This window comes from Phyllobates terribilis, unplaced genomic scaffold (genome assembly GCF_046119375.1).
Source record: "Phyllobates terribilis strain yellow unplaced genomic scaffold, ASM4611937v1 Scaffold_13__5_contigs__length_258822181, whole genome shotgun sequence".
NCBI lineage: Eukaryota > Metazoa > Chordata > Amphibia > Anura > Dendrobatidae > Phyllobates > Phyllobates terribilis.
Window position 1 is genome coordinate 117,108,666 of NW_027362773.1, and position 72,089 is coordinate 117,180,754.

The following is a 72,089-nucleotide window of genomic DNA, read 5'->3' on the forward strand; positions in this document are numbered from 1 at the left end:
TATGTACAGGGGGCGGTGCGGTGGTGCGGGGCACGCCGGTGATATGTACAGGGGGCGGTGCGGTGGTGCGGGGCACGCCGGTGATATGTACAGGGGGCGGTGCGGTGGTGCGGGGCACGCCGGTGATATGTACAGGGGGTGGTGCGGGGCACGCCGGTGATATGTACAGGGGGCGGTGTGGTGGTGCGGGGCACGCCGGTGATATGTACAGGGGGCGGTGTGGTGGTGCGGGGCACGCCGGTGATATGTACAGGGGGCGGTGTGGTGGTGCGGGGCACGCCGGTGATATGTACAGGGTGTGGTGGTGGTGGGGGCACGCTGGTGATATGTACAGGGGGTGGTGTGGTGGTGCGGGGCAAGCTGGTGATATGTACAGGGTGTGGTGGTGGGGGCACGCCGGTGATATGTACAGGGTGTGGTGGTGGTGGTGGGGGCACGCCGGTGATATGTACAGGGTGTGGTGGTGGTGCGGGGCACGCCGGTGATATGTACAGGGGGCGGTGTGGTGGTGCGGGGCACGCCGGTGATATGTACAGGGGGCGGTGTGGTGGTGCGGGGCACGCCGGTGATATGTACAGGGGGCGGTGTGGTGGTGCGGGGCACGCCGGTGATATGTACAGGGGGCGGTGTGGTGGTGCGGGGCACGCCGGTGATATGTACAGGGGGCGGTGTGGTGGTGCGGGGCACGCCGGTGATATGTACAGGGGGCGGTGTGGTGGTGCGGGGCACGCCGGTGATATGTACAGGGGGCGGTGTGGTGGTGCGGGGCACGCCGGTGATATGTACAGGGGGCATTTGTGGGATGCAGGGTAGCAGTGTGCAAATGCATTTGTGGATCCACTGGAGACTCATGGGGAACAGTGGGATGCCTTGTAATAGTGTATGGGATTTAGCTCCTTTCATTTCTTACAGCTGGCTTTTGGATGGATGGGGCACGGAAGTCAGTCTCTAGGCGCAGGAGCTCCGGTCTTTTGTTGAACGCGACCCCAGCTCAGGGAGGTGAGACACGGGTCCTGTGTGAGGCGCTGAGGAAGCTGACATCAGTGACGAGGGCGATATCTGCCAATCTGCAAAATGTCAACACCAACCTGGAAAGGTGATTACTGTATGAGCTGTTGTGGTGACATCGAAGATCTACTGCTGCCTAATGATCTGCACTACAAGTCTAAGCATGCTATGCTACCACAGTTGCTATTGCACTATATATTATGGGGTAGCTGGGACGTCACTGAGACCACTGCTTATGGTGACTGCTTTGAATGAACTAAATATGTCACAGTGACAAACATCTACACCCAGTCATCCACCCTCTTAAAAGCTGGCCAATCTATAGTGGCTCTCACTAAAGGGGCAACATGGGTGGCTCCATTTATGGCTTTTTTGACGCACTGTAATGGACACTTTACTGCAGACAGTTATGGTTGCTCATATTGTGTAGATCCAAAAATGGTGGCCATGTGACTGTCACTGTTCGGGGGCTCCATGGTTCACACTGCAGGACCACAAGTAGTTATTGTTTGGAGGGTGTATGAGGATGTAAAAGGGTTGTCTGAGACTTAATTTTGTGAAAGCAACAGATGCAATTAAAAGAAAAATAACCATAACTCGCCACTAAATTCCAGTGCAGGGCCAACTCTGTCACTACTGTGGTCTCCACCAGTCTGTGTATATTCATCCTGCCGTCCATGCACTGGTCCGCTGTAGCCAATCACTGGCCTCAATACTCTTGTGCAATACATGCGGGCATCACTGCTGTAGTTGCGGTGGTCACGTGCGCACAGATGGCACGTCATTGCTGCAGGAAAGTAAACACAGGTCCTCTGCCGCAGCAGTGGATTTTAACATCAATATATGATTATCTTATCTTGCTGCTGTTAGTGAACTTTAAGAAAAAAAAAAAAAAATGTTAGACTCAGGCCCTTCAAAGTGGTACTAAGATGAGCACTGTTTTGTGGGCTGCAGAGAGGCAAGTGATAGTGGTAGAGGGAAACCAAGGCTAATATATATATGTAATTATTTTTCTTTTCAGGGTTGATGCAGCAGGGCAGTCACAAAAGATGAAAAATTTGTACAAAACAGCAGTGCTATACTCAGGATTTTGAAGAAAATCACAGCCACAATTGCACTGCAATTTGTGATTTAGCCCCATACATAGTGATAATTAAAATCCCCAACTATTTGCACAAGGCACATTATACAGTGGGTAAGGGAAGTATTCAGGCCCCTTTAAAATTTTCACTCTGTTTCTTTGTAGCCATTTGGTAAATTCTAAAAAGTTCATTTTTTTTTCTCATTAAAGTACACTCTGCACCCCATCTTGACTGAAAAAAACAGAAATGTAGAAATTTTTGCAAATTTATTAAAGAGAAACTGAAATATCCCATTGTCATAAGTACTCAGACTCTTTGCTCAGACACTCATATTTAAGTCACATGCTGTAGATTTCCTTGTGATCCTCCTTGAGATGGTTCTCCTTCATTGGAGTCCACCTGTGTTTAATTAAACTGATCGGACTTGATTTGGAAAGGCACACACCTGTCGATATAAGAGCTCACAGTGCATGTCAGGCCAAATGAGCAGCCCAAGGAAGGAGCTCAGAGAGTGAATTGTGGCAAGGCACAGATCTGGCCAAGGTTACAAAAGAATTTCTGCATTACTCAAGGTTCCTAAGAGCACAGTGGCCTCCATAATCCTTAAATGGAAAAAGTTTGGGACCACCAGAAGTCTTCCTAGACCTGGCCATCCAGCCAAACTGACCAATCGTGGGAGAAGAGCCTTGGTGAGAGAGGTAAAGAAGAACCCCAAGATCACTGTGGCTGAGCTCCAGAAATGCAGTAGAGAGATGGGAGAAAGTTCCACAAAGTCAACTATCACTGCAGCCCTCCACCAGTCGGGCCTTTATGGCAGAGTGGCCCGACAGAAGCCTCTCCTCAGTGCAAGACATATGAAAGCCCGCATAGAGTTTACTCAAAAATACATGAAGGACTCCCAGACTATGAGAAATAAGATTCTCTGGTCTGATGAGACAAAGATAGAACTTTTTGGTGATAATTCTAAGCGGTATGTGTGGAGAAAACCAGGCACTGCTCATCACCTGCCCAATACAATCCCAACAATGAAACATGATGGTGGCAGCATCATGCTATGGAGGTGTTTTTCAGCTGCAGGGACAAGATGACTGGTTGCAATTGAAGGAAACATGAATGTGGCCAAGTACAGAGATATCTTGGATGAAAACCTCTTCCAGAGTGCTCTGGACCTCAGACTTGGCTGAAGGTTCACCTTCTAACAAGACAATGACCCTAAGCACACAGCTAAAATAACAAAGGAGTGGCTTCAGAACAACTCTGTGACCATTCTTGACTGGCCCAGCCAGAGCCCTGACCTAAACCCAATTGAGCACCTCTGGAGAGACCTGAAAATGGCTGTCCACCAACGTTCACCATCCAACCTGACGGAACTGGAGAGGATCTGCAAGGAAGAATGGCAGAGGATCCCCAAATCCAGGTGTGAAAAACTTGTTGCATCATTCCAAAGAAGACTCATGGCTGTACTAGCTCAAAAGGGTGCTTCTACTCAATTCTGAGCAAAGGGTCTGAATACTTATGACCATGTGATATTTCAGTTTTTCTTTTTTAATAAATTTGCAAACATTTCTACATTTCTGTTTTTGTTTTTTTTCAGTCAAGATGGGGTGCAGAGTGTACATTAATGAGAAAAAAAAATGAACATTTTAGAATTTACCAAATGACTGCAATGAAACAAAGAGTGAAAAATGTAAGTGTCTGAATACTTTCCTTACCCACTGTATTCATATGCACCTGGACATCTATGGCTAAGAATAAAAGCTGACTGCTAGTATTGCTTTCACCTAACTAGTGAGGTATACAGTACAGACCAAAAGTTTGGACACACCTTCTCATTTAAAGATTTTTCTGTATTTTCATGACTTTGAAAATTGTACATTCACGCTGAAGGCATCAAAACTATGAATTAACACATGTGGAATTATATACTTAACAAAAAAGTGTAAAACAACTGAAAATATGTCTCATATTCTAGGTTCTTCAAAGTAGCCACCTTTTGCTTTGATGACTGCTTTGCACACTCTTGGCATTCTCTTGATGAGCTTCAAGAGGTAGTCACCGGAAATGGTTTTCACTTCACAGGTGTGCCCTGTCAGGTTTAATAAGTGGGATTTCTTGCCTTATAAATGGGGTTGGGACCATCAGTTGTGTTGTGCAGAAGTCTGGTGGATACACAGCTGATAGTCCTACTGAATAGACTGTTAGAATTTGTATTATGGCAAGAAAAAAGCAGCTAAGTAAAGAAAAATGAGTGGCCGTCATTAGTTTAAGAAATGAAGGTCAGTCAGTCTGAAAAATTGGGAAGACTTTGAAAGTGTCCCCAAGTGCAGTTGCAAAAACCATCAAGCGCTACAAAGAAATTGGCTCACATGAGGACCGCCCCAGGAAAGGAAGACCAAGAGTCACCTCTGCTTCTGAGGATAAGTTTATCCAAGTCACCAGCCTCAGAAATCGCAGGTTAACAGCAGCTCAGATTAGAGACCAGGTCAATGCCACACAGAGTTCTAGTAGCAGACACATCTCTTCAACAACTGTTAAGAGGAGACTTTGTGCAGCAGGCCTTCATGGTAAAATAGCTGCTAGGAAACCACTGCTAAGGACAGGCAACAAGCAGAAGAGACTTGTTTGGGCTAAAGAACACAAGGAATGGACATTAGACCAGTGGAAATCTGTGCTTTGGTCTGATGAGTCCTAATTTGAGATCTTTGATTCCAACCACCGTTTATTTGTGCGATGCAGAAAAGGTGAACGGATGGACTCTACATGCCTGGTTCCCACCGTGAAGCATGGAGGAGGAGGTGTGGGGGTGCTTTGCTGGTGACACTGTTGGGGATTTATTCAAAATTGAAGGCATACTGAACCAGCATGGCTACCACAGCATCTTGCAGCTTCATGCTATTCCATCCGGTTTGCGTTTAGTTGGACCATCATTTATTTTTCAACAGGATAATGACCCCAAACACACCTCCAGGCTGTGTAAGGGCTATTTGACCAAGAAGGAGAGTGATGGGTGCTACGCCAGATAACCTGACCTCCACAGTCACCAAACCTGAGCCCAATCGAGATGGTTTGGGGTGAGCTGGACCGCAGAGTGAAGGCAAAAGGGCCAACAAGTGCTAAGCATCTCTGGGAACTCCTTCAAGATTGTTGGAAGACCATTTCCGGTGACTACCTCTTGAAGCTCATCAAGACAATGCCAAGAGTGTGCAAAGCAGTCATCAAAGCAAAAGGTGGCTACTTTGAAGAACCTAGAATATAAGACATATTTTCAGTTGTTTCACACTTTTTTGTTAAGTATATAATTCCACATGTGTTAATTCATAGTTTTGATGCCTTCAGTGTGAATGTACAATTTTCAAAGTCATGAAAATACAGAAATCTCTTTAAATGAGAAGGTGTGTCCAAACTTTTGGTCTGTACTGTTATTGCATTCTTCAGCTTTTTAATCTGTTCCTAAAAAGCCCACTATATCACCCAGGCTGTGCTGCATAACTTTATTAGAAAAAAAAATGTTATAGCGTTGTCCATTTTAATGGGCATCTTCGATTCGTGCTCAGTGTCCCCATTCTGTTTCTTAATGCCACCTACCTACCTATGGTTGACATGTCCTAAAATAGTAGACGGCATCCACATCAATCCTAGGTCGGTGGTGGCATTACAAGGCATACAGGGTTGCTGAGCCCGCAGTGGATACACCAGTTGGACCACTTGGTGCACATTAGAATATGGCCCTGGCATGAGACGCTGCATGGGGGATATGGTGGGCATTTGCTTTTATAGGAAGAACCTAATGACAGGTTATTTTTAAAGGGGTTATCTAGAATTATAAAAACATGGCTGTTTTCTTTCAGAAACAGTGCCACCCCTGTCTGTGTTGTGCATGTTATTGCAGCTCTGTCCCATTCATGTCATTGGAGCTTAGTTGCAATACCAGATACAACCCGTTGTCAGGGGTGGTGATATTTCCGAATGAAAGTAGCTATGTTTATCTGAATCCTGGACGGGGCGGAGGGGGGTTGGTCAATGTTGCTATGGGCTCTTATTCACATTCAATTTATTGTCTTTTATTGTAGGATACTAATGGATAAAGAAGACATAGAGGAGCTGGAGAGGATGTTGGTATGTCAAGTTACTTACTGTGCCATTCAAAGGAAAATTGAACAATTTCAAGAATATATTCGATTGTAACAATCCCCTTATTAAAGATTTTTTTTCCCACTAAGGTTAGATAAGTCTATGATCTCAGAGGTCCATCTGGTCACTAAACTGGTCATACCTAGACCTCGGTGAGGAGGAGTATGAGAGGGGCCATGGTTGGGGGTGGGTGGGGCCGTGGGTGGGGCAGAGGGGGGCCGTGGGTGGGGCAGAGGGGGGCCGTGGATGGGCGAGAACACCCCTGCATTCATTGACCATAACACATTGGACCACTGCCTCTGTCAGCGCCATCATGATAGATAGATGGGTGCTGTATGTATTTTACATTTTTGTGTAAGAGAGAACTTGTCACATCCCCAAATATATAAAACTACCAGAATAACTTAATTCCAATCTGATTCCAGATCATTTTTTTTATTTTTCTGAATGTGCCCCATTCTTTTATTATTGACTTTTTTTATTTTTATTATTTTGGAACACATTTTGTATATGAATTAATAAATTGACAATTGGGTGGTCTTTACAGTCCATTATCAATTGGATGAAAACCTGATCACCTGTCACTGTACAGTCAGTGTCAGAGCTACTGCTTCAATGTGGCCTCACAAAATGACTGTCCCCTACTGATCTCTGCTTATATCGCCTCTTCTATTCCATACGCTGCTTGTACTTCTTGCTATTTGCGGCGTCTGTCCTGGCTCCGGCTCCGGGATTCCCTATCTGCTATCTTTGGATGGCAGTGCAGGGCGGTCTCAGGAGATGGGACTCTGCAAGCAGAGGCTCCTGTATTCCCTCTATTGCTGCTTTTTCTTACAGCAGTGTCTGAACTCTCACTGCACTTCCCTGAGAAGATGGTGCACGGGGGATGCAGTTTGCGGCGTCCGGGGATGCTGGGGGTGGGGGGATGCAGCGGCCCGTGCTGGGGTATTCAGCAGACAGGGTTGGGGGCATGGGAAGGGTGCAGCAGACGGGGCTGGGGGGGAGGGGGGGGGGGGGGGGAGTGCAGCGGCTGGTGCAGACAATACAAGTAGCAACCAGAAAGATAAGACTGGTTCCTGCTTTGGTTGTCATGGTGGTGGGGTCACTAATTTGCTATATTCATTTATATACTTTGCACTTTTAAAATCAAAGAAAAGTGATTTGGGTTAGGAAGAAATGAACGTTTGCAGCCAGTTTTAAACATTGAGGTATGTGCCCTCTTTAATTGGTGCATTAGCATTTCTCCCTCTAAGGCTACATTGACACATTCAGTATTTGGTCAGTATTTTACATCAGTATTATTTTTGTTTGTCTTTGTTTTTTTTCCTCTCTTGCCCGCAGAATTCACTGAAAGTACAGTAGAAGAACATCACATCATTTGCTATCCCTCCTGTGAAAGTTTCCTCCAGTCTCTGGAATATGTGGCACAAGAGCATCCGGTTACATGGCTGATATTCAGTCTAGTACTGATTCTTACCATTCATCTAATGCTCTTTATGTATTAGTTTTTCCATTTGAACAATACGCTTATTGAATATTTATTGATTACTGTTGGTATAATGTACAGATAAATGCTGCTTGTGCAAACCCAAATCTCCCAAAAGATGAAATAAAAGTTTCACAAGTCAGATTTGTGGGTACATTTAATTCTTTTGATTGAGGAAGAAGAGGGTCAACATTGAAATGGTGAAGGGATGTCGGGAGAAGAACTTTGATTTAGAAGATGAGGCGTAAGGGTGTGTTGACAAGGCTACATGTTTACCGATCATTAATTAAAGGCCACTTAGACAGGCTGACCGCACTTACAATGCGCATAGAACAATCCATTACTATAGTCCAGGGGTCTCATACTCAGCCGGGTAAATGGGCCGTACATAGAACAAATTTGAATATAAAGGTCCGTGTTCTTTGTGGGAGAAGATTACGCCGTCAGTGATACCATTATTTTTCTATTTGACTTCTTGATCGTCCTTTTTTATTCTTTTTAATGGTGTTTATCATATGGGTTACGGTACACCTTCTCTTTTATTTCAGTTCTTACATGAAACTGCATTTTTAGTGGCCAAATATCATTCCGTTATTTTTTCATTCTTTTACTTAAAAAAAAAAAAAAATAAAAAAAATCTTTAGTGCCCCATATGATAATATAGTTTTACCATTAGCCCCTTATAGTAATTCTGGCCCCTGTCCTGTAAAAATGTCCCCATCTTATAGTAATGTGCCAATCCCGGTCCCCATCTGTGACAACACAGCTTTTCTTCTTAATTATGCCAGACATACTTTCTGATGGCCAAGAGCAATATACCTTTATTTTTATGCTGACTTTTTTTTTTTTTTACCTGTGTTCTTTGGTTGATTAACACAGACTATTGTTAGCATAATCCTGAATGTTGACACTTGAGTTAAGATGTACTGCAATTTATTGTCTGTAAATCTTGCAAGATAGGGTCATGGAGCTATACTTTTTAGTAATATGCTGATTACGTATTATACCAGCCCAGGCAGTTGTTGATTTTCTGAGCAATGAAGGACAAACTGTGCAAGTTGATTAAATGCTCAAACAATGAGTCATGAGCTCCCTTGACCTGTGAATGATGGCTGAAAGGACAATTGTGATGTATAAAAAGGTGGTCTCTGTCTGTATTCGGGGTCATTCTACAGCATGTCAGTTTAGGGGACTTCGGGCTTCCATCTTGTAGCCACGGGCCCATCCTGGCCTCCATCTTGTAGCCACGCGCCCATCTTGTAACAATGTCCTCATTCTGCTGCTCTTTACATACACATAGAAAAATTCTTTTCACCTGACCTTGCTCCCTCAACAAACAGCGTCCTCTTCCTCCAAAGCTGGGGCGCTTACAAATGACATCATGTGCGGCCGCGCCGGAACGCCGACATCGGCTGCTGGCCTCTGATTGGCCAGTGGCTGATCTTGGTATTGCGGTGCAGAGAGCCGGTCTCTGCACCGCAATACATTTCAATTAAATGTGCGTCCGAGGATGCACATCCAGTTGAAAAGAAGCGCTGACGTCAGCGGACCCTTGGCGATTGTCTCGGGGGACTGAGGGCAGCACAACGAAGCCTCGGGCCACATGCAGCCCCCGCGTTTGAGACCCCTGCTATAGACTGCTCTTATGTATTGGCTGTTTCTATTTTTTTCTCTTTTGAACAATTGCATATATTGAGGTGACAAATCAATATAACCACGTGTCTAATATTTAATTACTGTTGGTATAATTTACAGATAAATACTGCTTGTGCGAACCCAAATCTCCCAACAAATAATAAAAAAAAAAAAGTTTCTCAAGTCTCTATTGGGATCCAGTAATTCTTCATTCTGAGGAAGAAGAGGGTGAACATTAAAACCACTGAAATGGTGAAGAGATGTCAGTGGAGGACTTCGACTTTAGAAGATGAGGAGAAAGGGTGGTCTTGCTGGGATTGGCAGAGAGGGTGTAGTACGGGGGTCTTCCATCATTAGCCGGATGGATCAGAGAAGGGCACAGAAGAATTTCTTCTCTCTGAATGGGTTTTCAGATGTGGGCACCGGTGTGATCAGTGGATCCTCGCACGCGTGAGCGTCACAGAAAGCCATCAGGTCTGATGCTGCCTTTGACACCTGTATAGAAAAAAGTTCGATGTGACGGCTCAGTTATCAGTTTAGTTTACAAACTTTTAGGATGAGCTGTGCATTTTACATTTTGCAATACAAAGGTTGAAATCAAGTGCAAAATTCCAGTACAAATCTGCAACATATAAAGAATACATAAGATTATTACAGAAAACCCCATTAAAGGGGTTGTCCAGGACTTAAGACATTGATGACCTAGATTTAGGAGTCCATCACCCAGCACCACCTTCGATCAGCTGTTGCAGGTCCTGTAGAGGCCATAAATAAACTGTGTATGGTGCCGGGTTACCAGAGCACAAGATAGTGGCCATTTTTGGCTATTGCAGCCCTTAAAGGGAATAGTTCAGCAGGTTTTTGCTATGTAATCTTGACAGCAGCATCATCTACGTGCAGAGACCCTGATTCCAGCGATGTATCACTTTGATTATTGGGTGCAGCAGTTGTAATACAATCACAGTTTTCTCTGCTGCAGAGCTCAGAATGCTGAGCTTTGTATAACCCCGCCCACACCACTGGCAGCCAATCAGTGCTGGGGGCATGGTTGGACAAGGAGGCACAAGACACCTAGTCCTGTAGTGATAATCTCCTGCTAATAAAACACTGATTTTATTGAAATAACAGCAAAACACAGCCCAGTTAGTGACACATCGCTAGAATCAGAGCTCCATCCATCAGTTTGCTCTCAGATTACATATGAAAACCTGCTGATTAGAATCCCTTTAACTGTTTTTAGTAGGGGGTCCGATTGTACCATGGTGCCTTCTGTCATTTACATACTTTAATGCGACACATGGAGGCTTCAATCTTCAGCTGCTCGACTAGCTTCCTGGCCTGTCCAATGCTCAGTGTGCTATTCACAGGGGTGTCTCCTTTCATGGTTCCTAGAAAGAGAAAAATGTCCTATGAGTTGCAAAAAACAAGCCTCAAATTTCTGATTTATGATGAACTGCGAATTTACTCTGAATAGACCATAAACTATATATCCTATTTAGATCTCATGCACATGTTGCAGAATAAAGAGGTTGTCCAGGAATGTGATATTGATGACCTATTCAATATCGGATTGGTGGGAGTCCGACAACCGGCATCCCCACAGATCAACTTTTATTAGTTTTTTGACAGGCTGGATGTAAGTATTGGATGAAGCTGAACAGCACCGCTCCGTCCAATGTGTAGTGGCTAATGCTGAGAGCCACAAAATAGCTCCTCTTCTGATCTGCAGCGCTCAGAAGTGGCCACTACACATTGGACGGAAATGCGTTCTTCAGCTCTGTCCAATGGCTAAATCTGGCCACGGCCGCAGCTAATAACAGCTGATCCATTGAGGTGCTGGGTATCTGACCCCCATCGATTTGATATTGATGAACTATCCAATAATATATGTCTGGATGACTCCTTTAAATTAATATTCAAACTGTCTCTTCCAAGAGGAACAGGACTTGAACTCTATAGCGCCACCTATTGGAAGCAGCAATCCTACAAGTCATTATTGACCCTTTAATGAGTCTTGCAATATGACTTAGGATAAAAGTCAAGCCAGAATCTCAATTTGTAGATATGGTGTTTCAGGGTGTTGCCCCTCCTCAGTGCATAGTATGAGAACTGATTTGGCTAGGTGAGAGGGTTTTTTTCAGCTTCAAAAAAAAAAAAACCCCGTATGAAGCTTTTTCCAATCCAGTCTTGGTTTGGGGTAACAAATACTGATGCAAAGTACTAACTATATTTGTAATCTGTGAATAGGGCCCTAAAGGGGAGGTCCAGTATAAATACATCTGATACAGACATGTGACTGATGCAGCCAATCACTGGCTGCAGTGGTGACTTGTTATTCTAATTGGCTGCAGTGCTCGCATGATGTCCCTGCTGGAAGAGAAGAGCAAAACTATATGGAGGATGAAAGGCAAGTACGGTATGTTTTTTTTTTAAACTTACAAATGCTTTAGCATTGCTAATAAGACCCCCCCCCCCCCCCAAAAAAAAAAAAAAATTAGACAACCGCTTTCATTTCTGAGCCCTATAGACAATGCTCTTTAGAAAGTTTTAGGACATGTACCCTAAATGTTAGACCATTGAAGTAGCACACAGAAAACCTTGAAGTCACCTATATCCGCCTGTACACTGTGGCTGCATTCTGTATGTGAGCTTATTTACGCAAGGACATTATATATTGTTTTATACCATCCGCACATAAATGCAGTAACTCTTTACGATTTAATGCTTTCTTGATCTGATTGCACAATGGACAAGTAAATGGGAATGAGAAGCACTTAAGATGCCGACATCCATTAGCACAGGAGCCACCCGCTCAGCCCTGGTGTTAATCCATCTCTGCAAAAGATAATCCACCAGCAAAATTACCCTTGTCAGATCGATTTGTAGTAAAAGGGGCAATCAGTGTTTTAGCTAATTCTTTGAAACATCTTGGAGAGTGGCTAGTAGAATGTGGCCAGAAGCACAAGATCGTCCTGTACTGACTGTGGAGCATGTTGGTTACAGCGTCAGGCTCATCAGGAAGGGGAGCAATATCTCATGGGACTGTACTTGGGATTCAATACTGTTCATCCGATTGCTTTATTACACTGTTCTACAGATTTTCTGAAATTCTCAGGTTCAGTTATGAAATGAGCCATTTCTTAATGATTTTGACCTTCTGAATTCAAATCTGACAATGAAAATGTTTAGTTGGCTCCTGTTTGTGATATCAGAGTTCTCCTTTGACTGCTACGTACATTGATGAGCAAAAGGGTAACAGTGTTTTGATCTTGTGACTCCATATCTTACCATCCACTACTGCTTAGAACCTGAGACTACCATCATTTTACAGACAATCATCTTGGCTATCTCATACATAAATTTGACTTGCAGCTATTTAGCACATGATTAGTTATGCAGATTCTTCTCATGTCACTGCATTGTTACGGTTTTGCCCCTAAAAATCTAAATTTTTTGATTATTTTGTAAATCCACCTTTGGCTTTCTACATTGCCTGAATCCTTCTGGGCCACTCTCGATGAGACTCAAGCAAGTCTCCACTGAAATCTGATCCCAGGTTTCTTCTACACGTTCCTATAGTTGGTGCAAACTGGTCAACTCACTTGGGTATGTATACAGTTTTTTATTAAACTTTACCCACAAGTGTTCAATTGGGTTGAGGTCTGGGGGCCAATCCAGCACCTCTACTTCATTGTCATTGAACAATTTCTTCACCAATCTCGACGTATGCTTCGGGTCCTTGTCCTGCTAGAACACTGTCTTCCCTTTCATACCCATAGTACTCGAGTGTACGAAGTAACTCGTCTTGTAGGATACTCACATATAGCTCAGCATTGCGACCACCATCGTTCCTGATCAAGTATCCAACGCCTTTGCCTGTGAAGCAACCCTATATCATCAGGCTTCCTCCACCGAACTTGACAGTTCCTTCAATTTCTCGATCCGTTAGCCTTTTTTTTTTTTTTTTTTTTCCTCCAGACCAATTTGCTCCCATCAGAGCCTAGTCTATTGACTTTCGTCTCTTCGCTCCAAATCACCCATTTCCTATCTTCTACTGTTCACTTTAAATACTTTTTTGCAAACTCAAGCCGACACTTCTTATGATGATATTGAAGTCGAGGCTTCTTCACCTTTTTCGGGCCACCATTCCAGACTTGAGCCAACTTGTTGACTCCAATATATTGACTGGACATCCACCACTTGGCTTTAGAATGGATGGATGGACGTCATTTCGTATTCTTCTAACTTTTATGGCGCTCACATGATGCAGGTTGGCAATTTTTTGGGTCAAGAGACAGCTATCGATGAGCTGGATGATGCTGTTTCATTTTTCTTAGGAAATCTTCATGTATGCTACTTGATTCGAACCAGTGACCTTCCGCTTGGGAACCAACCTAATAACACACGGAGGTATTAAGGAATGTGGGAATAGGTTGTATTTTCTAGTATTCAGGAAGAAAACTATATTTCCTCCACCATAGGCAACACAGTAACAATGCAGTGACATGACAAGAATCTGCATAACTAATCATATGCTGAATAGCTGCAAGTCACATTTATGTATGAGATAGCCAAGATAATTGCCTATAAAACGATGGTAGTCTCACGTGCTTAGCAGTAGTAAAGGGTGAGATATGGAGCCTCAAAGTCAAAAGTTCACAACATTGTTACCCTTTTGCTTGTCAGTGTATAATTAATGCATAACCGTTTCAGTACTTTGAAACATTACTATTTTTGCAAATATAAAGATGCAGAATAATTTGTTATGTCAATTTTCTGATATTTATTCAGAGGAAACTTAGCAACAATTAAAATAACTAAAACATGTCTTAACACTATGGTGAATTATAAACAGTTACAGAAATTGAATTACAAAATTTGGTCCTCATTCAGTGACAACTCTTTTTTGCTTTTCTCTTGTACGCCTGCATCGGATCATCTCTTACAAATGTCCAACAGTAATCTGTAGCATTGATGGATTCCATTTTCCTTGGTATCTTTTCTCCATAACCGCAATATATTGGTGAAACCTCTCACCGTGCTCGTCGGTCACTTCTCCGCAGTTTGGTGGAGAGGAAGTCTACATGAGAATGTAAGAAATGAATCTTTAAGGACATATAGCCAAGATCCTTATGTTTTGAGAAGATTTTCCACCAATTTTTCATAGTTATCTGCTCTTGAGTTTCCGCAAAAAATTAGTTACCACTATTGTGAATGCTACCCATGCAGACTTTTCCTTGCCCTACAACAAATGGAGAAACTCATCATCTTGAAGAAGCTTATGAATCTGAGGTCCAATAAAGACTCCTTCCTTTTATCTTTGCTTCACTCAACCTTGGAAATTTATTGAGATACTTGAATACTTTTGCATTTTTATCCATTGCCTTTAGAAAGTTCTTCATGAGTCCCAACTTCATATGCAATGGTGGTAACAAAATCTCATGGGTTAACAAGTCCTGGATACAGGACATTTTTAATACCCGGCTGAAGTGAGTGTCGGAGAGGCCAGTCTTTTTTATTGTAGTGATGTTCTCCTGCACGACTATCTCCTCTCACAGAAAGCAGTAGGACTTTGTGTATCCACTCTGGAAACCAAATAAGAAGGCAACCACCTTTAAGTCACCACAGAGGGGCCACAAATGTTGGTCATAGTTCAGGCACCGGTTTCATGTTTTCATGGGTTTCTTTCATGTGGATGGCATAACCAACTGGAATTGAAGGTAGAGCATTGCCATTATGCAGCGAGACTTGTTTTGGACGTATTGTTGAAGATCCTCCATTCCTCTGGATTTTGACTTATCTTCAGAGCTTCCATTAAACTGTTGATGTTGTTGCATGCCACAAGATCACCTTGCCTGAAGAATTATTGGACAAGATCTTAATCATATGTTGCAGAACAAAGAAATCCTAATATCGCCCGCTAGAAGATTCCACTTCTTTAGCCTGGACCATAAGAGCTCAGCCTTACTCTTGGGCAGATCTAAATCTCTAACAAGATCCTTCAGTTCACTTTGTGTTATAAGGTGTGGTTCAGTTGAGGTTGATGACGGAAAGTCTGGGTCGTGAATGGAAGTTGCTTCATGACACCAAGCGCCCTCTTCTTCCTCACTTGACTCGACTGAAAATGTTTCTGGTGCTTTTGGAACCGGCAGTTCTTCTGTATGTGGTACTGGGCGTATTGCAGATGGGATGTTGGGATAATGTAACGTCCACTTCTTCTTCCTTGAAACTCCTTTCCTAATGGGGGGCACCATGCAGAAATAACAATTGGTAGTGTGATCGGTTGGTTCTGTCCAAATCATTGGGACTGCAAAAGGCATAGACTGCCTCTTCCCATGCAACCACTGGGTAAGATGTGATGCACATGTATTGCAGCATATGCGTGGAGCCCAACTCTTGTCCTGATCTCCTATTCTGCAGCCAAAATACAGGTTGTAGGCTTTCCTTATCATGGTAGTCAAGTTTCGCTTTTGTGACGCAAAAGTGACTTCTCCGCATATGTAGCAAAAACTATCCGCTTTGTTAATGCAAGAATGAGACATCTGAAAAAATATAGATACATGTCAATATGCTAAGAAATCCTAAAACTATATACCTTACACAGAGCGCATTTATAAAAGTAGGTGATGTAACTGTAATTAGGATTGCGTCATCGGAGCTGAGTTGGCGTTTTTTGATTGGTCACCCTAAGATGATAGAATACTGAAGGTGCAATAGTCTAAATAGATGATGTAATAGACTAGCTACTAACAATGATGAAATAATAAAAACTCAATTTTTCTATAAGCCTGCATGAAAGGTGCCATAAGTAATTACAACTTCATCTGGAGCTTGATATTAGAACCAATCAGCAAATTTAAACATCATATTCGTTTTCAGCACCGCAAAATTTGTTGAGTTCAACTGTTTCAGCTCTGAACCAATTTGGCTGTAGAACAGTGTAAGCAAGAATATCGATCTGATTCATCAAAGCTTTTATACCAGAAAATTGATGTCGAAGCTTTGAAAAGTCGCAATTTTTTTGTGCAATTCGGAGTTGCATAAAATTTAGTAATTTTTTTCAAATTTCACGCCAGTTTGAAACTGCTCCGCCAAAATTGGCAGAGCTGGGAAGGAGCCAGGGTGTGGCCAGGACCGCTCGTACAATTTCTTAAAAAAAACAAACTTTTGTACCCCAGAAATGCTATTCCAGTCCCACACTGGAGTAGCATTTCTGGCACGACGCACGCCACTCAGAAGATGTGTCAAATTTATCATGTACTGTGCTCCCCTCAATTAATTTGGCACACAATACTCCAGGGAGCTCTTCATTAAGACTGATGTGGTGCTACACCATTGTTAATGAATAGTCTCCTACATATGTTTTCATGGATCAAGAAGGTTATTGAATTTTGATTGTGATTTTTTTTTTTTTTTTTTTTTTTTTTTAATATTAATAGTAAAATATTTTACTGCTAATTAATAAAAAAAAAAAAAACATTTAAAATGACTGCTTACTAGTGAATCTAAAATGATCAAATCCCTAAAAGTGTAATAATTCCACAGTGAGAAATTCTAAAAGGCATTGTTACAGGGGTTGGTCCATAAACCTATCCAGGGGGTAAATCCATGATCGCAGAGGGTCACATGTCTCCCGTTTGAATGATCACACATGCCCATTACCGCTCTATTCAATGCCTATAAGACCGATTTAGGCAGATGAATGCATGAAGCCTATACATTTGACATAGCAAGAGGTGTTTTAAGTGATTGTAAAAAAAAAAAAAAAAGTGTGAACAGCATTTTTAAGAGTAGTTAAATCCAGTGCGATGCGACAAAACATTGGATCACACTCTAACCAATATTATTCTGTGTGTCCACGCACATGTCCGTTTTTTCTCCATGGAAAAAATTACAGCATGCCTGAGTTGGATCTGATTATTAGATTTCTCTCGGCCATGCAAGTCAATGGGAGCTTAGGACCCCTATTTAAGTGCTCGGGGAGCCCCAAGCAATTACAGTGGCTTGCAAAAGTATTCACCCCATTTGGCTTTTTACCTATTTGTTACATTACAACCTGTGTGTAAATATCTTTGTAATCCGCTTTGTGGGTGATGCATCAACACGACATAGTCTAAGTTGGTGAAGTGAGAAAAATACAGGCATAAATTAAATTTATGGGATCAAATAACTAAAAATGGCATGTGCATATATATTCTCCCTTTTTGCTATGAAGCCCCAAAAAATGTCTGGTGCAAGCAATTACCTTCATAAGTCACATGCTTAGTTATAGGACGTCCACCTGTGTGCAAACTAAGTGTCACATGTCTGTCACTATATACACGTTACCTTTTCTGAAAGGCCACAGAGGCTGCAACACCATGAAGCAAGAGGCACCACTTACCAAACAACACCATGAAGACCAAGGAGATCTCCAAAAAGTCGGGGACAAAGTTGTAGTACACGTCGGGGTTAGGTTATAAAAAAAAAAAAAAAAAAAAAAATCTCAATCTCTGATGATCCCCGGAGCACCATCAAATCCATTATCAAATGGAAAGAACATGGTACCACAACAAACCTGCCAAGAGAAGGCGCCCACCAAAACTCTCACCCCTGGCAAGGAGGGCATTAATCAGAGAGGCAGCACAGAGACCAAAGGTAACCCTGAAGGAGCTGCAGAGACTGGAGTATCTGTCCATACGACAAAAGGAGGCTCTACAAAGTACTGACTTTAAGCGGTGAATACATATGCACATGCCAATTTTTAATTATTTGATCCCATAAATTTAATTTATGCCTATATTTTTCTCAATTCACTTCACCAACTTAGACTCTTTAGTGCTGATGCATCACACACAAATCGGATTACAAAAATATTTAAACACAGGTTTTAATGTGACAAAATAGGTAAAAAGCCAAGGGGGGTGAATACTTTCCTCCACTCAGTATGGTCACCCACCTCAGTAGGATACCCCACACAGTATCATGGTCCCCACAGCCCCTACACAGTATGATGGCCCCTCTTTATGATGCTCCCACAGCCCCCCATTCAGTATGATGGATCCCAATGCCTGCCTTCCACACAGTATGGTGGCCCCAATGCCAGCTCCCCCACTCACATATGATGGCCCCCAATCACGTATGATGGCCCCCAATGCCAGCCCCCCACTCAGAATGATGGCCCCAATGCCAGCCCCCCACTCAGTATGATGGCCCCAATGGCAGCCCCACACTCAGTACGATGGCCCCAATGCCAGCCCCACACTCAGTATGATGGCCCCAATGCCAGTCCCACACTCAGTATGATGGCCCCAATGCCAGCCCCACACTCAGTATGATGGCCCCATTGCCAGCCACCCACTCAGTACGATGGCCCCAATGCCAGCCCCACACTCAATACGATGGCCCCAGTGCCAGCCCCACACTCAGTACGATGGCCCCAGTGCCAGCCCCACACTCAGTACGATGGCCCCAGTGCCAGCCCCACACTCAGTATGATGGCCCCAATGCCAGCCCCCCACTCAGTACGATGGCCTCAATGCCAGCCCCCCACTCAGTACGATGGCCCCAATGCCAACTCCCCACTCAGTACGATGGCCCCAATGCCAACTCCCCACTCAGTACGATGGCCCCAATGCCAACTCCCCACTCAGTACGATGGCCCCAATGCCAGCTCCCCACTCAGTACGATGGCCCCAATGCCAGCCCCCCACTCAGTACGATGGCCCCAATGCCAACTCCCCACTCAGTACGATGGCCCCAATGCCAGCCCCACACTCAGTACAATGGCCCCAATGCCAGCCCCACACTCAGTACAATGGCCCCAATGCCAGCCCCACACTCAGTACAATGGCCCCAATGCCAACTCCCCACTCAGTATGATGGCCCCAATGCCAGCCCCACACTCAATACGATGGCCCTAATGCCAGCCCCACACTCAGTACAATGGCCCCAATGCCAACTCCCCACTCAGTATGATGGCCCCAATGCCAGCCCCACACTCAATACGATGGCCCTAATGCGAAACTCCCTCCCCCCCACTCAGTATGTGGGTCCCCACAGTCACCCACTCAGTACTGTCATTAAAAAAAATAAAATTAACACTACTCATTTCTGCTTAATAAATCTCCCGGTTTAAAAAAGTTGTCTCAATGTCATAAATTGTTAAAATGTCAAAGTGTTTGTTGAAACAAGCAACTTTGCACTTTACCTCTAATTAAAAATCCTCTCTGTTCTCCAGAAGGGAGGGATCTTTTATGCTATTGTGCACTGCCCGCTGCCAAGCCACCTCTGTGGGGAACGATCTACTTGCAAGCATTGCTCTGAAGCTGGCTGGATATCTGATTCTGCCCAGTTTCAATACCGCTGAAATCCTTCAATGTTGTAGAGGCAAAGCTGACTCTGCTTGCAACATGGAACAGCAGTTTGGGTCAGCAGCTCAAGTATTCCACTGACCCAAACTGTCAGTCATCAGGATTGGACTGCCTCTCAAGAGGCTGAGGAGCGGTGCGCTCATAAAGCATATTGAGTCAAAAAAGTCAAAAGGCAATGTTCATAAGTAACCACTGGCCCTTTCATTCTTTCAATTAGTGAGTGCCCTACTTTTGGACTCCTAGTGTTGTTTTGAACAAAGAGGTGATGGGCAGCATCACAAAAAATGAGTATAGCAATAGATCACCATCACTTATAGGCCACGTTCACACATTCAGTATTTGGTCAGTATTTTACATCAGTATTTGTAAGCTAAAACCAGGAGTGGGTGATAAATACAGAAGTGGTGACGTGTTTCTATAATACTTTTCCTCTGATTGTTCCACTCCTAATTTTGGCTTACAAATATTGATGTAAAATATTGATCAAATACTTAACGTGTGAATGGGGCCATAGTTTGTAAACAGGACATGGGATCAGAGGTTTGGAAATCAATTCTGTAAGTGTATTATAATTAGTATTACATTACTTGTTTCATCCTCAAATTCCCAATTTAAAAACCTTACTTATACTTGTGTGTTGTGTATTAAGCATAGAAAAGCAGGAGCAGCACCAGGGTAAGGTGGGCACAGAGCCTCCCTGGCCAAAAACCAATCCATCCAGATAAAAAGTACATGAAAGTTGGGTAAATATTTGGATCTATATATTTTTACACCAAATTACATTTACATAAAAAAAAAAGTTAAACCATGGCTATATCCACAATGTCGATTCAAAGGCAAAGCTGAAACCGCTGTCTTTGTAATGTACAAAGTATATTTATTTTTGCATGACTATTAATAGGATTCATGGATTTTTTTTTGTTTTATACTTTCATACAAATAAACATGAAGGGACCAAATTGCGAATACAACAATTGTGGTTTCATTGCTTTCATTGTACAAATCATACTCCTTTCTCGGATTCAGCCATATTTGGCTGGTAACGTCTGGGTAACGTGTTTACCAAAATAAATCATTACAAAAAAACTCTTACACAATCATGTTTAATTTCTGGATTTCCATCGGACTCTCAAATTTTAATATTTTTTCCATCTGTATCTTTATAATCTAAAACAGATCCCTCTGGAGGAAGAAGGAAAACCTTGTCCAAAGCTAAGATCTTCCTTATTTTTCCTGTTGTGAACCAATCCCATTTTTGGTGACAATAAGAACCATAGCTGATGGGGAAATTAGCTCTTGCTCTTCCATGTTACATTCTGTATATTGCTCGGATGCCTCTTTTCAATCCTATACATCCTGCCTTTGTTTTAGGCCATTGCTTGCTTTTATATAGAAGGCATTTATTAAATAATGTAGTGTAAAGAAAAAAAGGGGCATCTACACATCTATATATACACTTCCCACTCACTGTATAGTACAGATGATGGTGGAGAGGGCAAATTGTTTCTTTGTATATTTATGGTTTTATCTGCTACACAATTGTATCGATATGACTGGAAATACTGTGATACAATAAGGATACATGCTGCCAGTGATACTAACTATTATACAATATTTATGGTTCTGTATACATTGATAGATGGGATTCTATAATTCCATATTTTATGGCGAGTGTCTTATTAAGGTGGGGCATTAGGGGATGCACATAAAATAAGAGAAGGTAGATTCTAAGGGGGGAGGGGGGTCAGCAGGGCTGGTCACATATATGGCATTTAGTTACCATTATCATGTAAAGGTTGCTGGAATTGGTACCTACCTGTTCTGTTTTGGTGATGGAGAGATACAGGATGCTGAGAAAAAGCTCCTTCACTGCAGCTACACCAAACACTCACACCCTGCAACAAAGAGAAATGGGGGAGGAGAGACTGGAGGAAGGAGGAGGATGGTGAGAAGTGGCTGAATGATTGAATATGCTCACACAGCTAGGCTGGGGATTCAGAGACAGAGGACAGTGGAAATAGGAAGGCGGGGGAGAACTAGGGAGTGAATCCTATGTAATGGTGCATCCAGGTCGGCTAATGTATCACCCATGAGAACTGACCACATATGTTCTGCAAGTTACTGTAAAACACCCTATATACATTTTTTCCTACCATTGATTGCATTATTCTAATCCACAATCCCATTATCAGATTTGGATTAGATAAGATCATAAAGCACAGCTGTAATTTACGGAAGGCTTCATGAATGATCCGATAGTGACTTCACTGAAAATGGTTTGTTACGCCATGAAGAAATAAATTCAATTTTTAATTTGTTAACCAGTTTATTGCCATTATGCTTTGTCCCCCAGTGGTGGCTCTGTAACAACAGTGCTATCATTTAGTGTTACCCATAGATTCAGCTTTCTTAATGCACAATTTGATCATGTTCTTGTCATTACCAGTTCCTCCAATTAAATATATATGTGTGTATATGTATATATAGAGAGAGAGAGAGAGAGAGAGAGAGATATATATATTATACCCACGCGGTCAGAATTGTTGGTACCCCTCGTTTAATGAAAGAAAAACCCACAATGGTAACAGAAATAACTTGAATCTGACAAAAGTAATAATAAATTAAAAATCTATGAAAATGAACAAATGAAAGTCAGACATTGCTTTTCAACCCTGCTTCCACAGAATTTTTAAAACAATTAAGCTCATGAAATAGTCCTGGACCGAAATGATGGTACCCCTGAAAATAATGTGACAAAAGGGACATGTTAAATCAAGTTGTGTCCACTAATTAGCATCACAGATGTCTACAATCTTGTAATCAGTCAGTGGGCCTGTATATAGGGCTACAGATACTCCCTGTGCTGTTTGGTGACATGGTGTGTACTACACTCAACATGGACCAGAGGAAGCAAAGGAAAGAGTTGTCTCAGGAGATTAGAAAGAAAATTATAGGAAAGCATGTAAAAGGTAAAGGTTATAAGACCATCTCCAAGCAGCTTAATGTTCCTGTGACTACAGCTGCACATATTATTCAGAAGTTTAAGATCCATAGGACTGTAGCCAACCTCCCTGGACATGGCCGAAGGAGGAAAATTGATGGCAAATCAAAGAGACGGATAATACGAATGGTAACAAAAGAGCCCAGGATAACTTCTAAAGAGATTAAAGGTGAACTTCAAGCTCAAGGAACATCAGTGTCAGATCGCACCATTCGTTGTTGTTTGATCCAAAGTGGACTTCATGGGAGACGACCAAAGAGAACACCTTTGTTGAAAAAAATCATAAAAAAGCCAGACTGGAATTTGCCAAACTACATGTTGACAAGCAAGAAAGCTTCTGGGAGAATGTTCTATGGACAGATGACACAAAAATGGAAGTTTTTGGCAAGGCACATCAGCTCTATGTTCACAGACGGAAAAATGAAGCATATCAAGAAAAGAACACTGTCCCTACTGTGAAACATGGAGGAGGCTCTGTTATGTTCTGGGGCTGCTTTGCTGCATCTGGCACAGGGTACAATGAAATCTCAAGACTATCAAGGGATTCTAGAGAGAAATGTGCTACCCAGTGTCAGAAAGCTTGGTCTCAGTCGCAGGTCATGGGTCTTGCAACAGATAATGACCCAAAAGGTGGGATTTTATTCATCTATACTTTTGATCAGCTATGTGAACAGTGGTACTTTTTCATTGATGTGGTGGTGACCCCCGTACTGGGCACTCTGCTTCTACTTCATCTTTTATTAATTTGTTTTAACATGTTGTCTAAATAAAAATTGATAGTTTTTAATGACTATAGATCTCTTCTTTACTCTTGATCTAGATCATTTCAACAGAGTATGTGATTGCCATATACTAAACTAGTTGTATCATTAAGCAGAATTGTGAGATACTTGCTAAGAATTTTATAGGTCATTCACATGTCCGATTTTTATGTATCAGTGCTATCTGTGTTTTTTAAGGATAGCACTTGTGCCTGTGATAGTCTATAGGGCCATTCACATGTACATGATTTTTCGCAGATCGGGAGATCCACGGAAAATCGTGGAGACATGTCCGATTTTTTCTGAGACTCGGACCAAAAATCGGCACTGCAAGTCAATGGGTCCGTGAAAAAAATCAGACCACGCTCGGATAACATCATTGACTGTCAAAAAGGAAAAGGTGGAGAAACTTAAATTTTTTTTTTTTTAATGTATCCACATACGAGAAAAACGGATGACACTCTGATCTGAGAGACCACACTCTGATCAAAGTCTGATCGGAATAATCGGTCCATCTTTCTCGTACGTGAGAAAAATGGACGTTTGAATGAGACCTAAAAGTCACTATTTTTGTGAAACCATATATGCAATAACCGACTTCAGAAAAATAGCAATGTCCAGTATGGTTTATACACACATGGTAAAAATTGTTGGTGCCCCTCGTTTAGTGAAAGAAAAACCCACAATAGTCACAGAAATAACTTGAATCTGACAAAAGTAATAATAAATTAAAAATCTATGAAAATGAACAAATGAAAGTCAGACATTGCTTTTCTGCTACCACGGAGTTTAAAAAAAATTAAGCTCATGAAATAGGCCTGGACAGAAATGATGGTTCTTCTTAACTTAATATTTTGTTGAACAACCTTTTGAGGCAATCACTGCAATCAAACGATTCCTGTAACTGTCAATGAGACTTCTGCACCTCTCGACAAGTATTTTGGCCCACTCCTCATGAGCAAACTGTTCCAGTTGTCTTGTGTTTGATGGTTGCCTTTTCCAGACGGCATGTTTCAGCTCTTTCCAAAGATGCTCAATAGGATTTAGGTCAGGGCTTATAGAAGCCACTTCAGAATAGTCCAATGTTTTCCTCTTAGCCATCTTTGACAGTATGTACTGACACCCAACTTCAGCTCTGATAATTAATTACCACACAGTTAAATGAAAAAGGAAAATAATCCCATAGGCAACATATACTAAACATGTATAGAATGCAAAGGTATTTCAGGCATGGGTATACAAACCCTACATAAAATTTCTGAGACGTATAGCATGCATGTAACTGTAAAGTAGACAAGAAGCCAAGGATATTTGGGAGGAAAAGTTACCTAATAAGAAGAGATGTATTAGAGCAGGAGGTGTGAGTGATGTCCCCTCTCACCCCGACGCGCATTTCGCCACTAGCTTCTTCCGGGGGCATATCAGGGTGAGGGGTAACCGCCTTTTTAAGTGTAGTGGCCATCAATCGTGATGCCCTTACTCCAGCAATGCATATGGTGATCCCAGGCTTGTGTGCAGCTTCTCAACCAGAAAACCCATCTCATGAAGCTCCTGCCGGACAGTTCACCTGCTGATGTCACTTCTAACTCTGCTCTACCCTGCTCTGTGAGTTGGAAACAGTGATTTCTAGTCCTTTTTTCTACAGAATTTTGTTTTTGTGCAGCAAATCTGCTGTGTATAACCCCTTCATGACCTTTGACGTATAGGTACCTCATAGTTCATGGCCCTGCCTTTGATGTGGGCTGCGCATCTTTGCCCGCACATGACAGCTGATTTTATCAGCTGTCATGTGCCTTTAACAGTCGCGGTTGATCGGAGCTCCACTCACGCCTGTTAACCAGTTAAATCCCACTGTCAATCTCTGACAGCGGGATTTAACATGCGCCAGCCAGAAGAGCGTCACAAATCCCACCCATCACGTGATCGCAGGGCGCCAATGAATTGTTATAACAAGCAGGGGCCTGCAGAAGACCCCTGTGCCTATCATTGTGAATCTCCTATGAACACTGCCTCGTGGCCGGCGTTCATAGATCATGATTTTTGCTGTACATAGCAGTGCTGATATGTATAGCACAGGTGATTGGACGATCGCAGCTTCAAGTCTCCTAAGTAGACTATTGCAGACAGAAAAAAGTAAAAAAAAAAAAAACACAAAAGTTTAAATCACTACCTTTTGTCCCATTGAAAATAAAACAATAATTAAAAAAACAACAACACATATTTGGTATCGCTGTGTTCAGAAAGGTCAGGTCTATCAAAATATAAAAAGAATTAATCCGATCGGTTAACGACGTAACGAAGAAAAAAGTGGAAACGCTAGAATTATGTTTTTCTTGTCCGCAGCAACATTGCAATAAAATGCAATAATGGGCGCTCAAAACATCACATCTGCCCCAAAATGGTATCAATAAAAACATCAGCTCGGGGCACAAAAAAATAAGTCATGACCCAGCCCCAGATCATGAAAAATGAAAACGCTCCGGAAAATACAGAATTTTTCTTCACCACTAATAAAAATAAACTATACATGTTTGGTTTCTATGAACTCGTAATGACCTGGAGAATCATAATGTCAGGTCAGTTTTAGCATTTAGTGAACATGGTAAACATACAATCCAAAAAATTGTAGAATTGCACTTTTTTTGCAATTTCACTTGGAATTTTTTTTTTCCCATTTTCCAGTACACAATATGGTAAAACCAATGGCGTTGTTCAAAAATACAACTTGTCCCGCAAAAGCAACAAGATTTATACGGCCATATTGATGGAAAAATAAAAAAGTTATGGCTCTTGGAAGAAGGGGAGGAAAAAAAGCAGAGCAAATTGGATCTTACAATAGCAGCAAAGTGCAGTGCGTGTTTCAAATCAGCAACATGTCAATTTCTCTTCTGGGTACGTTGAGTTTTATGTGCGGATGTTCCCCATATACCTTATTTTTCAGACCATAAGATGCACTTTTTTGCCCCCAAATTTGGGAGGAAAATGGGGGGTGCGTCTTATGGTCCGAACGTTACTCTACCGGTGGTGGTGGAGCTGGGATCGCAGGGTCCTTCGGCGGCGGCAGAGGTGAGATGCGGCTGGAGCTGGGGCCTGTACCTGTGCTGGAGTGGCTGGTGTCGGGCGGTGAAGTAGAGGTGCCGGGCCTGTGCTGTGAGCGCCGTCCGGTGGAACAGTGCGTGCGGCATCCAGTGGCTGCGGCCATCTTTCTGAGGTCGTGATCTACAGGAAAAATGGCCGGCGCATGTGCCTACTGGGAGCTCCGGCGGCCATTTTCCTGTAGATCACAGCCTCAGGAAGATGGCCGCGGCCTACGGAAGCTGCACACACTGCTCTGCCGCACCGCCGGACGACGCTCACAGCCCAGCACAGGCCCCAGCCAGACACCGGCCCTGCAGCATCTCACCTCTTCTGCTGATTCTGCCAGGTTCCTGAGGCAGGGAACGGAGGGACCTGCGATCCTGCTCCACCACCACTGCAACTCACAGCTCCTGGAGTACCAGTTTCATGTATCCAGGGTCAGCAGTATTCCTCCATTCGTACCGGGCTGGTTTACTGAAGGACCCTGCCTTCTGTGACCTCCCTCCACCACCCCCCAAGTAAGATACCTATTCAGACTATAAGACGGACCCCATCTTATAAAAAATATTTTTTTTCCTATTTTTCACCCCAAAATTTGGGGTGCGTCTTATAGTCCAAAAAATACGGTACTTACATTAACTGCGAAAAATCCGCCAAAAAGAACATAATGGTCATCATGGGAACTTGCCTCAGCACCGAAAATTAACATAGCAAGGCCATATTCACACAGTGAGTATTTGGTCAGTGTTTTACTTTTTTTTTTAATTTATATTACTCACTTATATAGCGCCATTAATTCCCCAGCGCTTTACAGACATCATTACTGTCCCCATTGGGACTCACAATGTACAGTAGATGGTGGGACGAAACCGGAGAACACCCACGCAAACATGGGGAGAACATACAAACTCCTTGCAGATGTTGTCCTTGGTGGGATAGGAACCCAGGACCTCAGCGCTGCAAGGCGGCAGTGCTAACCACTGAGCCACCGTGCTGCCCTCGGTATTTGTAAGCCAAAACCAGGAGTGGGTGATAAATACAGAAGTGGTGACGTGTTTCTATTATATTTTTCCTCTGATTGTTCCACTCCTGGTTTTGGCTTACAAATACTGATGTAAAATACTGACCAAACACTGAACGCGTGAACATTATTAAGGGTATGTGCACATGTCAAGTATTTTTCAGCACCAAGAAAAGCCAGTGCTAGCAGGAACAATGCTGCACACAATACGCACGGTTTTGATGTATTTTTACAGTTCTTTTTTTCACATTTATTTGAAAGAATTGACATGCTGCAGATTAAAAAAAACTCATTGCTGGTTAAAATCTGCAAGGAAAAATAAGCAGTTCATGCATGGCATAAGATTATAGAAATAGCAGACATTTTGCTGGAGCGTTTCTTTCTCCTTGTAAAATGAGAGGAAAATAACTTGGCAAAAATGCAGCATGTGAACAAGACTTTCAAGGGACAGTCAATTTGCGGTTTTTATTCTTTTTACTTGTAATTTGTGCATAGAAATGCAGAGCACTAAGCTGGAGGAACTACAATAAACTAGTCTGCTGCTGAGCCTCCATCATTGTGACAGATGCCGAGAGCACACCGGACTCCATCTGTCCCGGCCGCCGCACAGCCGCTAAGTGTCACCGCCCCCAACATCACACAATGGCCAATCACTTCCTTCCTTTCATTGTGGCAGCGGGGCGAGGCTGTAGAGACACGCGCAGTGATTGGCTGCCAGAATTTAGCGTTGCGATTGGTCGAGTTGTAGCGTGTGGGCGGGGCTGGATGCAGCCAGGAAGTGTTGTGCAGTTAGTGCGTGCTGGGCGTGCAGCGGTGCAGGTTGTGCGGCTCAGGTGTCACCGGCCGGTATGTAACCTAGTCATTGTACGGACAGGAAGGAACCGATGTGTAGAGATGTATGTGACTGAGTCTGAACAGCTGCCGGCACAGAGTAATGTCATCCTCATGGAGGGGTCTGTTCTCCAGGGTTAAACAGTCCCCCATCAAAAAGGGTTAAAATCCGCATGTTAGCCATGACCATTTTTCAAATTCTTGTGACCTACCCTTAGGCTTGTTCACACACTGCGTTTTTGTTATGGAAAAAAGTGTTTTACAGATGCAGCAAAGTGAATCAGATTTCTAAAATCTGCACTTGCTCATTGTTTTTTTTTTTTTCATTGCAAATTTGAACCTTCAATTATTTCAGCGTTTTTCACCCATTGTAATGAGTGGAGGGGAAAAATGCAATTTAAAAAGCATAAAAAAATACTTATTTTACAGTTTTTCTTGCCAATGTTCTGTTTTTTTGCTGCAGAAAAATCTTCAGATCCTCAATGTGTGCACATAACTTAAAGCTGCTTTCATAAGATGGTTCTTCGGGTCAGTATTTGGGGGCCGAAAGCAGAAATGGAATCGAGAGAGGGAAAAGGAATAATGGAGAGATTTGACTGTTCCATCTTTTGGAAACATTAGTTTTGGTTTATAAAATACTGATGCAAAAATACTGCACAAAAGTGGATTCAAGCACAACATAATTTTATACAATATATAAATCCGGCATAAAATCTGCACTTAAAAAAAAAAAAAAACAATAATTCAGGTTTAGGCTATGTTCACACATAACGTTTTTTGCTGTGTTTTTTTTTTTTTTTATGCAGATTTTCAGCTGCATTTTACAGTACCAGCAAAGTCTATGAGACTGCGTTTTTGCAAAATGCTGCATGTCACTTCTTTCAGCTTTTTGTTTTTCACCCATTGAAAGCAATGAGTAAGTGGAAAAATACAGCAAAAAAAACGCAGGTATCAGGTTTTGGTGCCAAAACCTGTGGCAGTGAAGTTATTTTTTTTATGCACTAAACTTTATCAGCATGCATAAGAGACACATTTACACTGACAAAAACACATCAAAACCTGCTTTTTTGAGGTTGCTTTTTTTAATGCCAAGAGAGCAGGTTTTGCCTGCAGAAATGCAATGTGATCATAGCCTTAGATGCAGAATTTTTTTTTCCTTCTTTTGCAATGGGTGCAATCTTTGCAGTAGATCTGTTCATAGTGTAAAATGCTGAATGTGCGTCCACTCAAAATAATATCCTGACAATAATCTCTCATGTGTGTAAGTGCTGCCATTGATCTCAACCACCCATAGCGTGCAGTTACTGCATCTCTCTGCTGCTTATCGGTTCACACTTGGACCAATGTTATCCAATGGGGCAGTGCAGATGAACAATTTTTTTCACTGACCAATTTGGCGTGTGAAAAACAATCGCACCATTTTCCTCCCGAGTCTTGGATGAGACTCGCCCGTTCAAATCTACAGGTGCGAGAAAAAAATTGTATTCCATATGGAGACACAGTATAGCATATGATTGCAATTCATAGAAAGCTATAAATGATAGTTGCTGCCGTAAAAAATGAATAAAAATCTGATTTTATGTGGATGACGAGAAGAAAAATTGTCACACTTTTCTGGATGAACCTAGCTGTAGACTGAGATAAACCTGTATACTGAGCCGGGTGGGGAGACAGCTGCTGCCCGTATGCCCATTGCCAGTGTGTACCCATTGGACTGCGCTCTCTGTGAGGCATGATCATACCCTGCCAGTTCTACATAAGTATAGTAGAGGATTTGCACATTAATTCAACTCATTATGAAGATTAAGGGCCCGACTTATAATTTGTGTTGTTTTTTTTCACTTTTCTTTTTGATGATTGTATGCCAAATTCTTCAAAATGGCGCACACAATTCATGGATTTTACGCAAAGCCTAAAATTGTATATTTTTTTCTGCCTTTAACTTTTTTTTGTTGCTACTTTTTAGTGCAAAGAGTCACACATTTTGCAAAATGCCTCAAATAATGCAATTGGTGCACATAAAATCACTCCAGGGAGGGGACTAGAGTAAAGTTGTGACAAATTTTGCAACTTTTTTTTTTTTTAAAGTTGCATTTCATGAATTTGTGTCAAACATCTGTAAAAGCCGCAGTGACGTAAATATGAGAAAACCTAACTAAACCACAAAAGACGACTGAAAAAAAAAGCCCAAATCGTTCTGGAAATTTGTCGCAAATCACAAAGTCGGTGATTTAGAGGTATTCACGCCAAAAAATGCAATGATGAATCTAGGCCTAATTCTACACATAAAGTGTAAAATGATTTTTAGCTGTGAACCTGGGGCCATATGGGTAATATTTCCCCTTTTCGAGAGTGACAAGCCAAGTGAGTGAGGAGACTTTTAAGCCATGCATTCTCCTCTGGGAAATTAAACATGCAAATTGCTTCTTCAGAGAGGAAGACTACTAGAACTCTAGCGCATGCGCAGAACATAGCACATGCGCAGTAAAGCTGGCAATCACACAGCCTCACTGCGCACACGCGGAAAACCGAGCGTCATCGCGCATGCGCAATGAGGCTGCGTGATTACCAGCTTCGCTATGCATGCGCAGTGAACATAGTGTGTGCACAGTGAAGCTGGTAATCACACAGCCTCACTGCGCAGGTGCGGGACCAGTGGCCTGACACAGACAAATGCGCATGCGCCCCACAATAATAGCGCTTGCCAGGAGCAATATTCAAGTACGCGGGCGACGCCAGCAGTGACTGAATGCTGCAGGTAGGACAAAGTGTATAAAAAAATCATTATAGCTGCACCAATTTTAATGAAAAAAGCTTGTTAGTGATGCACACTGCATCACTAACAATGCTATGGGGGCAGTGTAGAGGAAAGCTAGGACGTGACAGGTTCCCTTTAACGAGTCGTGCAATATGACTTGGGATAAAAGCCAAACCAGAATCTCAATTTGCAGACATGGTGTTTCAGGGTGTTGCCCCTCATCAGGTCAAAGTATGAGATCTGAATTGGGTTCTAAAGGGAAATGTTTCTCCTTGTGGAGAGCAAGAAGCCAAGCCTGGCATGTCAGAGTGAGGAGACTTATAAGCCATGCATGCTCTAGTCCTCTTTCTCTCTGAAGAGACAATTTGCATATTTAATTTTGCAGAGAAGCATGCATAGTGTATATAAGTTTCCTCACTGACTTGCCAGGCTTGGCTTGTCACTCTCCGCAAGGAGAAACATTACCCCTTAGACCCCAGTCCAGAGCCTCTTACCTAGCCAAAGCAGATCTCATACTTTGCACTGACGAGAGGCAATAACCCAAAACACCGTGTCTGCAAACTTAGATTCAGGTTTGGGTTTTATCCTACATCATATTGCAAGGCTAGTTAAAAAGTTGATATTGACTTTTAGGATTACTGCTTCCAATAGATGGTGCTAGAGTTCTAGTCCTTTTCTCTGAAGAGACAATTTGTATAGTTGTGAACCTAAACATTCATCAGTTGTGTTGCTTACTGGTGTCTTTCATTTTTTTTCTCCTCTGCACAGATTGGTGCTGCCGCCCTCCGACCAACACGACCTCCTTTCTTGCTCAGTCTTCCCCTTGTACGTTCTGTCCTCTTTCACCCAGTTCTGTTCTCCACGGATAACTCTGATTTCCACACTGAGCAGTAATGTGACCCACACAAAGGCAAACCTTTCCCACCCCGATGTCTCTGCCCTCCTCTATGCACCCATTTTGGTAAATAGCACACAGCACCCGTCTTACAAGCATCGTCTGTCTGCTGGACATATACACCGCCTGCTGCTTACACTGTGCAGATATATACAGCAGAGCCTGTCACGCTGCTGATACAAACACCTACTAATGGTCACATCTTTGGTTTGGACCCGCACACCATTTAACTCTTTATTAACCTCTGCCGTTCTCAGCCTTGTGTCGTGAGAACGCCATATACATCACTATGTCCAACGAAGTGTCACCATCTCTCCTTCAATGGGTGGAAGACATGTTTTTAATCCTGTTTCTGCGGACTCGGCGGCTGCTCCTGCAGACGGGGATTTTGTTGTGCATCCTCCTCCTGCTCCTCTGGGTGTCCATCTTCCTCTACGGCAGCTTTTACTACTCCTATATGCCGACTGTGAAGTATTCCTGTCCGGTGCACTATCAATACAGGTACGTAGGCATGTGTAACCTGCAGATGGCACAGTGCTTTTATGTATGTGTGTATATATGTATGTATATGTATATGTGTGTATATATATATATATATATATATATATATATATATACCGTTATAAGGGGTAGGTATAGTATTACATATAGAAAATAATGTATACAAAGCAATATTTCCATCAGAGACTTTGTGCAAAGCCCCTCCTTGCTGATCAAGCGCGTGATGCCACATTATAAGTAACTGAGGACCATTACGTTCCAGTAATTCCCATCATATGACCACAAAGCAAAGCACAAAATACATGAGAAAAGAGCCTACATTGTTTTTGCAGAGTTTGTGCTTTTCTTTATATTGATACTTGCAGAATATTTCTGAAATATTAGTTGTTGTTTTTTTAACTTTCTTGTTTCAGCTCCACATGTAACCCATCACCTGGAATCCTGTGCTCCTTTCCCACCGCTAATGTCTCACTTTTGAGGAATAACCGTGACCGGGTGAGCTTGTAAATAGGGTAACCTTCAAGACAGACCGAGGTCGGGGTCCACACAGCCATACAAAAAATTGAGCTAGTCTCAATTGCTCTGATATATATATATATATATATATATATATATATATATATATATATATATATATATATATATATATATATATATATATATATATATATATATATATATAATTTAAATGTTTTTAAAAAATATTGCACTGTCTAAAATATGTATTTTTTTGCACACTAAGTATAAATAATTTTTTTTTTAGTCGTTAAAAAAATTTAAAATTGAGCTTTGTGTATAAAATATATATATTTTTTTTTGTACACAAAAAAAATTCTACTTTGTATATAGAAAATATACATATTTTATACACAAAGCATTATTTTTTAACAATTTAAATCTAAAATATATATAATATAATTTTTTTTTTAATCTTAGAAATATATAGTGTGTGCGCTTCTTAAGGACTTAATCGTACTATCCCGAAGAATCGCGTTGCCTGGTTGTTCTAACTGCGCTTTTTTTTTCCCCCATCATGGGGAATTTTTTTTTTTCTTCCCCATCTTACAGTTTATTACTTGGGAAAACAAATGTTATTCAAAAATACAACTCGCCTCGTAAAGAAAAAAGCCATCGTATGGCCATGTTGATAATGTATTTTTTTTCCCCCATTTTACTAACTATATGAAAATAAAATCCCCAAATTTTGCAATTTTTGCACTGGCCACTAAGCCGAATACTAGACTTTGTATTTCCTGTTGAGTGCAGAAAACTTTTCAGCAGTCTCATTATCATCACAGACAAGATTACAGTGACAGATATTGTACCACAGGATCCATAATGTTAAAGCTCTTTCTCCTCTTCTTTACTCAGAAAGGAGCAGTCCTATAGTCAATAATTCAGTTTGTGTATTGCCGTTTATGGTCTCCCTGCTGTAAAGTATATCTCTAATTGCTGTTAACAGACGCTCATGTAAAAAAGGGCTGACTCCATAATCATGTACTTAAAATTAAAAAAAATCTTAAAGAATATGCATCTCTGTTGGACTTTAATTGTTAAAATATACATTTAAAAGGGTGTTCCTATGCCAATATGTAGTAGGTGTAATAATATTAGCAAATCCCTTCAATTAGAAATGTAGTATAGTTTTTCTGATTCACTATGTCTCTTTGCTCATGTGCAGGCATTGCAGGACCTTGGGTATCCATGGTTACGACCACTAGCAACCAGCTGTCACTAGATCAGTGGTCGCAACCATGCATACCTAAGGTCCTGCAATGCCTGCACATGAGGAAAGAGACATAGCGAATCAGAAGAACTATACTACATTTCTAATTGAAGGTATTTGCTAATATTATTATTATACCTACTACATATTGGGATAGGATCTTGGAGATGGGAATACCCGTTTAAGTAGTTAGGAAAAATAGAATATATATTTGTGAGAACTATGCAATCCGAATAGCTGCTTGTATCCTATATAGGAAAGTAATTTCTTCCTCTATGGATAGTAAGCAGATGTATTCCTCGCTCTTCTCTCCGCAGGTGCTGATGTATGGCCAGCCATATCGTATAGCTCTGGAGCTTCGGGTGCCAGAGTCCGCAATCAACCAAGACCTTGGGATGTTCATGGTTTCAATGTCCTGTTACACGCGAGGCGGGAAGGAGATTTCTTACACGGCTCGATCTGTGAGTTACTGATGATATTCTCTTTCTTTCTCTTCACTTATTTTGTCTTGTTCTCCTTCTCACCATGTTGTCTTTCACCAGGCGATGCTGCACTACAAATCCCACCTCCTGAAAACATTAGAGACTCTGGCCTTATTCCCTCTGTTCATCTTGGGACTTTCTGAGCAGAAGCAAATTCTTGAAGTTGAGCTGCACTCTGAATATCGAGAAGATTCGGTTAGTATTAAAACCTTTTTTTTTTTGTCCATTGTAATCTTTATTTTAAAGTCTGTTGTTTTTTATTCTCACTATTTTGTAGTAATCTTCATCTATATTAAAAAGTTTTCCCATAGAGGCATTTTTGTTCACCTATTAAAGGGAACCTGTCACCAGTTTTATACCTGATAAACCATGCCCATTCTACAACCCCTCTATGCCTTCATACACGTCCCCATGCATACCTCCGAAAAAGTGTTTCATTCATGTCCCATGCTGCATGCAAATTAAGCAGTCCGGTCCGAGGGGCTAATTCTGATGACACTCAGTGCCGCCCCAGTCCCTTCAAACGCCGCCTCTTCTATCCTGACTGAAGTGTCCTACGTCATTCACATGGTGCTCGAAGTCTCGCGCCTGCACAATTGAATAAGAAACCGGCCCAGGCGCTCTTGGTTTGGCCCAGGCGCTCTTGGTTTGGCCCAGGCCTTTTCCCCCGTTCATCCGCTGTTCCATGCAAACTTTGGTTGTGTATTGAGGAGGATCAGGGGTGACTTAAGACACCTGTTCTAGTGTTTAGCTCCCATCCTGTAGATAGGTGACAAATGTGGGAAGACCCCTTTAACCCATCTGACTTTTACTCCTTCTCTCTGCATTATTATTCTACACTCCTATTTTCTTTTATCATTCCTATATATATTTTTTCCATTGTTTGTTCTACTCTCTTTGCAGTACGTCCCCACCACTGGGGCTGTGATACAAATAGAGAGTGTCCACCTACAAATATATAGTGCTGAGCTCCGGGTCCACGCACATTTTACTGGTCTCAGGTGAGGTTATAGATTTGTGCCACTCTCATATTGCTCATGTCTCCCTGTGTAACCATTTTTTTATGTAGGAAAACTACATAGAAACTAAGAAACTGCCTTTGATGTAAATTTGCTGGAAAGAGATAAATTATATCTTTGCGCTTTGTTTTTTTTCCAAGAGGCATCGTTTTTTATTTAATGATGCCTTTCATCTTTCCATATATTGTATGCAAAAATGAAAGGTAAAATTCTAAGTGTGATGTAGTAAAAGCTTTGAGATCCTTCAGCATGCCCCTGACTTACATGGCAACATCATTGGCTCCCCACGATCTTGTTGCGGGGTGACCATAGGCATCTAAATGCACCCACCCTACAGGACCTAACCACTTGGTATTTGCAATTGACTGCACCATGTAAGGGGGATATGCAGCTGGCTCTAAATTCTCACAGGTCCTATCCATGTTCTGCACATCTGTTCAATGTGAGGTGAAAACCTATGCAGCAGCGCTGCTGATACCTGAGCTGTCAATTGCTCAACAGTGCACTAGGGAAATATATTGATATATTGGTTAAAATTCTATATATATTTCCATCCTTCTCTTATTGAAGTTGATAGATTCAGGCAGGCAAATACCTTAACCTCATCTCCTAAAGCCCTTTTTTATGCATAAGATGGTTGTCAAGGCCTCAAACTGAGAACCCTGGTGTAGAGAACGGAGTTCAGACCTACCCCTAAACTGGAGACTGCGGTAATTTTTAGACTGGTCTGAAGAAGGTAATAATTTTGTCTTTTTTTTTTTTTTTTTTTTTTTTTTTTAACTTGTTTAGTTTCGTATTTATCACAGCAGAGTATGATTTTTTTTTTTTGCATTTTTTGTTTTATATGCGTTATAAATAACAAATTTTTTGCAATGTTGTTACATATTAGCATGTATCATCTCTTTTCTGTGCCCCTTATTTTTAGCCTTTCCAAGCTAACGTCTGTGATCTGTTTGCAGGTATATACTGTACAATTACCCAGTCGTGTCTGCCATCATTGGCATTGCCAGCAACTTTATCTTCTTGAGCGTCCTGGTGTTACTCAGCTATCTGCAGTTTGGAGCTGGAAGATTTCGTTTCAGGGTGAGCGAGGAAAGCGACGCACCAGGGATGCAGGTGATGGACGTTGCATGACTACATGAATGCTTTTTTTTTTGCTTTCTTTTCCTGTAGGCAGCCAACGTGGGCAGCACCGAAACGGGAAGGACTGAGACCCAAGAAGGAAGCGCTGCAGAGTCAGGTAAGGCCACGAGTTAGCACTGATTTAACACAGCACCGCCTCATAGGTTCCCTTTGACTATCAGCTGATTCATGCTGCCCAATAATCAAGAGGGCAGCATGGTGGCTCAGTGGTTAGCACTGCAGCCTTGCAGCCCTGTGTTCAAATCCCACCAAGGACATCTGCAAGGCGTTTGTATGTTCTCCCCGTGTTTGCGTGGGTTTCCTCCGGGTTCTCCGGTTTCCTCCCACACCCCAAAGACATACTGATAGGGAATCTAGATTGTGAGCCCCAATGGGGACAGTGATGATAATCAATGTAAAGCGCTGCGGAATTAATAGTGCTATGTAAGTGAGTAAAATAAGAGCCTGGAGCATTTCACGAAAAAATATAGTTATAGGATCCAATGTTCCAGGTTTTACGCCAGACCTATATTCCTTGTTAACCATGCCCATGTTTGAAAAAGAACTAAAGTTTCAAACTTTGTACAGCATATAATTATTTTTCTCAAAACTGAGCCTCTCAAACACCACGGGGCACCGAACAGTGTGAGAAGCACAATTGTAAATTAATATTTGAGCACTAGATGGCAGGATCGCTCTATTTTCTTTTTGACTCCTAAAGTTCATTCTTCTGTGATATGGACTTTGATACCTGTCTAGGTCTAGAAATAAATCTTCCGGATTTTTGGTAGATTTTAGCTCCGTGACAGGAGTGCAAAGTTTGTATACAGCTCAGTAAAAAGTCCAGAAATGACTTTCTCCAGAGGGGGGGCCCTAATGGAAGATCTTGAGTTGCGGTACCCTGACGTATGTGTGCAAGGAGAAACCAAAATGATAGTCACATTTCTGGTGTAGGATCAAGTGAACCCTTTTGGACCTCTTAGCAAATTGTAAAAAAAACAAACATTTTCTTCAAAATTAAAAAATAAGTTGTTTTTTTTTTTTTTTTTTTCCCCACAACCACTTTTTAATGATTCATCTGAATCTCTTAATTCATTCTTTTACTCCTGGATGGCAAGCAAAGATGCATCTCTGCCTTTCTTACTGCACCATAGCTAGGCTGCTTGCTATTTGGTACAATATTGGGGTTATCCACCTATATAATATTGATCTATTAGAGATGAGCAAATCTTTTAAAATTCTAATTTGCCTGCTTATCTGGATTTTTAAAAAAAAAAAAAAAAAATTTGATTCACTGCAAATCATCAAAAGTATTGCTAATCCTCCAATTGCACAGGAAAGATGTGCTTGAGGTCTACTAGTCCTTCATCCAGCCCCTCTCAAGCTCCTTAATGCAGAAACACAGCCTCTGTCATGGCAGAAGTGACCTCAACATATGCAGTATCAGTCAAAAGTTTGGACACACCTGTTCATTGATTACCGCAATCTTCTGTAAAATGGTAGCTACCATTCCAAGCAATTTACACAAATTGAATGGAAAATTGTTCCAAACTTCCTAAAATTTCGCAATTGATTCTTTCATCTCAAATATCAGTGTTCTAAGGATGCAGATTGTCTCTTCAGAGAGGACTTGAACTCTGTAGCGCCACCTGTTGGAAACAGCAATCCCACAAGTCAATATCGACTCTTCAATGAGCCTTGCAATATGACTTAGAATAGGAGCCAAATCAGAATCTCAATTTGTAGACACTGTGTTTCGGGGTATTGCCTCTCATCAGTGCAAAAGTATGAGAACTGATTTGGCTAAGTGAGAGGCTGAGACTGGGATCTAAGACGTAACGTTTCTCCTTGTGGAGAGTAACATTCTGATTTGGCTTTTATCCTAAGAATCATTAAAGGGTTGATATTGACTTCTAGGATTGCTACTTCCTGTAGGTTGCGCTATAGAGTTCTAGTTCTCTTCCTCTCTAAATATGCAAATTGTCTCTTCTATCTCCCAGAGCAGCATGCAAGGCATTTAAGTCTCCTCTCACTGGCATGCCAGACCTGGCATGTCACTCTCCACAAGGAGAAACCTAACCCCTTAGATCCTAGTATTCAAAGGATAAATCCTCAATATTAAATCGATCAGGGTCTTACACCCTTCACCCCCCGCTGATCACCTGTCAATAGCTCCCCTGGCGGCTAGATCTAACTGTTGAACAGAGCCGAACTGTCAAACGTGACACTAAGCATTGGGTTTTTGTTTGTGCCCTTGAAATTCGAACCAATGGAGGACTGGTTGTTATCATTGACATAACCATTATTTAAAATTGCTCAGATTGTTACAGATAATTGGTACATCCATGACCAGGTGAAATTCACCCCCCCCGCCTTCCCCCATACACATTACTACAGAGCCTCTATGGAGCTGAGAACCTGTGCAAGATGCGTGCAGTATCCATGAGAGCTTACAGGGGTATTCCCATCTCCAAGATCCTATCCCAATATGTAATAAGTGTATTAATAATATTAGCAAATACCTCCAATTAGAAATGTAGTATAGTTATGATTCGCTATATCACTTACCCCATCTGCAGGGCATTGTAGTAGCTTGGGTATCCATGGTTACGACCACTCATGCCTAAGCTACTGCAATGCCCTGCACATGGGGTAAGTGACATAGTGAATCATAACTATACTACATTTCTAATTGGAGGTATTTGCTATTATTATTATTACACCTACTACACATTGGGATAGGATCTTGGAGATGGGAATACACATTTAAAGACCAGAAAGGGTCAAAACGGAGCCCTGAGTCACATCTCCAGCATGTTGGGAATGGACCGCAATATTTTATGTAGCAGGATTAGTATATTCTACCATCTTTTACCTTTTAAGGATATAATAGGTTATATTACATCTGGTTTGTTATGATTCTACATACGATCATAGCAGCTGAATTCGACTGCCTCTGAAATTATGATCAGATTTCAGTAGTAACATTTGGCTTATGGTGTCCGACTTCTGATGGAGGAGCGTATGACCTGTCCATCAGCTTCACATGGCAAAGCTGTTTTTCTTTTTGGAGGATGCTGATGGGCTGGTCTGGTCACTCGGTCCTCCATCGGCTGCTATTTTATGGAAAAACGTGTTGGTCATTTTGAGGAAAGCTGCGCTAATGAGAAAGTGAAAAACTGTGCAAAAAATAAAAAAAATTAAAAGTACCGAAGATTAGAAAAAAAAAACCCACAACTTTATGTTCTATAATGGAGGCACGGAAGAGCTAAATCTGCTCCAGTGATGGTAATGATAGAGGGGTACTCTTAGGAGATGACCATTGATATAAATGGTTGGTTGTGCAGACCACGGGTCGGGTCCTTTTTTAGCATTTGGGATTGTGAACGATTAAGGCCCCTTTGTTGTCTTTATGTCCTAATATGACAAGGGGTCTTCACAAGACAGCCTTTTTATGGTATACTTGTCAGTAGGATACATTTAGTAGAATTGACTTTTTGATGGGCCTTCCGGTAACGTTATGTGAATAAGTACATGCAATAGTCGTGATTGTGACTCCTGACCAAACCCTAAATGTTTCTTCTTCAAAGAGCGTGGTAAGGATCCAGACACTGAGACTCTTGGCCAAGGTGAAGGCACTAGAGCAGACCCTTCCTATGATGCTGGTACGTAAGATCCTTACCATCCATAATAACCTGTGCACAGAATGGTGGCAGCCGTATATATCAATGTATTAACTAAGAAAAAATTCACTGCTGACTCCAGAAATATCAAAACACAAATTGCAATCCGGCGATGTGATCTTCTGGACCCACCGGGTTTCCATGACAGCTGGGGGCCTCAAGAAGGCTCCTGCCCAGGGCTGCCTTATTGGTATAGGAGTCTACTGTTATATCGGTGGTCAAGCGTCCGTCCCATAGTGGGACTGAAAGAAAATGCAAAAAGAAAAGTTCTTAAAATGTATGTATATAACACGCTCTCACACACTTGCAGATCAGTTGGGGTCCGGGCACCAAGACTCCCCACAGACTGCACAGAGCGGTTTACGGGCTCCTATAAGTCTATGCTTCCATGCACTCCTTCTCACAAAGTGGTAAGGCCCGTAGACTTACTATTGAGCACGTACACTTCTCTGGGTGTGTGCTGCGTACAACAGCTGTGTACTTCAGAGTGATGTTTTGTGCAATCAGAGGGGATCTTGGGACCAGCAGCTACTTGCAGCGTCTATAATAAATATAAAATACATGTTTAATGACAATTACACTTTGTGCAAAAAAAGAGAAAAGAACTGGCACCATTCAGAACTCTCACAAAATGGTAGGATATCTGCACCCACCTTGCTATTTTTCGGAAACTCCTGATGCCTCACCGCGTGTAACACGTTCATAGAGTTTCAAAGAGAGAAGAAGGCGGCACCCACTGTTATGTAAAAAACTTGTTTATTTTGGACCCATTGTGCACGAAACGGCCGTCGTCCGTCTTTTGTGCCTGCATCCATGTTTTTAGGATTGTTAGATAAACAGGTTTTTTACGCGATAGACTGCTGCCTTGTTCTCTCTTTGGAACTCTGACAATTACACTTTAACAATAAAAACAAAAAAAAACTTTAAAAAAATGTTTTTGTATCAAACGATCAAATCAATCTAAGATGCTTTAAGATATTTCCTATAGTGTCCTGACCCTATCCTATAGCGTATAGGGTTTTCTTACCTAGAGTCTTCCACAATTTCTGTCAACCTTCTTTTACTGTAATTGGAAAACTATTAGTTGCTGATTGTTGTTGACCAGTCCGGTCTCTTCTAGGTGTGCAACCTCGGACTGTAGGAATGACAGAAGACGACAGTGAGGACCAAGAGGATTTCGACATAAGTTTACCGGGGGACATGGACATCTCTGGTGCTGTTGGAACTCAGAATGAGCCTCAGACTGGGCTGATGCTGCGGCAGAGGCTGACTCAATGCAGCGCCCACTGATGACTCCGACCCTTGAGCTTTCTTGCCCCACATCCTTCCAGAGTGTCCGCAGATCCTGATAAGATGAGACTGTCTCATTCACTGTTGTCTAGTTACTACTTCCAGCATGTTCTGTTAGAGAGTTGTTACTCTGCCACAGCTTCCCACTTGCAACTTTCCAAGTATGGTCAACTACAACCCTCAGCATGCCAAGCCCGCCACAGTGGAGTGAAGACCGCTGTTTAGGATTGTAGAACTAAACCACAACCTCTCTGTTCCCATTGGTCATGGAAGGTGAATTCTGCTCCTCTGATTTGCTCTGGTCGTTTCCTGATCGGTAGTTTGCACATAGTCACACAACGATTTCAGTTTTCTAGGTCAGTTTACACAATTTTTGTCAGATTTTGCCATGTTCCTCTTTCTTTTTGCTATAATTCCTATCGGGATCTCATACTTCTATCTTGTGCCAACACACGGAAGCTTGTGGTGTTTCGTGAACAGATGACTCGGCTGTCTTAAGATGTACAGACTAGTACACAGAACACATTCCACACAGACTTAAAGTAAGTCTCCTCCTTACCTGTATCACTTCAACTTTTCTCGACTTGGCAGACTTACAGACACACCTTAATGATCTGGTATGTAATGATTTATTTCCGAATGTGCCCGGACATGATGACCTTGTAGCTGAGGACGTTTCTAGTTTTTCTATCGTTACAGACTACACGTACTTATTCACAGAAATAGGATCATGTAGCAAACATAGGTCATTAGAATAGAACATAAGTCTGTGTCATGAGCTAAAGGGTGGACATGCTTATCCTTGAAGGCATCAATTTATCTCCTTGATAGAAGAATCTGCGCTTAAAAGGATTTGTCCCATAAACAACATATGTCTCTTATCCCTGGGTGTCTGACTGCTGGACCCCTCAACGATCAGGAGAACGGGGGTCCCTTTGTCCCTTTGTGAATGATGTACCACTTCTCCATTGCCTCTACTTTAGACCGTTAAAGAAGCGGTGGTCGCACCTGCTCATTACATCTTTATTTAATAGAGGGGTTGTGTCTCCCTCATTTTGAGGTTCAGTAGGGTTCTTGGTGGAATCGTCCAGAAGTCTGTGTTGGGCACTTCCCAACTCTTCTCCAATAGATGATGTTGGTGGAGAGACTTTCGGCCTGCTGGACTTCAACGGCCAAACCATCTTATGGAAGATAAGTTGCAGCCGGAGAAGTCCGACAGCAGCCCTCTCATAGAGAACGCTTGGCCAAGCTGAGCACTCCTATATATGGGGGACTCGAGTGATCGTTGTTGGCTGAACAATTGTTCAACTGATAACTGGGTATGGAGTATGGAACAGAATGACTGTTCAAACCAAGCTCAGGCACTCGGTGCCAGTCATTTAAATACACCTTCCCACCTACTTAGTTTCCATCTATCTCTGCTCTTCTCTGGCCCTATAAAGTCAGAACTGTCAATCAAAGAGGAGGGGGTGGAGATAGGAGGTGGATAAGTGTAGTTAAATGTTTGGCCCCACTGTGAAGCACCGAGCAGTGGGACTTGCTTTGAAAAGTCATTCTGTGCTGACAAAGTCTGAGTTACCTTCTGATTGAGAGGCAGATTGCCATAGTGGGACCCTCGCCCTGCACCTCTCTAATTACTTTTGCCCATTCTTCACTCCTCCATCTGGAGATAGAAGCGCCCTGCACCTCTCTAGTTACTCCTGCCCATTCTTCACTCCTCCATCTGGAGATAGAAGCGCCCTGCACCTCTTTATTTAGAAAGTTTTCTGTAGGACCTATTGGTGGTGTCACGTGTTTTCTATTGTATGGATTTTATTTTTCTAATTTTTTTTCCTAGTTTTGTTTTCCTCTATTACAGCAATAGTTAGTTTTTTAGGGGGAGATCAGTGTATATTTTGCAATAGATGAACGTCAGCTCTTGGGGCACAGCCAGGACCCATTTTAGGTGATAAGTGACTCCTGAATATTTATTTATGGTCCATGGAGGCCAGCAATAGTTTTAGCGTAGGATCCACAGTCGATCTGCTTAATATTAACACAAACGTAGTAATATTTTTTAACTGTTCGCTCGCTGCGCCGTATCTACACTATGGGTTATAGCGCACGTAGAAGAAAAGGAGCATTCCAAACCGTCGTGCACCAACTGCACATCATTGTGTTACACAATTAGTCATTGTTTATTTCTGAAGCCAAATAAAAATGAATTTCCAATACTGCGAGTGGTCATTAAATCTGCACAAATGTATGTGTGCAAGTTTTCTCCATATTGTTGTAGAACACATATCAAACCATGTCCTTTCTTTGTTCTTTTGTAGAATTTTCCCTATTGAATTCAATAAAAAAAAATTATTAACGGAATTACAACCAACTTTTTTTTTTTTCTTCACAATATGGAGATTTCTTTGGTGTCTTGAATCCTTGTCTTGCTTCACTGCACTAATCAATACAAAATCTATATGTTTTTGACTGGAGTGCTCCCTTGATTGCTTCAGTTTTTTGTTTTTTTTGCCACATTTTTTTTTCCTGCTTTCTCTCTTTTTTTTTTTTTTTTTTTTTTTTTTTTTTTATAAAGGTCGTGGTCATATGTTTGCTGCCAGTTAATAAAAATATTAGCTTTACCTCTGCAAATATTCTTACAAGGTCCCTCATGCACGGGAATTTATTAACCTATTTACAGCAAACTTCTGACACATCATTCACAGATCTCGACATGCTCTGAAGTTGCATAAAAATCTTATGACTTTTAGCAGTTTTTATTGCAAAATTTGACACCGTCGCATAGTTCTGACTTGGGTGCACAAACAGCTGGAAAGTTGCTCCAAAGGAATACCTACTTTTTTCATTCTCTAACATGTTGGCAAGAAAGGCCGTGCGGAGCACTTATGCAGTGTCGGACTGGGTTGGGAAAGGTCCGCCAGTAACATTAATTCTTGGGGCTCACTGTTCAGCTACATGCAAAAAAAAAACCTGACCCTGATAGACAAACTTACTTTTGCTTCTACAGTAGTATTTAAAATAATAGCAGTCCAATATGTCTAACCAGAGTAATCACTGTTTTTGGTATAAATTATATTTCCACATGTCAAACAATTTACAAGTTGGGGCAGTAGATTCCAAGAAAACCACCAGACTCTGCATTCATGATCTGCAGGTTTTTGAGTCTGTGTATTTGAATAATTAATTGTAAGGGGGTTTGTTCAAAATAATAGCAGTGTGGAGTTCAATTAGAGAGGTCAATTATTCTGTGAAGTAACAGGTGTGAATCAGGTGGCCCTTATTTAAGGGTGAAGCCAGCACATGTTGTACATGCATTTCTCCTTGAAAGCCTGAGAATTGTGGGTCGTTTGAGACATTGTTCAGAAGAACCACGTACGTTAATTAAAAAGTTGGAGAGGGTAAAACTTATAAAGAAGTGCAGACAATGATCAGCTGTTCAGCTAAAATGATCTCCAATGTTTTAAAATGGAAAACAAAACCAGAGAGACGTGGAAGAAAACTGAAGACTACCATTTGAATGGATCGAAGAATAGCCAGAATGGCAAAGGCTCAGCCAATGATCAGCTCCAGGATGATCAAAGACAGTCTCAAGTTACCTGTGAGTACTGTGACAGTTAGAAGACTCCTGTGTGAAGCTAATCTCCTTAGCAAGAAGTCCCAGTAAAGTCCCACTGTTGGAAAAAAGGCATATACTGAAGGGGATACAATTTGCCAAAGAACACATCAACTGGCCTAAAGAAAAATGGAGAAACATTTTGTGAATTGATGAAAGTAAAATTTTTCCTTTTGGGGCCAAGGGCCGCAGACAGTTCGTCAGACGACCCCCAAACTCTGCATTCAAGCCACAGTACACTCTGAATACAGTGGAGCATGGTGGTGCCAGCATCATGATACGGGCATGTTTCTCTTACTATGGTGTCGGACCTATTTACCGTATACCAGGGATCATGGACCAGTTTGCATATATTAAAATACTTGAAGAGGTCATGTTGCCTTACACTAAAGAGGATATGCCCTTGAAATGAGTGTTTCAACAAGACAACGACCCTAAACACACCAGTAAATTAGCAAAATTTTGATTCCAGTCCAAGAAAATTAAGGTTATGGAGTGGCCAGCCCAATCCCCGGACCTTAGTCCGATAGAACACTTGTGGGGTGACATCAAAAATGCCGTTTCTGAGGCAAATCCGACAAATGCCAAAAAATTGTGTGATGTAGTCAAAGCATCCTGGGCTGGAATAACAGTTGACAGGTGCCAGAAGTTGGTTGACTCTAGGCAACATAGATGTGAAGCAGTTCTAAAAAACTGCATATACAACTAAATATTAGGTTAGTGATTCACAGGAATGCTAAATCCTCAAAAAAAGTACATATTGTGAGTTTGTAAAGACAAATGCAGACCCTTATTTTTTAGAACAACCCAATGTTCATTTGTTATTTTCTGTAAAGTAGTTAAAAATTATATACATTTCTCCATGTTTTGAATTAGAAAACCATGTGCAATGTTCCCAATGCAAAGAAATGAAAACTAGTATAAAGATCTTGTGCTTAACTCATGTTTTTGAACACACTGCTATTATTTTGATCACTACTGCATGTAATTTAAGTTGGCTAGCTTGTTTAATGAATAGATACCCTTGATTCACAATTTTCAGAAAAAGGTAAGATCACTGCTCAGTAGCACTCCTTTCAGGGGCGGCCTACCGGAGTATTCTTCTGTTCCCCCATGGGCCAGTCCGAACCTGCGCACATGCCAAGAGGTATACGGGCTCATAGACTTTTTATGAGCCCATGTAGTGTTCTGTATGTGCTCTCATGCAGCAGCAGGGCATTCCTACTTCTAGATCAGCACATGTGACAAGTGTGTTGATGGATCAGTGGGTTTCTTAGGACCTGGACCCCCCACCAATTTGCAGGGTATATCATATCTTGTTCAAAAATAGAAATAAGCCTAGTTACCTATTTAAGATGTGGTCTCTGTACAAATTTGACACATCTTACACCAGGGGCCCTACAGTGTTGTAAAGAAAAATGGCCCTTTTTTTTTTGATCACCATTGACCGCACCTCCGAGAGAAGATCCACCCTTCAAGGACATGAAACCTACAGGATAAAAGGAGGAGCCTCTCCAAACGCATCAGTGGTTTCCTGTTCTTGGAGAGGGAACCTACAATCTGGGGTCTGTGCAGGGCATAGATTGTCGTGGAATACTCACAAAGGCCCCAATACGGTCACCTTCTAGGGGTGATAGGTGCGCTGTCGCGGCCTGTCTAGTGGAGATCTGGGGTGCCACATTGTTTCCTCGGGGGAATGTAGTTGCTGAGCGGTGAGGCTGCATCATAAGTGCTTTTGTGAAGCTCGCTATCTGCCTGGATGATCCAGGGACTGCGCAGGTTGAGTCTAATGACCATGGGCGCGCCTTGATGAGAAGAGCATACCGGAAGTGAGACAGCTCCCGAGTTACACCAGAAGGAGGTGGGCAATTTGAAAAAGACCACGTTGTGCTGATGTGATGCCGTACAGCGCCAAAGCGTGGTCGACCACGTTGCATGATCGTGCCTGGACTTCAGGATGGACGAACCCACACCTTCCAGAGTGGATCATTCGGAAGATGTGATTCCTCCTCCTAATCCGGTAGGTTGAAGGCTTTTAAGGGGGTAAGTGACCTCTGTGAATGTGCCGCTTGTAGAAGGGGGCTTTATACTTCTGTCTCGTAGGGCAGGTCTAGGAAGTGTGTCGCTAAGAGAGTGTGCATTATGTAGGGTAAAACTACCAGGCGCATGGGAAAAGAGATTGTGTCAGTCCTGTATAGAAAAAAACATTTGTGAAGAATCTCCTTCGTTAACCTCGGACATTAAATCGAATAAGGGTGAAGTGAAAAATTCCCTTTAAAACCCTAATCCACCTAAAGCGTTTCGGGGAGATAAATCCAGGAGAGCCAAAGCCGTACCCTCGGATTCAGATGAGCATGTTCTAGGTCTTCCTATTGTCTGAGTTTTTCCATAAACTTCAGTTTAGGAACAGAATGGTTATTCTTTTAAAATGTCGAAAGTGTTTGACCAAAATCCTCCCCACCACTACTACCCTTAAGAAAATTCTTGCAGCTAAGAACAAAAAACTGAATCTGTAAATGCACAAGCTCCAACCTGTTCTGCATGAGTTTTTGTTTTTTGGCCTATACTTTAGTATATTTCCCTGGAAATGACACGGTGAAGTGCTGCAACCAGCTGGTTCTTGGGGAAAATTTATGTTGACGTATGATAGGATGTAGTTTCGAAATCCTGGCACAAGCGCAAATGCTCGACCTGGAACTCCACCTATCATCCTGGGACTTCACAAGGCACCGAATCTGCAAGAATCTAGATAGCATGAAATATATGTATTTGTACACACAGCACGACTACATTATTATACATTCAGGCAATGGGGTCTGTCATATCGGGAATCTGCTTCTTCTGTTATTTTTATTGTTTTTCCTCCTGTGATGGAGCAGAACAATGGAGATATCCAAGGCTGAAGTCAACAGAGCCTTTTGGCCTCGTTCACACTTGTGTATTTGTTCAGTAATTTGCATTTGATTTCTAAACCAAGATCAGGTTTTCAAGCAAAAAAGTGAAGAATAAATGTTTCATTATATTTTTTTATGTTTTTAGATTCACTATTGGTTGAGGGAATGTTTACATCATGTGGCGCTGTTTCTGGAACATGCAAAAACACATATAAACTTTAAATGCAGTCTTGGCTGAAATATCACAGGATGAAACAGACTACCATTGCAAGGGTGTGCATTTCATACAGACTACATTCTTCCTGTGCCATAATTTTTGTAAACCTGCTTATTGCACCCTTCCCTTCTCCATAGGAGATAAGGGTTTAAAGGGAATGTGTTGTCTCTGTCTGAGCTCTCCACCCATCAGCCTATGGCAGTTTTAATCACAGCAGGATCCTATCAGCCCATGAGAGAAGTCACATTAGACATCAGCAAATAAGGTCACCTTGCCGTGGTTGCTGGGCACACATGAATTGGCCAATTTGTGTGCTAAGTATCTTCATTTTTTCCTGTTTTCTAGAGCAGTAATGTAACTGTAATTTCATATATTTCATGTTTGCATGCTATAACGTCAGAGTGCAGATTTATTTGTTAGTTGGATGTAGACATTAATATTTACAAAACTGCTCGTACCGGATCGGTGGCGGATGGTGGACCCCCACTTATCTGATATTGGTAACACATCCTAAGAGAACCCCTTTAACTCTTGATAATAGACTGTGTGATGAATGTGGACCTGCATGTAAACATCCTGAAAGCATTAACGCTGTCCTAAGGGGATGAACGGCGGAGCCACCACCCCGAGCATTCTATAGGATCACATTACTGTACGGCCCCATTAGAAGGCGGCATAGACCTGTTCTCTCTCTTGCTTCCCTGTCCCCTCTCCTGCCACGCTCATCCTGATCACCTTCCACTCACTCCCCACTCCCACATACTCAGCCTGTGAATCAGGAATCGGATTCTGTTCAGGAGTGACATCACAGCTGGTGCTAATATAAAGGCACGTGCAGGGTTTCTCCAGAACACACACCGCTGAAAAATCCCAGAAAGTAGATCCCGAAAAGCTGTGAACTGAACTGCAGAAAGGTAAGTGAGACGGGTCACCCTGAAATCCCCATCACCCATAAGACAATCTGAAGGAAGGGGTTGTTCTATTGTACTTATTAGCTCTCCTGCTAAAACTATAACTCCCAGCAGATTTTCACAGCCTGAGGCTAGGTATAGTAGTGTTGACACCCCAGGGTGTAGTTTGTGTTGGCATACTGATTGTGCGTGTGGCGTCTGGTTAGGCATCTCTCCAGCTATCATCAAACTACAACTCCCAACATATTTTGATGACCTGAAGCTAGGGATTATAGATTCTGAGCACATTGAGAGCTGTAGTACAAGTCTTGGTATTCTTAACCCTCTCCGTTATAGACAATCTATTACATCAGTGGCGTAACGTAAAGCTTGTGGACCCCCAACTATCCCAGGTCTTTAATAGTACTGTTCTCATATGGGCCATTTTGGCCCCCCCTCAACCCACCAGGGATTTGGTGCGACTGCAACTCCTGCATTACACCCTGTATAGCCAGTAAAGCATGCAGGTTGCATTACTACTAGGTGAATGAAAATTGTGCTACCATAAATCATGGTAATCTTTGTAATATTGCTATGTATCAGATGTAGCAGAGCTGAATTAAAGAGATTATCTGGTGAAACCAATTTCCAAGGAAAAGTGATAACTTATTGATCGTTGTGATTCAGACTGTTTGGACCCGCACTTATCAGCTGAACAGGGAACTTTTATCCCCATTAAAATAAGCATATTTGACTGCCGCTCCATTCGTTCTCTACAGAGCTGCACTTTTTTTTTTTTTTTTTAGCAGCCCCATAGAGAATGAATGGAGCAGCAGTCAGACGTCCAACCCGCCTCTCCATTTTGCAGCGGGTATAAAAGTTACCCAATCCGATCTAAAGGAAATATGTCAGCAGGTTTTGTTATGCAATCTGAGAGCAGCACAATGTAGGGGCTGAGACTCTGATTCCAGCGATTTATCACTTGCTGGGCTGCTTGCTGTCCTTTTGATAAGATCACAGTTTTCTCTGCTGCAGATCTAGCAGAGCTCAGAATGCTGAGTCCTTTAAATATCTACTTCCAGTGAGAAATAAGTATTTGATCCCCTACAAACCATTATGAGTTCTGGTTGAGACCAGTTAGACGCTCCTAATCAACTCGTTACCTGCATTAAAGACACCTGTCTTACATAGTCACCTGTATAAAAGACTCCTGTCCAGACTCAATTAATCAGTCAGACTCTAACCTCTACAACATGGGTAAGACCAAAGTGCTTTCTAAGGATGTCAGGGACAAGATCATAGATCTGCACAAAGTTGGAATGGGCTACAAAACCATAAGTAAGACGCTGGGTGAGAAGGAGACAACTGTTGGGGCAATAGTAAGAAATTGGAAGAAATACAAAATGACTGTCAATCAACATCTTTCTGGGGCAACATGCAAAATCTCACCTCGTGGGGTATCCTTGATCATGAAGAAGGTGAGAGATCGGCCTAAAACTAAACGGGGGGAACTTGTTAATGATCTCAAGGCAGCTGGGACCACAGTCACCAAGAAAACCATTGGTAACAGATTACACCTTAAAGGTTTAAAATCCTGCGGTGCCCACTAGGCCCCCCTGCTCAAGAAGGCACATGTGCAGGCCCGTCTGACGTTTGCCAATGAACACCTGGATGATTCTGTGAGTTATTGGGAGAAGGTGCTGTGGTCAGAGGAGACAAAAATTGAGCTCTTTGGCAGAAGGATGAGTACAACCCTAAGAACATCATCCCAACCCTGAAGCATGATGGGGGAAGCATTATACTTTGGGGGTGCTTTTCTGCAAAGGGGACATGATGACTGCACCTTACTGAAGGGAAGATGGATGGGGTCATGTATCGCTAGATTTTGGCCAACAACCTCCTTCCCTCAGTAAGAGCATTGAAGATGGGTCGTGGCTGGGTCTTCCAGCAAGACAATGACACAAAACATACAACCAAGGCAACAAAGGAGTGGCTCAAAAAGAAGCACATTAAGGTCATGGAGTGGCCTAGCCAGTCTCCAGACCTTAATCCCATAGAAAACTTATGGAGGGAGGTGAAGCTCCGAGTTTCCAAGCGACAGCCTCAAAATCTGAATGATTTAGAGATGATCTGCAAGGAGGAGTGGACCAAAATTCCTCCTGACATGTGCGCAACCCTCATCATCAACTACAAAAAACGTCTGACTGCTGTGCTTGCCAACAAGGGTTTTGCCACCAAGTATTAAGTGTAGTTTGCCAGAGGGATCAAATACTTAATTCTCACTGGAAAATGCTAATAAATGTATCTAATTTATACAATGTGATTTTCTTGATTTTTTTTTTTTGGGGGGGGGGGGGGGATATTCTATCTCTCAATGTTAAAATTAACCTTCCCTTAAAATTATAGACTGTTCATGTCTTTGTCAGTGGGCAAACTTACAAAAACAGCAAGGGATCAAATACTTATTTCCCCCACTGTACATATGTTGTTTCCTTAAACAATAGAAAGGTAAAATCTAAAATAAGCTCCATTAGCCAGTGTGAGAATTGAAAGACTTTTAATTTGACATGTTAAAAAAAAAAGAACATTGCAAAATTTATATTAAAAAAATACTCAAAAACTTGATTTAAACAATAAGTAATTTTCTAATGACACATTCCCTTTAAATGTGCATGCATAAAAGCCATGTAATACATTCTTTTTACAATGAGACACTCAGCTCTGCTACATCTGTATCTGCTTTTCTTGCAAGAAAATTTTTGTACATTTTTAAGTCGACAAAACAAGAAATGCCTGTGGTTTGTCCTGACATGTTACTGCACAATAAGAGCAAATAGGAAATTAGTGAAATAAGGTGACATATCTGCAATACTGATAGGAACAGTGATCCTGTAACTGCAGGGTTGCCAACTTGATTTTTTATTTTTTTCTGGATAACGTGCCCAAGAGTAACGGACAGACATTTTCTACTGACAAGTTACAGTCATTCTCCAGCTTAAAAAAAATCCATCAGCAGTTAATAAAATTTACAAGACCGAATCACATTTTATATGGGTTGTCCATGTGGGACCTGATTTTTTTTTTTATCGCCCTCCTCACTGCACTTTTGCTCCGTTGCACTAGAATAGAAATGCGAGGCATAAAAATAATACCAATAATAATAACTTTTTCTATTTTTTTTTCCTATTTCTTGCCACTCTCACTTTACCGATTCCCTTTATTATTTTCTTTTTTTTTTCCTCTGAATTTTTTTATTTTTCTGCCTCCAGATGGCACCATCACCTTTCCTATTGCTTCTTCTGCCTTTCTTAGTTTTTACAACAGGCTCAGCCCAAGAAGACGGAAACTCCAACAACTCCACCCTTGCTCCAATCTCAGGCATAAACCAAACATCTGTCACCCTTCGTCCCACCCAGAAGGATCGAAGCACAAGGGACAGGATTGAGTTCATCGTAGGAGGATCAGAGGAAGAATACGATTACGGAGATGAAGAGACAACAGTTGCTCCTACCTCACCTCTTACTAAACTTTCCTGCCAGTACGACGGGTGTAAGCATCTGGAGCCCACATGCGAGGAGATTCAATGGCATGCAGGTGGGAAATGTCTTTGCCCAGGAATTGATGGTCCAGAAATGATTCCCGATTCTCCCCCTGTTAGAGAAGTCCTGCTTGGTGAGACCCAAATGACCATAAACTGGTGTTCCCCTTCATCCACGGTACGTGGGTACAGAGTGCTGTATGGAAAGCAAGGGGGCTCACTGGAAAAGGGACCGGACCTCAACAGCTCTTTCCGATCATATACCATTGACCATCTTGATCCTGCTTATCCGTATACAGTGTGTGTGGTGGCATTTAATGAGGCAGGAGAAAGCCAAGCCCAGGAGGAAGACGACAGACCAGCCGGAAGTAGACCAGGTCCATGCAGGACTGTCCAAACCACCATGCAATCACTATATATAGGAATTGGGATAGGGCTGGCAGCGCTCGCGGGATTGTCGATTATTTTGGGCTTCTGTCTTTGGACAAGAAAGAGAAACAGGACCAAGAGGGAAGCCAACCTGGAGGAAAGTGGAGTACCAAACTACACCTATCGGGCAGGGAGCGTAGGCAGTTACGAGTAGTCCTAGAGTCTACCAGGAGAGCGCGAGGTTTCATATTGATGAATGTGACGATATGTGGCTGCAAGAAATGTAATGTTGTGATATTTATTGTAATAAAATATATTTTTATATCATTCCATACCATTATCATATAATTACAAAAGAAGACTTTGACACTTCGGGTTTACTAAGGAGAACGCATCACATAGCGGAACTAGTCGTGTTCAGAAGACATAAGGGAAAAATGACTTGGATCTTTGGTTTAATGCTGACATGGGTGACTGATTGTAAATGGTCAAGACCACTAAGGCCACATGCATACGTTTAGTATTTGGTGAGTTTTTTACCTCCAGAATTTGTAAGCAGGAATAGACTGGGACAGAAATTTAGCCCTGCCATTTGAAAGCACACAGACCCATGCAGTCCCCATCCCCAAGCACCAGATGGAGATATATTACTAATATTACCCTACCTGGGGGAAATCAAGATTGTCCACCCAACAGCCCCTTATATACTATGATGGTCCCCTATAGCCCCCCAAAATTAAAACAAAAATCTTTATACTCACCCATTCCAGACACCTTGTCCTCCTCAGCATCTGTCTCCTCTTCTATCTATTCTCGCAGTGGACGCTGGTGGTGCGATGTGATGTCATTGCACAGCCGACGTCCCCTGCTTAGCAGGCCACGAACAGAGAGGAAGCCGGCGACCTGCCGGGATAAATGATTGATCTGGCGGCTTTGTACACCATCACAACTGTTAACAGTATAGGCCAACGACCGGACAGGCCCTCCTGGCATTTGCCAGAATTGACAGATGGCCAGTCCGGTCCTGTTTGTAAGCCAAAACCACGAGTGGAACAATCAGAAGAAAAGTATAATAGAAACACGTCACCACTTCTGTATTTATCACCCACTCCTGGTTTTGGCTTACAAATAACAAGTAACAGACCAGGTTCAGATGAGCGTATGCCAAATTGTCCATTTTTCATCCAGAAAAAAAACCAGATGATTTTCCATCCGTGTGCCCCCTTCGTACAGCCGTATGGTTTTTATAGGAACAATTTAATAATTTTAAAACTAAATTTGGCTTTTTGTTATATTAAAAATTGTAATGGATCCATGAAAATCACATGACATATGGATGGTAACCTGTACCTGATCCGTTTTTTTACGCACTGATAATAGACGAGTCTGATCCGAAACAGAGATCAAAATAGTGTACTCTGCGATTTTATACACACAGATCATCGGTCCGTGTGTAATAATGTTCATGTGAACTACCACATTGACTTGCATCAGTCACTGTCCTGTCTGTATGATATCAGTTTGGCATACGGATGGCACACGGAAGTTTAATACGCTTGTCTGAATGAGCCCTAATGGGGATGTTGAGATGGAGAAGGCATCAAACAGCATGTCTCATGAGAGACATGCACTGATCTCCAGAACGGGACTCCCCTATTCCGGCTGGCATCGGACCCCCAGTGAGTGGCAGAGCATATTCTACGGTAGAAAGGCTCCATATAGCTCACGTTATGCTTTAGGGCTTCAGAGAATCACTGGATATCCATCACAAACAGGTCCCAACACTAAGGTCTTATGTACTTGATCGTGCTATCTGCTGCTGTGTACAGAGCCCGTTCAAGTGCACATGGTTCTGATGGAATAGTGAAGGCTGCAGCTGATTGACTGCAGTGGTCACGTGACAAAAGAATGCCACATGACCGTCGGGAAAGATAGCACCAACGTTACTTGAATGGAGCCGCTTTCCAAGGTAAATGTTTTTTTTTTATTGTATGCAGGGCACTTTAACAGTTAAGAAGGGGTGGTCTTGTAGTGGACGATCTCTTAAATGCATCACTACTTTAGCACAAGACAATAACTTAAATGTATATACACATATACATACATTATATGTACAGCGGGTGAAATAAGTATTGAACATGTCACCAATTTTCTAAGTACTGTATTTTTTGGACTATAAGACGCACCGGATCATAAGACGCACACCAAATTTTGGGGTGGAAAATAGGAAAAAATTATTTTTTATAAGATGGGGGTCCGTCTTATAGTTTGAATAGGAATTTTACCTGAAGGGGGGGGGCGGTGGAGCTGGGGTCACAGGAGGCAGGGTCCTTCAGGAAGACTGCCGGAGTGGAGGCATACTGGTACCTGGGGGCCTGACACCTGGTGCCCTGGTGCTGGTGGCCTGGTGCCTCGTACCTGGGGTGCTTGTGGCCTGGGCCCTGGCGCAGGGGTGCTGGTGGCCTGGTGCCCTGGTGCTGGTGGCGGGTACCTGGGGTGCTGGGGGCCGGGGTTGCTGATGGTCTGGTACATGGGGTGCTGTTGGCCTGGTGCCCTGATGCTAGTGGCCAGGTGCCTGGTACCTGGGGTGCTGGTGCCCTTGTGCTAGTGGCCAGGTGCCTGGTACCTGGGGTGCTGTTGGCCTGGTACCTGGGCTGCTGTGGGCCTGGTGCCGGTGCCAGTGTCTTGCTGTGAGTGGAGTGGCAGAGCAGAGTGAGCGGCTTCCAGATTTACAGGAAAATGGTTGCCGGCACAGAAGAATGTATGCGCCGGCTCCGGCAGCCATTTTCCTGTAGATCACAGCTTCAGGAACATGGCTGTGGCCACCGGAAAGCCGCTCACTCTGCTCTGCCTCACAGCCAGACACCGGCCTCGGTACCCGGCCAGGCCCGGCACCCAGCCAGATACTGGCCTGCCTGATCCTCTTCTTCTGCTACCGCCCTGCGATCCCGCTCCACCACCACCGGTAAGTTGCATTCGGACCATAAGACGCATCCCCCATTTTCCTCCCAAATTTGGGGATAAAAAGTGCGTCTTATGGTCTGAAAAATACTGTAAATATATTTCTTAAGGTGCTATTGACATGAAATTCTCACCAGATGTCAATATCGACCCATCCAATCCACACAGGCAAAGAAATCATCCATAATGTCCATAAATTATGTATAATAATGAGAAATGACTCAGGAAAAAAGTATTGAACATGCTTACTGCAATTTATTTAGTACTTTGTACAAAAGCCTTTGTTGGTAATGAGGCTTCAAGAGGCCTCCTGTATGGAGAAACTAGTCGCAGGCATTGCTCAGGTGTGATTTTGTCCCAGTCTTCCACACAAACACTCTTCCACATCCTGAATGTTCCGTGGGCTCCTTCTAGGAACTCTGAGCTTTAGTTCCCTCCATAAATTTTCTATTGGATTCAGGTCAGGTGATCGGCTCGGCCATTCTAGCAGCTTTGCTTTCTTTCTCTGAAACCAAGTGAAAGTTTCCTTGTCTGTTTGTTTGGCATCATTGTCTTGCTGACATGTTCACTCTCATTTCATCTTCATCATCCTGGTAGATGGCAGCAGATATTTATCAAGAATGTCCATACATTTGGCCATTCATCCTTCCTTCAATTACATGAAGTTTGCCATATGCTAAAAAACAGCCCCACAACCTGATGTTCCCACCTCCAAATTTCACTGTTGGTATGGTGTTTTTGAGGTGATATGCAGAACCTTTTGGCCTCCAAACATATTGTGTATTATGGCAAACAAATAGTTAAATTTTGGTCTCATCTGACCAGACTATATTCTCTCAGTATTTCACAGACTTGTCTAAATGCTGTTGAGCAAACTGTAAATGTGCTTGAACATGCATTTTGTTCAGCAATTGAGTCTTGCACGGTGAGCGTGCATACAGGCCATGGAGGTTGTATGATGAGCGTGCATACAGGCCATGGAGGTTGTGTGGTGAGCGTGCCTACAGGCCATGGAGGTTGTGTTGTGACCATGCATACAGGCCATGGAGGTTGTGTGATGAGAGTGCATACAGGCCATGGAGGTTATGTGATGAGCTTGTATACAGGCCATGGAGGTTGTGTTGTGACCATGCATACAGGCCATAGAGGTTGTGTGGTGAGCGTGCATACAGGCCATAGAGGTTGTGTGATGAGCGTGCATACAGGCCATGGAGGTTGTGTGGTGAGCATGCATACAGGCCATGGAGGTTGTGTGATGAGCGTGCATACAGGCCATGGAGGTTGTGTGGTGAGCATGCATACAGGCCATGGAGGTTATGTGGTGAGCGTGCATACAGGCCATGGAGGTTGTGTGATGAGCGTGCATACAGGCCATGGAGGTTGTGTGATGAGCGTGCATACAGGCCATGGAGGTTATGTGGTGAGCGTGCATACAGGCCATGGAGGTTATGTGGTGAGCGTACATACAGGCAATGGAGGTTGTGTGATGAGCATGCATACAGGCCATGGAGGTTGCGGGGTGAGCGTACATACAGGCAATGGAGGTTGTGTGATGAGCGTACATATAGGCAATGGAGGTTGTGTGGTGAGTGTGTATACAGGCCAAGGAGGTTGTGTGATGAGCGTGCATACAGGCCATGGAGGTTGTGTGGTGAGCATGCATACAGGCCATGGAGGTTGTGTGATGAGCGTGCATACAGGCCATGGAGGTTGTGTGGTGAGCATGCATACAGGCCATGGAGGTTATGTGGTGAGCGTGCATACAGGCCATGGAGGTTGTGTGATGAGCGTGCATACAGGCCATGGAGGTTGTGTGATGAGCGTGCATACAGGCCATGGAGGTTATGTGGTGAGCGTGCATACAGGCCATGGAGGTTATGTGGTGAGCGTACATACAGGCAATGGAGGTTGTGTGATGAGCATGCATACAGGCCATGGAGGTTGCGGGGTGAGCGTACATACAGGCAATGGAGGTTGTGTGATGAGCGTACATATAGGCAATGGAGGTTGTGTGGTGAGTGTGTATACAGGCCAAGGAGGTTGTGTGATGAGCGTGCATACAGGCCATAGAGGTTGTGTGATGAGCGTGCATACAGGCCATGGAGGTTGTGTGGTGAGCATGCATACAGGCCATGGAGGTTGTGTGATGAGCGTGCATACAGGCCATGGAGGTTGTGTGGTGAGCATGCATACAGGCCATGGAGGTTATGTGGTGAGCGTGCATACAGGCCATGGAGGTTGTGTGATGAGCGTGCATACAGGCCATGGAGGTTGTGTGATGAGCGTGCATACAGGCCATGGAGGTTATGTGGTGAGCGTGCATACAGGCCATGGAGGTTATGTGGTGAGCGTACATACAGGCAATGGAGGTTGTGTGATGAGCATGCATACAGGCCATGGAGGTTGCGGGGTGAGCGTACATACAGGCAATGGAGGTTGTGTGATGAGCGTACATATAGGCAATGGAGGTTGTGTGGTGAGTGTGTATACAGGCCAAGGAGGTTGTGTGATGAGCGTGCATACAGGCCATGGAGGTTGTGTGGTGAGTGTGTATACAGGCCAAGGAGGTTGTGTGATGAGCGTGCATACAGGCCATGGAGGTTGTGTGGTGAGCATGCATACAGGCCATGGAGGTTGTGTGGTGAGCGTGCATACAGGCCATGGAGGTTGTGTGGTGAGTGTGTATACAGGCCAAGGAGGTTGTGTGATGAGCGTGCATACAGGCCATGGAGGTTGTGTGGTGAGTGTGTATACAGGCCATGGAGGTTGTGTGATGAGCTTGCATACAGGCCATGGAGGTTGTGTGGTGAGCATGCATACAGGCCATGGAGGTTGTGTGGTGAGCGTGCATACAGGCCATGGAGGTTGTGTGGTGAGTGTGTATACAGGCCAAGGAGGTTGTGTGATGAGCGTGCATACAGGCCATGGAGGTTGTGTGATGAGCTAGCATACAGGCCATGAAGGTTGTGTGGTGAGCGTGCATACAGGCCATGGAGGTTGTGTGGTGAGCGTGTAAACAGGCCATGGAGGTTGTGGTGTGAGCGTGCAAACAGGCCATAGAGGTTGTGTGGTGAGCGTGCATACAGGCCATGGAGGTTGCGGGGTGAGCGTGCATACAGGCCATGGAGGTTGCGGGGTGAGCGTACATACAGGCCATGGAGGCTGCGGGGTGAGCGTACATACAGGCCATGGAGGTTGCGGGGTGAGCGTACATACAGGCCATGGAGGTTGCGGGGTGAGTGTGCATACAGGCCATGGAGGTTGAGTGCATTACTTATAGTTTTCTTTGAACAATTGTACCTGCTGATTCCATGTCTCTCTGTAACTCTTGAGAGGTGGTCCTTGGCTCTTGGACCACTCTTCTGATAATTCATTTAACTCCTCTGTCTCAGGGACAGTGTCAAAGGTCACCACTTTGACTCCTTCAGAGCAGGAATGAATGTGTCACATGGATTTACTGTATGTCATTCTACATCAACTAAGGAATGTGACCATCAGACTTGTGGGGTCATCACAACACTGCACCAAACAATAAAACTTTCACAGTCCTTATCTATGAACTGCTAAAATATTTACAGCCAGAAATGTTTATCTCTCCCATAGTAATAGCTCTGCTTTTCATCACCTGTCTCATCTATTGCATTATTTCTGTGCCATATTGTGTATAAATATGTGACTCTTCAGATTTGGGGTTATACTAGCCTGATGAAGAGGCCTGAGTAGTCTCGAAAGCTTGCAAAATGTTACCATCTTTCAGTTAGCCATTAAAAGGTATCAACCACTGAGGACTCTCAAATCGAAATATTTTTACTCTTCTGTCTGAAATTTTGCGGGGAGCACCTGGTCATGGCCGGTTTATGGTGAAATGATGTTCCTTCCACTTCCGGATTATGGCCCCAACAGTGCTCACTGGAACCTTCAGTAGTTTAGATATTCTTCTGTAACCATTGTCATCAGTATGTTTTGCAACAATAAGGTTGTGAAGGTTTTAAGACAGCTCACTGGTTTTACCCATCATGAGATGTTTCTTGCGTGGCACCTTGGTAATTAGACACCTTTTTATAGGCCATCAGGTGAACCAGCTGATATTATTTGTCACTAGGTGGCAGGATTGCTTTCTAGTCACTGCCAGATTTCAGCTGATGTCATGACTTTCAATTATATGTTCATTATTTCTATATTTTAGAGAGGAATAGAAGAGAAAAATGGAAGTGAGGACATTGTACAGCACATAATCCAACTGAATCCACAGAAACCCACATCAAACATCTTGCGAAAAAGCAAAAAATAAAAGAGATTAAAATACGTTTCTTCTAATTTTTTTCAAGTATAAGTTTTTCATATTTTCAATCAGATACTTGAAGCTTATGTCTGGAAATGGCCTGATGAGTAACGACATCAGCTTCGTAAAAAGAGTGTATCATCCGAAAATGACCTATAGTTTACAACAGATTTTTGTATTTAATGTACAGTATTTTTTTTAACATTTTTTGACAATTGTTTTTTTTCATATAGCAATCTTTATTTAAAAAAATAAATAAATAATCTTGAAATTGGCCACTTTTGCAATTTTGGATTCAAACTTATGTAGACTTTTCAGCAGGCTCCTTATCATCAAAGGCAGGATTACACTGACAGGTAACACCGCTATACACAACTGATAACACAAGATCAACCAATCACAACAGGCAATGTCACAACTCACCTCTTCGCGCTCCCATCACAGTGATCTTTTCACACGCTCATTAGATGCTTCAATGCAAAAGATAGGGTCAGTCTGTACATTGTGGCTAATGTACATGTGCATTTCATTAAATAACAGGAAGCTAGAATTTAAAAACCCCGAGCGGCCAAGGTGAAAATTGCAAGATTTATCATTTTTATTTTTAACAAAGATATTAATTAGGAATAAAAAAAAAATGCAAAAAATGTATAAAAAAATACATTCAAAACATAAATATATGGTGCAAGTTATCTTATATTTCAAGTCATTGAAACTCTGATCTTATGTTCCAGATTCTACCTTCTTACTGTGCCTCATTTTCAACTAGGGTTATAAATGAGCAAACTTATTTTCCATAAAGTAATAGCTTCCACATGTCTAATTGTTAGGAACTGCAGACAGCTTTCACCTCCTTCTTTTCTGGAATTATATGTATCAAATATATTCAAAATCTGCAATATTTCACAGCAATATCCAATATTCGGGCAGGTGCAGACGAGCTTATTTTTTTGTCATGCAAGAAAACCAGATCAATAATGCTAATCACATTCTGATCAGAGTGTGATCTGATTCACTAGAATGAGGAGAAGATGGAGAAAAAAGTTCCTCCATCTTCTCCATTGTGTCAGTCTGTGGAAACCGGACTGCACTCAAATGTCATCCGAGTGCAGTCTGATGATTTCCACATACTCATTGACTTGCACCGCCGAGTGCGATCCAAATATTAGATCAAACTTGAGCATGTTGCAATTTTTTTCCTCGGACAGCCTCTGTCTATCCTTTGTGGAGGAGACTATGTGGAGCATGATGTCCCCTCAGCGTGGACTGGAATTGATTCAGGGAAGAATGGAGCTTCCTTGCTCTCCCTTAACTAGACAGGACTAAACTGGTTTGTACCAGCTCACAGGAAGTATGTGTACTGAGCTGGGAGGTTCCTCCCAGATATTTCTATGGCTGCTTGTTGTGAAATTAGTTACCTGACTTTCATATGCTCACATAGACCAGTAGAGGGCAGCAAAGTACAAATTACAATGCACATTTATGAATCCTCAGTGTACGCACATGTGATGTATTACATCTCCTAACTCACAGACGCACACTGGAACAAATCCACTGCAGCACCACAACTGTTTCACTCAGCAGCAGTACACCGGGTGCTGGGATACCCCAGATATGTGATGATTGCATCTGGTATTTCCACTTGTCTGAAAACTCTTAGATCCTGCATTTACTCAAAATAATGTCAGAGTTATTGGAAATGGAGGATGTAGTTGGCAGCAATTTCCTTCCTGAGCAATACTTGTGACACATAAATTGGCGGCTTATTGTGGTGCAATCTGAGAGAAATACTATATTTTTCTACTGTAATGATTAAAAAAGTCCCCCCTAAATCAACGAGCCTCAATAAAGAGCTTGGAAGCCATATGTGGCCCATGAACCACTTCTGTGTAGCTGTTTCGCATATTCCCTCTTAATGGGACTTGTTCTGAGATCTTTGTGGTATCCCACAAAGTGGCCATCTCCGTGGGATAGCGGATGTATAGTGTGTTCCATGCAGATACTGTGATTTCTGTGTAAATTGTATGTTGTAACATATTGAGGATTGTTGACAGGCAGCGTTCAAAGGGTTAATCTTCCCTCTCAGGGGCTTGTTTACCTGACTGATTTCTGCTTGGTATGCAGAAGTTTCTGGAAAGAGCTGGAACAAGTTCCCCTGGCAGTCAGCCAATGACAGCAGCTGAAAAGAGACACATGGGAGCAAAATTAGTAGAGGAAGGTAGACTGCAAAAAGGAAATGTTGATCTACCCCTGACTGCTGGGTCTGAAAGGGACCGAAGAAAGAGGAAGGGAACTGACAGTCTTCAGATTGGTATACAAATATCAAAGACTGACCATCATTTCTAAACAGAGAATAGGTGTGAACAGGTACATACTAAGAATATCATCTCCATACACAATAACATACTGTATAAAGCTGGACTCTGTAACGCTATAGCATGTAAACATGGAATATATGAAATTGGAATTGCATTACTGCTCTAGAAAATAGGAAAAAACAAAGATACTTAGCACATAAATTGGACGATTCATGAGTGCCCAACAGGCACAGCAAGGCGACCTTCTTTGCTGGGAACCTAACCTAATGTGAATCCTCTTCTGGGCTAATAGCCTACATTTATATGAATAGGTAGGATCCTGCTGTGATTAAAACCGCCATAGGCTGATGGATAGAGTGCTCAATCAGAGAGCCCAAGTATACAAATATCAAAGTTTGTCGTGGCTGCTGGGCACACATGAATTTGCCAATTTATGCGCTAAGTATTTTCTAGAGCAGCAATGCAATTCCAATATGATATATTTCATGTTTGCATGCTATAGCACTACAGAGTGCAACTTTATTTGTTAGTTATACAGTTATATGAAAAAGTTTGGGCACCCCTATTAATCTTAAGTTTATTGTTTTATAAAAATTTGTGTTTTTGCAACAGCTATTTCAGTTTGATATATGTAATAACTGTTGGACACATCAATGTTTCTGCCTTGAAATGAGTTTATTGTACTAACAGAAAATGTGCAATCTGCATTCAAACAAAATTTGACAGGTGCATAAGTATGGGCACCTCACCAGAAAAGTGACATTAATATTTAGTAGATCCTCCTTTTGCAAAAAATAACAGCCTCTAGTCGCTTCCTGTAGCTTTTAATGAGTTCCTGGATCCTGGATGAAGGTATTTTTGACCATTCCTCTTTACAAAACAATTCCAGTTCAGTTAAGTTTGATGGTCGCCGAGCATGGACAGCCCTCTTCAAATGATCCCACAGATGTTCAATGATATTCAGGTCTGGGGACTGGGATGGCCATTCCAGAACATTGTAATTGTTCCTCTGCATGAATGCCTGAGTAGATTTGGAGCTGTGTTTTGGATCATTGTCTTGCTGAAAGATCCATCCCCTGCGTAACTTCAACTTTATCACTGATTCTTGAACATTATTGTCAAGAATCTGCTGATACTGAGTGGAATCCATGCGTCCCTCAACTTTAACAAGATTCCCGGTGCCGGCATTGGCCACAAAGCCCCAAAGCATGATGGAACCTCCACCAAATTTTACTGTGGGTAGCAAGTGTTTTTCTTGGAATGCTGTGTTTTTTTGCCGCCATGCATAACGCCTTTTTGTATGACCAAACAACTCAATCTTGGTTTCATCAGTCCACAGGACCTTCTTCCAAAAAGAAATTGGCTTCTCCAAAAGTGATTTTGCATACCTCAGCCGACTCTGTTTGCAGAAACGGCTTCTTTCGCATCACTCTCCCATACAGCTTCTCCTTGTGCAAAGTGCGTTGTAGAGTTGACCGATGCACAGTGACACCATCTGCAGCAAGTTGATGCTGCAGCTCTCTGGAGGTGGTCTGAGAATTGTCCTTGACTGATCTCACCATTCTTCTTCTCTGCCTTTCTGATGTTTTTCTTGGCCTGCCACTTCTGGCCTTAACAAGAACTGTCCCTGTGTTCTTCCATTTCCTTACTATGTTCCTCACAGTGGAAACTGACAGGTTAAATCTCTGAGACAGCTTTTTGTATCCTTCCCCTGAACAACTATGTTGAATAATCTTTGTTTTCAGATCATTTGACAGTTGTTTTGAGGAGCCCATGATGCCACTCTTCAGAGGAGATTCAAACAGGAGAACAACTTGCAAGTGGCCACTTTAAGTAGCTTTTCTCATGATTGCATACACCTGGCTATGAAGTTCAAAGCTCAATGAGGTTACAAAACCAAAAAAAAGTGCTTTAGTAAGTCAGTAAAAAGTAGGTAGGAGTATTTAAAACAAGAAAATGATAAGGGTGCCCATACTTATGCACCTGTCAAATTTTGTTTGAATGCAGATTGCACATTTTCTGTTAGTACAGTAAACCTCATTTCAAGGCAGAAACATTACTGTGTCCAACAGTTGTTACATATATCAAACTGAAATAGCTGTTGCAAAAACACCAATTTTTATAAAACAATAAACTTAAGATTAATAGGGGTGCCCAAACTTTTTCATATAACTGTATATGGAGATGGCTACTCTTAGTAAGCACCTGTTCATACTTGTTCCCTGTTTGGAAATGACGGTCAGTCTTTGATATTTTTATAAACAGGCTCTCTGACTGAGCACTACCCCCATCAGCCTATGGCGGTTTTAATCACATCAGGATCCTATCTACCCATATAAATGTATGCTATCAGCCCTGGAGAGGAATCGCATTAGAATAGGTTCCCAGCAAAGAGGATCGCCTTGTTGTGGCTTCTGAGCATGCATAAATTGGCAAATTTATGAACTAAGTATCTTTGTTTTTTCCTATTTTCTAGAGCAGTAATGCAATTCCAATTTCATATATTTTATGTTTGCATGCTATAGCGTTACAGAGTGCAACTTTATTTGTTAGTTATATATGTGTGGCACCCCTGAGGGTTCGACCGCCACAGGGATGCTGCACTTTTTTAATGGAGTGTAGTGTTCCTCCTCTGAGTTAAGAACAGCGTGATGGTCAGGACTCAACCTCCACATCCAACACCACATTTCTCCACCAGAGGGGGCTAGAATGCACTAGCTGCTGCCCTCCTGGTTACAGGGAGACTGGGAAACCAAGAGCTAGGGGAACCAGTTAGTGGGTGAGGGTGGAGGATTCACATTTTTGAGACACTGTAAATTTCATATTTAATAAAAAGCCATCTTGGTTCTTGGTCCTTGTTAATCAAGTGTTTTGGCGGTCAAGTACTGTGATCTCCCACCCTGACAGTGGATCCTGTGTGGGCCTGCAGAGGACGGAGACACAGCCCTCATACCTTAGCCTTGGGTCGAGGGGCAGGTTGTAGACCAGGAATGTCTCAACCCGGTCGAGGACCAGGACCAAGAAGGCCCGGAGCTTAGGAGTGTGGCTCCACAGCAAATGGATCCCGGGGAGGATGCAGACGGAGCGGTGTAGGCCACCTGTCCTCGCCACCTGATATATTCAGAGGGAGTCCGGCTGCAAGAGGGGTACCGGCCCCTGACACCCGACCTTGCTACTCCATGTCCTTGTTGGGAAAGCCCGGTAGGCCCTGAGGATCCCATCGGGTATCGGAAGGAGCGGAGCTGCCACCCGTGCCCTTTTTCTGAGAGGAGTTCAGAGGGAGACCCGGCCTATCTACACACGCAGACGGGAAAGGATACGGTCTGTAGTTCAAGAACACTCTGGTGCGGGGGTCCTGATTGAACGCTGGACTTACTCAGAGGTTGTCGGACCCCCGTCCCTGGTGGCCGCAGGACTCCGCGGGGAGCAGGGAGTCGCCTTCCTTCTGCCATCTCTTATGTGAGTAAAGCCTTGGAAGTTCACCCCTATGGCCTTCGGACTCTTTATTCTGCGCTACACCGCACGACACGGCACCCGGTCTCCTCTACTACTACCCGCTCCATCCTGTCTCTACCTGCCCTGAGGCCCTGCTCCACCTGTGAGGAGTAGTAACAACCATGGCTGCCCTAACACCAGGCCTCAGCGGACAGCAGCAGCGCTGGTGGCATTCACCAGGTGCCACAGGTGGCGTAGTCGTAACCAGCCACTCAACCCGGATAAGCCCACACCATCCTTTTAATGTGACGGCCCTGAGCACGGGTCGGGTCCGGGCCACGGCTGCACCCCATCTACAACACAGGACCCGGCTCCGAGTCCCCCATCTCCCAGGGTAAACAAGGGACTTCCGAGAAGAGGCGTCACATATGGAGATGGCTACTCTTATTATGCACCTTTTCACACCAGTTCCCTGTTTAGAAGTGACGGTCAGTCTTTGATATTCAGAAAAATCAATGATACATTTCTGTGTTTGAGGTCTAAGTAATTTTGGAATATTAGAAAATATTTTAGTTAGTGCACATTGGCTAAAGTACTTTGGTCCCTATTCTTTTATGAAAAGTATGTTGGATTTGACACAGACCGTTCCCTGCCTGAGTATTTCTGCCTGCACAGACCTGTTTCTGTCTGTACATGCTGAACTCTGCCAGCCCCGGACCTTGGATTTGTATGATCACTATTCTGTGTATGGATTATTGTATCTTTCTTTGTAAGAACCATCATTGATGCATTCACAGCTGCTACTGGATACTACTCTGCAGATGTGACCTGTGGATTTGCTGCCGTTTTCTGTGCAGATTTTCCTCATAGTCTTTCAATAGTTGCTGAAAATCTGCAGGTAAGAAACACGCATGCATTTTAGTGCGTTTCCGTCGTGGAAACACTTCAAAAATGCAAAAGTGTACCAAAAAATAAAAATTCACGAGTGTTAAATGGCGAAGTGGTGATGTGTTTCTATTATACTTTTCCTCTGATTATCCTCTCCTGGTTTACAAATACTGATGTAAAATACTGACCAAATACTGAACTTGTGAAAGTTTCTATCCTTTGGTTTAGCTTAACCAAGTCCACTGGTGATATAAAAGATCCACACTTCTATTCTGGGTATATTTGTTATGATCTGCAACATGTACTAAGGAAAGATAGGGGAAAGCTGTCCCTACAGTAAGACTAAGCTGAATCCCTACGATGTAGCGGGCTGCCTGTTCCTAGCGAACAGACCCGCCTTAGTCCTCGGCTAGTCTGAGCGAAGACCTATAGCATAAGGGGAGGGGTCCCTAAAAAGAACTAAGGACTGGAACAAAAATGGGACATCTCCTAAACAGAGAAGTTGTTGCAGAACACAAAAAGACTGACAGACAAAAAGGTACTAGAGGTCCCAGAAGGATCAAGCGAACTGACAGAGATAGGCACTGAAGCACCTGGCTAGAAAAACAGTCAAACACTGAAGTCCAGCAAAGCCATAAGGGCGGAGCCGGAAAATAAAGGCAGATGGTCACGTGACTGCAAAACACAAGAAGGAAAAAACAAACAGGAGGGTTCTAACAATATTCACACATAGCAGTTAACATGCTTTTTAAAACTGCATTGAGACCACTTCTGGAAAAAGGTAGACTTTTTTTGGCGCAGTTTCAAAAGACAGTAATTGGGCACGTGATTATTTCATTTGTTTTATCTGTAAAAAAAATGTGCTCCCGACTGTAAAACTGAACATCTTTTTTTAGTGTTTTGGTCAAACTACCACATGGGGTTAAATAAACCTGTAAATTAATCCAAAAAAAGGATTGAACTTTAAAATGTATATTAAAAAAAGGTTGTCATCCCTGAAATGTGTTGTTTTTTTTTTCTTCTGGAAACTGCTCAGCATGCTGTAAAAATATAAAAAGAAAGCATACTAATTGTCACGGGTTTACTGCGACAGAGAAGGGCCAGAAGACTGCGGTGTCTGGGTTCACGTACTCCTGCACTGATTAGAAGCACTTCACCATCATATTAAACAGTGCAAGTGTTAATTCTGTTCAGTTGAGAGTCTCTGAGCTTTCCTGGTATGATTATCTCAGCTGTTCAGTGTTGGCCACTCCCCTCTGCAATATGTACTGCCTCTGGCAATCAGGGATTAGTTTATACTACCTGGTTCTGGAGTTGGAGGTGTTGGTTGTTGGAGATGGCGGTTGGAGAGTTGTTCAGAAGACTGTTGCTTGGTGATTTATCTGTGTCCACATCTTCATCCCTATTTGGTTTCTCCTTCCTTAATACCCCGGTGTTCCACTCTGTTATTTGGGGAGTGTATTTTGTATGATTGGTATTTTCATTTATCCCTGTCCATCTTCCCTTGTTTGTCTGGTTAGTGTATTCTTATATACATCTACTCCACATATAAGGGTTGATGTAGGAGCACAGCAAGGAACATGGCCCCGGCGTCTTCACCATTAGAAGTAATCCGGGGTGCAGTGATAGACTAGGGTGCCTACTAGCTTGAGGGATAGGGAAAGAGCCCCTAGCCCCAGGATATTCTGCAACAGTGCTGTGACACTCACCTTACTGATTCCCCTCTGCTCCTCTTTTAATGCTGCCAACTGTCTCACTACTTCCTTTTCCTATTAGATGGCATGTGACCACTGCAGCCAATCTCTGGTCTTATTAGTGATCATCGCGTCAACACTGGGTTGAATGATTGACTGCCTTAGTCACATGTTTATACCGTCAGAGACTGGTGAGGAATCTGAACAGTGTGTTTTTTTCCATAAAATAACAGACCATCATACAAAAAAAATTCAACATCAATTTTTATTTTTAAAACCTGAAATTATTCCTAAAATAATTCTGTTATTTCCACTTTTATGAAAGTCCTCACATGTTTGACTGATCTACTGTTAATAGTAAGATCCTCCAGCAGAAATACTGTATAATTTCAGTAAGTAATGGATTGTTGTCAGCAGTAATCTCTTTCCTGAGCGAAGCTGCTGGCAGTGACACATATGTTGTATGCTCATGATGATATAAAAAGGCCTTGATATTTCTCTACAAATTTTTGCATAATTATTGTCTGATAATACTGCCATGTGACATAAAAATGAAGATATAATAAAATAAGTTGTCAAGTGATGTAATACTAATGACGAGACTTCAGCCCAATAGGGAATCCGAAGTTACTGCTACTTAGAAGTCTGTAGACTGAGACCCCGATTCACCTAGCACTTTTTCTCTAGAATTCTATTTTAAAACTGCTTGAAATCTCCTAATTTTTTTTGCACAACTTTAAATGCTTTTACAACAGTCCTGGCTGCCTCCAAATTTTTTATAGAAGTGAGCGGAGCTCAGGCGGACAGGGTGTGTCCAAACGTGCCCCACGAAATCATCATCATTTCTGCCACAAAGTGGAGTGAATTATTACAAAGGCGTACCTCAAACCCAAGGCGATGGCAAACAGCTTTTGAAAGATGCGCAAAAATTATCAAGATATGCATGTCTCTTAATAAATTTGGCGCACATTACTCCAACGATCTCCTTTCATTAACCCCTTTACCCCCGAAGGTGGTTTGCACGTTAATGACTCCAGGCCAATTTTTACAATTCTGACCACAGTCACTTTATGAGGTAATAACTCTGGATCACTTCAACGGATCCCCCTGATTCTGAGAGTGTTTTTTCATGACATATTGTACTTCAAGATAGTGGTAAAATTTCTTCGATATCACTTGCGTTACTTTATGAAAAAAAACGGAAATTTGGCAAAAAAATGTGAGCATTTTGCAATTTTCAAACTTTGAATTTTCATGCCCTTAAATCAGAGCGATATGTCACATAAAATAGTTAATAAATAACATTTCCCACATGTCTACTTTAGATCAACACAAGTTTGGAACCAAAATTTTTTTTGTTAGGAAGTTATAAGGGTTAAAAGTTGACCAGCGATTTCTCATTTTTCCAACAAAATTTACAAAAACATTTTTTTAGGGACCACATCACATTTGAAGTCACTTTGAGGGGCCTTTATGACAGAAAATACCTAAAAGTGACACCCTTCTAAAAACAGCACCCCTCAAGGTGCTCAAAATCACATTCAAGAAGTTTATTAACCCTTCAGGTGCTTCACAGGAATTTTTGGAATGTGGAAGAAAACAATGAACATTTAACTTTTTTTCACAAAAATGTTACTTTAGAACCAAATGTTTTTATTTTTTCAAGGATAACAGGAAAAAATGGACCACAAAATTTGTTGTGCAATTTCTTCTGAGCACGCCGAAATTATGTGGGGGAAAACCGCTGTTTGGGCGCACGGCAGGGCATCGGAAGGGAAGGAGTGCCATTTGACTTTTTGAATGTAAAATTTGCTTGATTAATTAGCGGATGCCATGTCGAGTTTGGGGAGCCCCTGATGTCCCTAAACAGTGGAAACTCCCCACAAATGACACCATTTTGGAAACTAGACCCCTCAGAAAACTTATCTAGATGTGTGGTGAGCACCTTGAACCCTCAGGTGCTTCACAGAAGTTTATAACGTAAAGTCGTGAAAATAAAAAAATCTAACTTTTTCCACAAAAATGATCTTTTAGCCCCAATTTTTTAATTTTCACAAGGGTAAAAGGATAAAATGGACCCCAAAAACTGTTGTGCAATTTCTCCTCAATACGTCGATACTCCATATGAGGGGAAAATACAGTGTTTGGGCGCATGGCAGTGTTCAGAAGGGAAGGAGCACTGTGTGACTTTTTGAACTCAAAATTGGCTGGAATCGAGAGCGGACGCCATGTCGGTTGTTAGACACCCCCCAAAAAAGTGGCAATTGCCCGTGCATGGCAGGCAACCCCCGCATGTTTTTTTGGGCTGTATATATATGGGGCAGAAACTCGAGCATGTCACTCGAGCACCCATGATATTCGGTGCATACCCGAGCACCCGATGCAAACTCATGTTGCGAGCACTTGCGCTCAACACTAGTCGCCATATCGACATCATTTTTTTTCTTTACTTTTGAAAAAATCCCATCCCCAACACAACCCTAACCCCAACCCTAACCCCAGCCCTAACTGCAACCCTAACTGCAATCCTAACTGCAATCCTAACAGAACTCTAATCCTAACCATAACTCTATTCATAGAGTTTATTTGTTATGCCGTTCCTCATGCGGTATAAGTGATTAGACGACTTTATTCTTCGGAACTGTGAGATTACAGCGATACCAGATTCATATCGGGTTTTTATGTTTGGCAGCTGTCACACACTAAAACGCTTTTTTTTTGCAAAGACTAGTTTTTGCAATAATTTTTCCATATTTTGGCCGAGAGAGTCATGTAAGGGCTTGTTTTTCGTGGGACAAGTTGTCGTTTTTATTGGTACCTGTGAAGACACGGGGTCTTCCGTGGGCATTATACTACTCAGACAACACAAAGTGAGTGTAAAACAGTGTGGCAATACTTTATTGATCCCCAAAGCGTACAATAAACAGAACAGTCCCAGCAAGTACCCAGGATGGTGCAAATTACTGAGTCCTCACCCTTCCGCTGGCCAGCCGGGAATAGAGTAGCTGCGATTTCGGGGCTTCCAGGGCTGACTACCCCCACCAGTGGCACCCCGCTTTTGGGGGGCCCCCAAAGAGAGGCGGTAACGACAAGCTTAGGAAACTAGCCGAGAGCAGTGAGGTCTGGGGCTA

The 72,089-nt window shown here is 42.5% G+C and overlaps 3 protein-coding genes and 1 long non-coding RNA gene across 4 annotated transcripts; 2 read left to right on the top strand and 2 right to left on the bottom strand.

Moving 5' to 3' along the window:
- Positions 1-9,418: 9,418 nt before the first annotated feature.
- Positions 9,419-21,667, bottom strand: GNG3 (G protein subunit gamma 3). The gene is made up of 3 exons (XM_073658495.1): positions 21,511-21,667; positions 10,627-10,730; positions 9,419-9,837 (listed from the first exon to the last, which is right to left on the bottom strand). The coding sequence occupies exons 2-3, from the start codon at positions 10,723-10,725 to the stop codon at positions 9,709-9,711; spliced, it is 228 nt and encodes a 75-aa protein (XP_073514596.1). The 5' UTR covers positions 10,726-10,730; positions 21,511-21,667; the 3' UTR covers positions 9,419-9,708.
- A 6,627-nt stretch (positions 21,668-28,294) lies between these two features.
- Positions 28,295-44,220, top strand: BSCL2 (BSCL2 lipid droplet biogenesis associated, seipin). Its single transcript, XM_073658496.1, has 10 exons — positions 28,295-28,401; positions 31,913-32,540; positions 32,954-33,035; positions 34,584-34,727; positions 34,809-34,943; positions 35,652-35,749; positions 36,727-36,850; positions 36,941-37,007; positions 40,480-40,554; positions 41,693-44,220. Exons 2-10 carry the CDS (start codon positions 32,329-32,331, stop codon positions 41,860-41,862), a joined length of 1,107 nt encoding a protein of 368 aa, XP_073514597.1. The 5' UTR covers positions 28,295-28,401; positions 31,913-32,328; the 3' UTR covers positions 41,863-44,220.
- Positions 34,405-42,429, bottom strand: LOC141173951 (uncharacterized). Its single transcript, XR_012252726.1, has 3 exons — positions 41,600-42,429; positions 41,002-41,113; positions 34,405-34,923 (listed from the first exon to the last, which is right to left on the bottom strand). It is a non-coding gene; the product is annotated as an uncharacterized lncRNA (long non-coding RNA).
- A 5,016-nt stretch (positions 44,221-49,236) lies between the features above and the next one.
- Positions 49,237-53,712, top strand: LOC141174565 (LRRN4 C-terminal-like protein). The gene is made up of 2 exons (XM_073659503.1): positions 49,237-49,497; positions 52,743-53,712. The coding sequence occupies exon 2, from the start codon at positions 52,743-52,745 to the stop codon at positions 53,592-53,594; it is 852 nt and encodes a 283-aa protein (XP_073515604.1). The 5' UTR covers positions 49,237-49,497; the 3' UTR covers positions 53,595-53,712.
- Positions 53,713-72,089: the final 18,377 nt, after the last annotated feature.

Coding starts and splice junctions, on each gene's coding strand:
- GNG3 (XM_073658495.1), bottom strand. CDS start 10,725: ATGAAAGGAGACACCCCTGTGAATAGCACACTGAGCATTGGACAGGCC. Junction 9,838..10,626: donor CCTCCATGTGTCGCATTAAA/GTATGTAAATGA, acceptor TTTTCTATACAG/GTGTCAAAGGCAGCATCAGA.
- BSCL2 (XM_073658496.1), top strand. CDS start 32,329: ATGTCCAACGAAGTGTCACCATCTCTCCTTCAATGGGTGGAAGACATG. Junction 32,541..32,953: donor CCGGTGCACTATCAATACAG/GTACGTAGGCAT, acceptor TTCTTGTTTCAG/CTCCACATGTAACCCATCAC. Junction 33,036..34,583: donor TGAGGAATAACCGTGACCGG/GTGAGCTTGTAA, acceptor TTCTCTCCGCAG/GTGCTGATGTATGGCCAGCC.
- LOC141174565 (XM_073659503.1), top strand. CDS start 52,743: ATGGCACCATCACCTTTCCTATTGCTTCTTCTGCCTTTCTTAGTTTTT.